The sequence below is a fragment of the Parus major genome, chromosome 1, assembly GCF_001522545.3.
Source record: "Parus major isolate Abel chromosome 1, Parus_major1.1, whole genome shotgun sequence".
Lineage (NCBI taxonomy): Eukaryota > Metazoa > Chordata > Aves > Passeriformes > Paridae > Parus > Parus major.
The window spans coordinates 97,508,884-97,580,972 of NC_031768.1; positions in this window are offsets into that span (position 1 = coordinate 97,508,884).

Here is a 72,089-nt window from a genome sequence, read left to right on the forward strand (position 1 = left end):
GACAAGTAGTTCATTCTCAATTTGCTGGTAAATATTTTTTCTTTAAGGCTGGCAGCAGCTAATAGCTTATACCTTTAGGTAGAAAAAGATATTCTATAATTCTATAATTCTATAATTCTCTATATATTGAATATATAGAAATATATATTCAATAATTACCTTTAGGTAATTACTAGCTAACAGGAAAATGTTCTGAAGTGCCCCAATCACAGTATCAAATATTATTTAGGCCATTTAAAAGTTTGAGAATCATGTAAAAAATTCACTTTTTAAAATTTTGTTTCAACACTTATGAATATTTAGCAGTCACTTTAGAAACAAGTTTTTGGCTTAATTATTTTGACTTGCAGTATGTTCTTAGATTAAGATTCAGCTTTACTCTTCTACTTACACAAGAGATGGCCAAAATTAGACTGAAGAGAAAAGAAACATGCTAATTTCCACAGTAATTGACTACATATATCAACAATAATTTGACAGCTCTCAAGAAATTTTCAATTAATTTCAAATCTGGCTTTTTCTTTTAAGCACAATTTCTTCAGATGCACGTGTTTGTAAAATTCTGCTCTGTTCTTCTTCCTCTTCAAGGGCTCACCACACCTCTTTTTCACTAGCTGGCTACAACCCAGTGCATTAGCCAGTGGATAATGGTCTTAGGAGACAAATCTCTTTCAGCACCTTGTATTACCAGCCCACCAAAAATCCCACCGTGTAATGGTGATGTTGCAGAGTGCTACTATAGCCTACATTAGCAAGGGGAGAAATCAATTCTAGGCTAAAAAAATCTCCATAGGACTCTATTTACATTTTTTCACTTATGTATTTTCATTATTCACTAATAATTGGCAGCACACTGAGGCAATGTGTTTTAGAAATTCTAGGGAGCCTACTTAATTCTGACAAAAAGGTACTGTGATATAGAAAGCCCTCTCTAAGCTTCTTATTAGACATGCCAGCTTCCATTCTAAGAGCTTTCCATTAAGATTTATATTCCTACTACCAAAGTCTTCAACTTTCTTCACAACAATTTTATAATGACAATTACAAAATATACGCATAATTTAGATCAAACGATAGTTGACCCAATGAATTGAACTTGTTCATCTGAAATCTTCACTGAACCAGGGTTAATGGTATTAATCACCAGTCCTAAAGCTCAATTTTTAATTTATCAAGCTACTTTTGTTGTTCAGATAAAGTTGGTTTCAGTGAGAAACCAAGCTGAGTTTTGTAATAAAGAATTGTCATCAGGAAACACTTAAGAATTAAAGTACGTGTGCTATGAGATTAACCATGTTACTGCTTTAAAGTTTATATTGTACCAAACAAAGAAATAGAGCAAAATTTGAGAAATTTAAAGGAATAAGCATTTTAAATCTGACTTGGTATACTTATGGGTCTGGGATTTTTTGGTGTCTTTTCTTTTTTATCTTTCAAGTTCTTTCTGTCCAGATCTCCTGGGGAGCCTTCAGTAATGATCAGTGGTTCACCTCATGATGCTTTTAAGGCTGGAAAAGGGATACAAACTCTAATTTTTATGATTACAGTTCCTAGTGAGGGACTTCTCTATCTCACATCTTTTAAGAATCACAGCTGCCAAGATTTCAACTGACTTAAGACATGCATATTTACAGTCTTTACCAAATATCTCACTTCTTCCAGTATTAGTATTTTTGACTGTCTCACACTGTATCTTTTGACTGAGGGCCATTCAGTACTTCAGTCACCTCAAAATGAGACATGCAAACATTCTTGCCCATGCTGAAAAATGTTGAACAGCTTTTAAGTCAAACTCATGGACATGCATATTGTTAGATCAGTATAAAAGCAGAAATCCCACTGGATGATGATGATGATAATGAAGATCATTATTATTATTAATTTTCTCCACATGCAAATAAAAACTTGGCCTGATTTTAAAAACTCCTCTAAAGAGAAGGAAAAACCTGAATATTTAAATTGCTTGCATACCTAGTTTTCATAGGTTTATAGTTATTCCATGTAATTTTAACATTTAGTTGCAAGTTGCAGAGGAAGAATCAATCCCTTGTATCACTTTTAGACCTAATTACAGATGAAAAATTAAACTGGATTCAACTTGAATATTCCAAGTTTCTGTATAGATTTTCATGGAAAATGCAAGCCAGTGGGTGTGAAAACCCTGGGAGATGTATGGATTTAACAGATTGCCATGGATTAGCAATGTTGCAAAGTACTGTGTGAGAAGCCAGAGATGTCACTGCTTTAATTCTGGTTTTATCTTGTATCAGTAATATTTTTATGTGCATTCCTCAAGCTACCATATTTATTCATGCAATTCATCAAGAAAGCATGACAATATGAATTTCTTTGATCAACATGCTAGTTCCCTGCACTGATTGCTCTGTAAAGTCATTTAAACACAGTTACATGAAGCATATTTAGTCATGATAGACTTTTGCTTTACATAAACATCTTTAAATAAACATTTAACAGATTCATTTAATATTCCATATTTTATTGCATAATGGCACTAATTGCCAGACTTCTTTCAGCACTTGCATTAGAGTAACTTGACATCCTTTGCAATCCCATGAACCATAAAAATCTCAAAAGCCTTGAACACTTTACTGGAAAAAGCTTAAGACTTGCACAGGTGAGAAACGGCCCAAGTCAATTTTTCTTGCCTGAATGATGAGCACAGAAGAATAATTGGGATGCATACAAGCTGAGATCTGGGTCAAGCAATCTAACCATGTATTGTAACACAGATTCCTATACTCTAAAAGCTCTAACATTGCAAAACTCTGAGCCTGACCTCTTTGGTACAAGCCAAGTGACTTGGATATTTCTGCCTGAAGCCTGTAAGTCAAACCTGCAGCTCAAAGAAATGTCTGAGATAAACAATTTTTCAAAGGTCAAATGAGGTTAAAGTGAGCAGATCCATGGCTAAGACATTTCTATGGTTTGCTGCTCACACTGTTAAATACATTCCTTGCTTCCATCTAGTTTTTCTATGTTCACCTTTCAATGGCAGAATTCATCACTTACTGCTATATTAAAAAGCAGTCTTCAATCAAAAGACTCTTCCTCCCAAAAATACTTAGATTAAAACAAGTTCATCTTTCACCCCCTTCAAATAATACATCTCAGCCTCATTGGAAGGCATACCATGCTTTTATTCTGTTTTGAATGCATTGCAGCTTTGGTTGTGTCTTGGGTATTTTTTTCCCCCAGGCTCCTGATGTTGTCGTACCTTTAGAGCTAACACAATTGATATTCACAAGGTTATATAAAACAGAGTTGCCCTTTGCTTTCAGCAGTGGCACAAAACAGGGAGCTAGTCCTTCCAGAAGCCTGTAACAACTGTTGCAGGGCTGGATGGTGCCACTTCCAATTGCTGTCCAAAAACCAAAGCCCCATTCAGAGTGATGTCCCACAGCAACTCTTGTGGATGGGTCCCACAAACTTTTATTTACTTATTGCTCCCCCAGGTCTGCCTAGTGTTTGTAAGCTTTTCTAACATTAAGCATTCGAAGACCAAACAATGATCAAAAGCATTCAAGAGCCCACAGCTGACCATATACTAGACATATACTTCAGTCCATCCTTAAAATAATTTATAACTTTTATAATGTAAACATTTAAATTTTTTTAATTTGAACTGTGTCACTAGCCTGTTCTGCCTTTTAATGAAAAGTCAGATGAGCTAAGCCTTGTCTTAAGAGTATTTACAACTATGTAACAATCATGTGCTTGATAAGATTTACTTTCCATGAGGTATATTGTCTAGAATTATTACTGTTCTCAAGAAATTTATTTACAGATTTTTTCCTATATTGCCTCCTATCCAATACCTTCCTAATGCTCTAAGTAATGAAATGAAACTATTTTCTCCAGTTGATGGAAATTTCCCCTCTCTTTAAAAAATATGCTAAAGGCACACTTCAAAGAGTTATTTCCCAGTTTCTTAGTGTATCTGGCTAAATTGAATAGAAACCACTCTAACATCCCTACAGATCATTTCTGAGGAGAAACACTATGCAGAAAAATTATAACATCTTAAAAATGCCATAGAATCATGGAATATCCTGATTTGGAAGGGACCAGCAAATATTATCAAAGTCCAACTCCTGGCTCTGCACAGCACCATCCCCAAGAGTCACCCCCTGTGCCTGAGAGCATCATCCAAATGCTTCTTGAGCTCTGGCAGCCTTGGAGCTGTGACCATTGCCCTGGGCAGCCTGTTCTAGTGCCCAAATATCCTCTGGGGGGAGAACCATTTCCTAATATCCAACCTAATCTTCCTGTGACAGAGCTTCAGACCATTCCCTCAGGAGTGTCACTGGTCACCAGAGAGCAGAGATCAGCGCCTGCCCCTCTGTTTCCCCACATGAGGAAGATGTAAAACTTCTATGAAGTTTTTCTCAGTCTCCTCTAGGCTGAACAAGCCAAGTGACCTCAGCCATGCCTCATATGGCTTCTCCTCTAGACCCCTCACTATCTTCATACCCCTTCTTTGAACAGTCTCTAATAGCTTTATCTCTTCCTTATATTGTAGCTCCCAAAACCTCCCCCAGTGACACAGCTGGGTGCAGCAGTCAGGTGCCAGGACCATCTGAGGGATACATCCCAAGGACAGGACATCCTGGAAGCCCAGGAACCTCTGCAGCCACTACTGTGATTCAGCTCTGAGCCCTCAGAAGGGCTTTGAGTGAAATACAGCTCTTTGAGGTGACACAGGAGAAAGAGACAGAGCTATGGAATAGATCTGTCAGGAGGTTTTCAGCCAGCTCATTCCTCCAGGAAATCCAGAACAAATAGCTGTGGATTCAGAGAAAACAGAGGTTTCTATCCCTGAGAGCTGGGGGCAGGGCAAGGGGGAAGAACCAGTGAGACACCTAGAATCTACATGGGCTGCCAGCATGCTGGGAGGTGACTTCTTTTTCCCACCACAGCTGGAAGGCTGCTAACCTGGGAGAAACCCCCAGGGGGAGGGTGACAAGCTGAATCCTATGGGGTTTGTATCCAGGGGAGAGTGGCTGTGCTCTTGGTTGCTTCACTGCTCTTCACACCCTGGCATTTGAGGTGTGGCTGCCCCAGGGCAGAGCAGGACAGTCCCCACTGTTGCCCAGCTAGTGATGCTGTGCCTGCTGCTCCTCCAGGACACGTTTGGCCCTTCTGGCTGCCAAGGCACTGCTGGCACACAGATCCATCTGGCCATGAACCATGAACCCCAGGTCCCTTTACCTGGCGCTGCTTTCCAGAGTTTCATCCCCCAGTCTGTCCAGGGTGGCCACACATCTTTGTAATCTTTCACCTGGATAACAGGTGACTTGACTTTTATTAAATTGGTGAGGAACTGGAAACCTTAGGCAATATCACTGTTCCTTGAGATTTGATAATCTCAGTGCAGGCACAGTGCTGGCACTTCAGTGGCTGCTCATATTTATCTATTTTATGAGCAGTGGGCTGCTCATATGTTTTGCACTTTTTCACATATCAGTGAGACCAGTGGGGAATGGACAGAGTTCCACCTCTCTTCAGCCTCCATTCAACAAAAGACAGTATTTGCACCATAATCACTCTTGTAAGGTCTCCCTAGCCCTTCATCAAGTGTTTCAAATTGTTTTCAAGAGTACTTGTACTACAATTTACTGGACATTTCATCTGAAACTTGCAAGAAATTAATTTAGAGAAGAAATCATAGAACAAATTTAATGGTTTCCTTTATAAAAAGCATTATGCAATTGCTTTGTCAGGTCACTGATATCTTAGTCTTTTTTCTACTAGCATTTATTACTGTGAAATCCAGCCCTACGTGGTAACCTCCTCATTCTGACACACAGAAGGCTTTGAAGGCATGAAAAATTAAGCAATACAAAACTCTCAGTGCATCAGCTCAGAGATGAGGAGGACACAGCTACCACAACAAGCTTGAAATATACAATTAAATGAATACTGAATGTAAAAGGATTGCTTACATCTGAAAATATCTAAACCAAAAAGAACTGTCCCTTTCACTAACATGCATTCTTTTGCCAAGACAAAGTGTCTAGGCAATACAGAAAAGCAAAGGTCATGTTGCAGCTCTTTACAGCATATTTCTTAGATGTCTGAAGATCTTACAGCTGAACTATCTGAGCTTAAGAAGATGAAATTAAATTATATTATTCAAAATACTGTATTGACAGCACAAACCAAATGCAGGTTGCATAAATCAATAGGCAGTGTTTTAAGGAAAGAGAACTTTTTGGTAAATAAGCAGCCTACTGTGTGCTTCTTTCATGACTTGTTAAAAAATTGATCCAAAAGTTTATCAAATTTGTTTCATGTTTCAAAAAACTAGCTATACTTCTTTATCCCCAAAAACTTAAAAAAATAATTCTTAATATTGAAGTACAGATATTTGAACCAACTTACAGCTATATAAAAAATGATTATCCAGGAAAGAATTTCAACATTATCTCTAATAACAGGACAATCTAACAGGACAATCAGGAGGGAATGAGACTAATTTGGTCTGCAAGTTTTGGAAGTATGTTGAGTACAGATTTTTGATCCAACTACTTATACAGTTTAGGAAAAAAAAACAACTATGCAAAATTAAGTACTACCCCAATAACACAGAGTAGGAATTGAGGCAAGATTTCATAATTCAGACTGTCCCTTTAAAAGGGCCTGCCATTTGAGTCCAGATTTTCCTTGGACTTATCAAACATGATATATTTCATTTTTTCTCCTGTGAACTTTTGGTATCTAAAGCAGTCCAACAGCAGTAAGAAGTGAAATACATTTATGCATCAAAGTTATATCTGCATGGTTTCTAGTGCAAATGAGAGTTTAGATTCTTGAAAGACAGGTACTTACCAGGAGATTGTTTCAGAGAAGATGGAGAGACTGCACTGGCCAAACTTTATAGCTGCTTGAACTTGAGAAACATCCTGGATGAAGCTGTCTTCATTGAAACTGGGGAGTTGGAAACCAGGTGACCTTAGAGGCCTCTTTCAACCCAAACCATTCTGTGAAATGGCAACTCAAGACAGCCAATGTGGTCATTATCCTTGTATCTCCCTCTGGCACTTTATCCAAATGTTATCTTGCTTTTTAGAATCTGTACCACATATGGAACAGGAAACTCAGAGCCAGACCTCTCCTGGGTCACATGGGAAAATCCTTAGTGTCAGCCACAGACGTGACTTGATTGCTTCTGTACATTCTTCCCTGGCCTCACTGTTCCCAAGTTTCCCTGAGAAGAAACTGCTAAAATGTCTTCCCATTCTTTCAAGATCATTCCACCTCCCAAATCTTACACTGGTTTTATTATTTTTGTTCCCTGCTTCTTCCCTTTTTGCCATTATGACAACAGCAGCACAAAGACCTTCTCCTGCTACATTAAAGTCATGACAGGACAGAGTGGCTGATTTTGTTTCAAGTTGCATTTTAACCCCAAAGATTTTAGCCTTTTTGCCTGTAAAGGGGTCCTGTGAGATGGTGCAACAGAATAAACTGCTGCTTACTCACCAGACAGTAAAAAACTATTTGTTAAGTAGAAAATTATTGTTCAAGTTTTTTTTCATGCTGTGTCATCACCTAACATGTCCATCAGTTATTTCACTTACCTCCCCAACTCCGAGCTTTTGCTCTGCTCTTGCTATTCAGTCCTTGTCTGATGAGGCACTTCAGCTTCATCAGAATATTATTCAGCTACAATTTACAGGATTTAAGCTACTGAAATCTTCTTTTCAATTGCTCTGGCTTAAGAGATGTATTACTCATAATTCTTTAGAATGATATACAAACAAAGCAGTCAGACCTTGAAATGAAAACTTATATAACTTAATCTTTAGCACCCTGCCTGGGCACATGGCACAAAAGCCCCATCAACATGCAAGACATTATTTAGGTGAATGCTACTTGTGATTATATTTAGCATTAGATGCTTTATGATACTTAGGAAAGACTGACAACACTCCTGAACTACAAAAGAAAAGCAGCCTCCTTTCTAAAGCAATACAGTATTTCAAGTCTTTGTGTTATGTTACTTCAGACACTCATTACTGGCATAATAGCCCAAGCATTAAGCTCTGAACCCAACTGTGCACACATTTTACTGTATCATTTACTTACCTATGTGCATGAATCGCAGACTTACTGCATGTGAGATTTTACATCATTTTTCCAGACTCAATATCCACTACAAGTCAGAAAAAAAGAAAGTAAAATGCTGAGATCTTTTGTGAAGAAGTGGTATACGCTCAGCTAAAATATCATAAGAATATCAACAAAGTGCTGTTAGATCATTTATGGTCTCCACTATGAGGGGTGGTAATGTCTAATGTTACACAAAACTGAAGAGAGTTTTATAAAAATCTTAAGGTTGAAGTAAGCCAAGCTCAAGGTATTTTTCAGTATAGTTTTTATTGAAGGCCTTCTGTTATACCCAACTGACTAACATGTTCAACCTGCCCAATATCAACTCACATCTTTTCAAAATTAAGTAAACAAGAAATATATGTAGGAGGAAGTAACTGGAAAGGAAATTCTACTAAAAAATATTGCAAGCAATAAATGCAGTGAAACATGCTGGATTTAAGCATTCTCATTCATCTGCCTAATTAACAACACTACACTCTCAGTTAAAGCATATATTAACATGCCCAAAGATTTCTGCACCTGTTTCTACTGTTAAGATTATTGTATCCAAAAATCAACTTTTCTGTAAAAGCTTCTATTCCAGTTAAGGTTAACAGATTTATTCTAGCAAGCCAGAACATAGACCATCTTCTGTGTTTTTAAATTCTTCACATCATGTTTTTAAATATTTCTGTTCAGGTTAGTCTTTAAAGTTTCAAAAGCATGCAACTTATTTCTGTGCTTTGAAACCTCCATTTCCAAACAGCTCATCTGGTATCTTTTTCTTAGCCGAAAAAACAAATTCCTGGAAAATTTGAGATTCCCTTATTTACAGTACAAACTGTGGTCATTTCCATATTCAGCTACATTTGCCTTCGTTATGATAGAAATCCACCTGGATTGAAAATATGCAACATATTGAGTTTAAGAGGTTACTTGAAGATATTTAAATAGTCCTGTGTCCTCTGGTCATTTGTAACAGAACTGATTCTTTGTAAACTGTAACATGAGAAACTATCCAAGATTAACAGTACCTACTCTTTTCAAATGAAGGAAAATATTTAAAAGCTAGGCAAACAGTATATCAAACCTGTAATAATAGAAAGGGAATAATCCTTTAAGAAGTTAAACTGTATCAAACAACGTCACAGTAGAAAAGTAAAACCAGTGCTGAATATCATAGTTGCCATGCATAAAGTAGTCCCAAAGCAATGAGTTAAGATGTCACTACAGCAACTAATGTTGCTGTAAGTACAAGCAAGTACTTCCATTATCTATTTTTTCCTGCAGCATGAAGCAATGGTATAAAAGGTATAAATTGTATAAAATGGTATAAATGGTATTATTTCTGAAACTGAGACTATTTCTGGGACCAGGATATTGGAAAGTATTACATATTGTATGAACATTTCAAACTAGGAGCTATAATTCAGATGAAAGCTTGGGGTAGTTTTGTCCTGTTGCTCACCAAAATGCCCATGCATTCTTTGTTACTTTTCCAGTACACATAGCAGTAATTTGATCTATAGACTTGTGCTTGCTAAATCCAGCTGATTCACATTATACCAGCTACTACAAATAGAGAATGGCTTGAATGTCTCAGAAAGATAGATATGGTCAGGAAGGAAGCTTGCTTTAAGTCACATCAGGACTCAGCTGTAGTAACACCATTTAAATCAGATGGATATTTATACTAGATAGCATGAACAGCAGGCTCTTGCCCTTATTTCTCACCTGCTCAGGAGAGATCAGAAGAGTCACATCTTGATGCATCATCACACCAAACATGAGAGCATTTGTGCAAGCCCTTTGGCTATCAGTACCTTTCCATAGCACCCAGAATGACCCCACAGATCTCTGCTCCTGCTGTGAGCAGAGGAGGGAGGGTCAGATTGAGAGAACACAGCTTCATTCCATCCTCAGAGGAGGGTGGCACACCTCTGGTTCCTTCCCTCCCTCCATAATTACCAGCCAACACAACACAGGACTTGCTGACATATCCAGAAGCCTAAATCAGGAGTGGATCAGTAAATTCTAAGTGCCCTTGAAGGGCCTTTGCATTCTAAAAAAGCAGTATCTGTTTGATAGAGAAAGAAGATAGCAGGAAGGTGTCTTAGAGCATCAAGAGAAAAAGCCTTGAATCACAGCTATCTCATTTATTATTTAAAAGGTTCTCATGTGGGTAACTGAGATTTTTTTTATTTTCTGAGCAGGATCTCATATACTCCCACTCAATGCCTATTATTTCAAAGAGTAAAAATAACAAAACTACAGAAATGTTGAGCAGACAGCTTCTTCTCATTAACATGGACATATCTTGGTTCCAGGAAGCCAAAAATGTAACAGATTTTAAAATTAAGTGCTGTTGGTCAGACTCTGTCCTCAGGAAAGACAAGCCTTAATCAAAATAAATTCTAATGAATGAGATTATTAGTACTTCAGGGTTTAAGTGGTCTATTTCAAGACTAGTCATGTTTCATTCTCAGTTTTAGGTCCTTTCATTCATTCATTTCTTTTGCATTTTGTGTGGGTTTTAAAAGAGCAAAGAAATTAAATCAAAAATGAGAATTCCAAGGAATTATCCTTGTTGTGTAGAAATCCTCAAACTTAGATTACCGATACTTGCCAGACTGTCAAAATAGAAAACATGCCCTCATGTTATGTGATATAAACTGTAATGAAATTGTTTGATATTTGGGGAGTTTTTGTCACCATGTTCAACATCCAAGAATAACAAAAAACATTGAAGTAAATTATATCCCTAGATACAAAATACTAAGTTACAAATAAGCAGAACTGCATTAAAATATTGCTTTTAACTGGTCTTTTGTAGGCATATTTCCATTTGAAGCAGAGGGGAAGTGCCAAACCGCTAGATTATATTAGGTGAAAGTTAAAAATTTTAAAAATACATATATTTGTGTCAAAGTAATAAAATTCACTGCCTCACTGGTGAGCAACTAGGAAAACTCCATGGGAGCATGGGACAAAGAAGTCTTAAATCACACCAGGATGAAACCACACCCAGCATCAGAACCAGATTGTTAAAAAATTGCTTGGGCTCACAAAGTTGATTTGAATATCATTTAGAGCAGCACATTTGTTCTTTCAAATTCACTTATATAGAAGTAATGAACTCCCATGTGCCATTTCATATCAGGATTCTCTGATGGAGTAGGAAGTTCATCTGATGCAAGTATTTTGACCTATTTTGTACTAATAAGCTCTAAGAGTTTTCAAGTGTCTAGTTTACACTCCCCATAATTTACTTGAGTTGTACTTAAATTTTATTATATGCTATTTCAGTATACACTATTAATGCTATAGAGAGAAGCAGTCAAACCAGACATTGTGCTTATCCTGTGATAATAGTATATAAATATAAATAAATATACTCTGATACATATAGTATATGCAACAGGTAACTCAAATTTTTGGCCTGTTTGTTAAACGAACAGCTTGTACAGAGACAAAAAACCCCAGAAATTATATTGAGGAAGTCCAGAAGAAGATAAAACAATTAAAAAACGTCTGAAAGAATGCAAAAAATGTGCTTTATCTCATCTATTCTTTTGCAGGGGAAAACAAAAAAAAGATACCTAAGAAAAAATTTTACCTGCAAATATTAACCTGCTATTAAATCTAGTTTCAAGTTGGCTAACAATTTATTACTTATTAAAAATATCTTTAGAGGCCAAAATTTAGGTGAATCTGCTAAAGAGTGAGAAGCACAATAAAAAATATCTCTGCTTTGTCTCACCGGTCTCTACAGGAAATATTTCATAATTCCTTCAGTTATCAATAATATTGGATTTACTTGATGTAAACCTAACAGCATAGGCCACTACCTAAAAAGAAATCACCTTTGTCACCATGGAAAGTTATATGACATAAACTTAGAAATATAGTAATTTTCTTCATTATCTGATTAGTTCCTAATACAAGTCAAAGGACTGAGCTGAGAAGTGAATGTACAAAGAGATCAATGAATACATTCACGCTGATCTTCATAACCATTTTGCAAAAAACACCTAATCACCACCACCATAAATATAGCAGATTTGTTATACTAGGTGATAGGTAGCTTTACACAAGTTTGGAACAATTAATAGAATATAATTTTCCAATAATCATACCTAAGGAACAATGCATTAACATGTGTGAAGAGATCCTGGTAATAAGCATGATTTTTCTGGTATACTTGGAAGCTGTAAGCTCATCTAATTTTTATTTCCCATTATCAAAATTTCTAATTCTGTCAATAATTGAGTTAAGGATGTCATTCAAACTGTTTACATTGCAACAGTCCAGGTACAGGAGAGCTGATTTTCTCTTTACTTTTCACATTTCATTTCCATTGCACAGAATCAATATAGAAAGCATAGAATTTCTTAGTAGTCACTTAGATTACACCTAACTATCCATAAATATGCTTCTCTATTTAATCAGTAGCAGCCTCCACAGCCTATTGCATTAAACCAAGATAAAATTCTGCAGGACAGGACATAAAGCATGTTTCTGTAAATGACGGGAAAGCAATGAATAATTTTTCCTCCCCATAAATAAAGGTCTTTGATTCTTGTTTTTTTCCTGCATTTTTCCTCTTCTATGACCAGAACAGTTCTCTCTGATTCTTTTAAATATATTTATCCTTATGCTGTCCAGTGGAAAACCCATAAAGAAACAGTCTGTCTGTATGATATAGCTCAAACTAAGACACAAAACTTTCAATGTTTGATTACTGAACAGGTCTTAAAGTGGTTTCATAGAAAGATGCAACAGATAAAACCCAGATTTTCTGGCTGCTGGCAATGTAGCAGAGGATCAAAGTACTCCATGTACTCATTCAAGGTAAGTATAATGCAGTCTGCCTTATGGGCACTAGAAGTTATGTAGCTACTCAAAAAATCTAGTTATGCTGGGCTTTAGTATCAACATAATTCATACACACATTTTCAACTCCTGTACAGCCTCAGAAGCTTTATTTGTATACAATGTTCTCACTTGCCTCAAGCAAACACAGTCAGAAGCATGTGTTTCCACATTATTCCCTTGGACTTGCTGACAATGATGCTCTTGTCTGTACTACTATTAAAAGTAACACTGCTGTGTTACTAAAATTTGCCTGATGCACGTTGTCAAACCAGTACATGAAATTTGCACCTTACATCTAGCATCTGAAGAAATACATACAACATAAAAGGGCCACATGCAGCAAACCAACTCGAGGAAAATAAAGTCCAAATGTTTTTCTGAAGTACTATAAACAGAGCATGGGGACTCTTTTCTTGATGAAAAAAAATGCAGAAATTCAGGTTAGAAAGACATGACAAGTATGTCACAACCAAGTGATCTGGCTTGTGACCTTAAATCCAGCCTCCTAACCTCTTCCTTATTGAAGATTAAAAGCAAAAAAAAAAGTTATTGACTATGTAAATCAACTATTCAGCATAATTTATTTCATAGAAATATTGTCACTACCAATGCATATTTCAGATTTGTTCTAAAGCCAAGAATATCTATTTATGAGTTGCAAATTTCTCACAAAGTGATACAAAAATAATCAAATGGTGAAGATTTTTGGGGTTTATTCTAGTGGATTTAGCACAATTCAGACATCCCTGAGAAGCTTATGTTAAATGTGAAACAAAGTTGCACCAATATTAATTCTGAAATATTAAATAGTGTTACATAAAACAAAGACTTTTCCTCTATATTTCAGGGCTACAAAAGAGCTTTTCTTTGTTTGACCTGGAGCCACAGACATATTTCATGCATAATCAAACTGATGCAGGAAAATAAGTCACTAAAAGAGTCAAAGAAGAAAAATCCACAGCTTCTACCTCAATAGTTCCCAATTGCCATTTTTTATCAAAGGCAAGAGTTTTTAACTTGTATACTTCAGCTTTGATTGAAGTTTTATACTCCAACTACAAAACCAGAGAGGTACATGGCAGTTTGTACCAAGGTATTAACAGGTAAGGGATGGATGTTATGGTCCTGGCTAATCCTGCTCTTGAGGACATTGTTCCACTGGTTAAGTTAGGAGCTGTGCAACACAAAGACAGTGCTGCCAGGAAACCAGGAATTCTGCACATGGGGAGGACTGTGGGCCAAACCCTGGCACAGCCAGCCAGTTCTGCTCATCTGTCTACCTCCAAACAAAGCATGATCAGTCCTTCGTTGTGGAAGGAGTCCCAGGCAGGACTCAATTTCCCAATTTTAATACACTGAATGCAGAGCAACTACTGAGCTCTCAAATAGACATGATGCAGGCTTGGTTATTCCCACTCTGAGCCATTCAAGTTTCAAGCACTGGTTCATTTACTTGGTACTGAGACTCCAACTAGGTTCTGAAGTGCCCTGTCACTATAAGAAATTTAGTTAAATAAAGAACTTGAAGTTTTTCCTAAATTCACATATCCATAACATATCCATATCCATAACATTTACCATATCCATAACAGGATGGTAAATGCAACTGAGCAGTAAAATTTACTAATAACTGAAAAAAAAAAAAAAAAAGTTATGTAACAAGAAGTGTTAAAATAAAGCTTCATCTAGACTTCAAGTTTCTAATATTTTTCTGGATAACAAACCTATTTGAATTTCATGGAAACAAGCAAACAGACCCTCCCAATGTTTTAAATCATCGTAATATAGCAATTTAATTCTTTCATCTCCACTTATCTTTCTTCTATACATAATGTCAGTTACTGAACTTGTCAAGTTTTCTTCAATCAATTATTCACAGACACTGTAAGAGATTTTGCTTAACTTGTTACATTACTTAGGTCACCAGGAAAAAAGGTATGAACAAGGGAACACCTTAGAGAAAAAAATTAATCATTATGTCATACATAGGGATATATTGCTCAAGGTAGGAAGCAAGGCAATGGATGTGGTTGTTATAATTACCATGAGCAGCCCTTCAGCTTGGCCCAAGACAGACACCATGATCTTGCTGAGGATAATCTAAGCCGCAAAAGATATGTCACACAGCCTTGGAAGTTGTGCCAGGAGACCTCTCACCTCAAGGCAGGCCAAAATGATCCAAATCATTCATGCTGATGGAAATTAAACTCATCTCCCACCACTTTTACTGGAAATTGTACCACCTCCATGGAAAACCTAATTCTATGTGTAACTAGCTTAATCCTTAGAAAGTTTAACTCAGTCCTATCCTAGATGTACTTTGCTGCAGTTCTGGATTATGACTTGTTTACCCCATGGGTGCAGGGCAAGAGTAGGTCATTGTTTTCATCTCCCCAAAAGCATTTTACACTCATTTGAAGCCTTAAAGTCCCTCAGTCTTTTCATTATTCAAAACCCCTGGTTTTTCAGTATGTCCTCATAGCCTCCTCCTCATTCATGATTTCTAATTGGTCTTTTTGCTGCTATCTGGGCAGAAACTGGCCCACACCACTCAAAGTGTGGGACTTGGAATTGGTGGTGAAACTGGGCTCTTACAAGTGTGTGGAAAATGCATACCAGTGGCTGAGGGTTTCTTGTGCAAAATAGTGCATTTTTCTCTATCACAGCCCTGTATAAAGTTTTCTTCTGTCAAAATGGCAAGATATTTGTATTTCTGTTTTATGCATTTTTTGGACCAATTTACATGGCAAATAATGCCCTTTGGTCTTTAAAAACATTTATTTCTCTTCCCAAATAGGAAGAATACAAGAGCATTCTCAAACACTGCCTGTGTACTACCTATGGACAAAATTACAGCCAAGCAGAATAAACTAAATGGGTGAAGGTGAGGGGCTGGTTAACACTTTAAATTGAAGACTTACTAATAAACTGAATTGTTCTGCACAGAATCTGTTATCTGAATAGCCTGTCTCTGGTTTTACTTGGAACCTGTGTGCATCTCTTAGCTGTACACTGTTTTCCTGCTCAGACAGGCCTTCCATTGGCTTATTGGCAAGCTCATTTTCTGAAGAACATTTTAGACCTCGTGTGATCTTAATTTATACTAGCAAGCATCTGTGACATGCTCATCAGTATTCACCCTCTAAAACACCCTCTAAAAAAAAACAACGTTAAAATAAATTTGTGAAGGAGTTGATAATAGATGAGGTTTTCTTACTTGACTTGTTCTGCTGTTCAATGCAACCTGCAGAGCATGACTGCACAAGGCCTTTGTAGGAGGACCTCATTTCCAGGTTAAATTCCTAACCCAGTCCATTCCTAACTCAGAGAAGGGTTGTTCCAACAAGTCTCTGAAGCTATTGTGAAAAGCTTCAGAGTGACATCTTTGTAGGGAACATGGAGAGTGGGACCAAATGCACTCCCAGCAAGTTCACTGATGACACTGAGCAGTGAGGGAAGAGGAAGGGGAAGGGGAAGGGGAAGGGGAAGGGGAAGGGGAAGGGGAAGGGGAAGGGGAAGGGGAAGGGGAAGGGGAAGGGATGCCATCCAGAGGGACCTGGACAGGCTGGAGAGGTAGGCCCATGCAAATGGGCCTAGTGCAAGGTGCCACACCTGGGTAGGGGCAATCCCAGCACACCTACTGTCTGGGAAGAGATTTTTTTGTGAGATTGAGAGCTGCCATGCAGAGAAAGACCTGCAGGTGATGAGCTGGCAGTGGGTGCTTGCAACTCAGAAAGCCAAAAAATTCCTGGGCTGCATCCAAAGGACCATGGCTAGCAGGTCCTTTAGAAGGAGGTGATTCTCATGCTCTACTTTGCCCTTGTGAGAAACCACCTGGAATACAGAGTCCAGTTCTGGCATTTCCAACATAATCAGGACATGGAACTTGTTGGAGCAAGTTCATGGGAGGCCACAAAGTTAGTAAGAGGACTGGAGCAACTCCCCGAGCCCGGGAGGGGACTCAGTATTCCAGGCAGATAAAGCCAGGGCTGTGTGGTTGTGTGGAGACCTCTTAGCACTCTTCAGTATCTGAAGGGGGTTCCAGGGAAAGCAGAGGGGATCTCTGCATCCAGAACTGCAGTGATAAGATGAGGAGTAATGGGTATAAATAGAAAAAGGGGAAATTAAGGTGCAACATTAGGAAGAAATTCTTTACTGTGAGGGTGGTGAGACATTGTGTTCAAGGCCTGCTTAGATAAGGCCTTGAGCAGCCTGCCCTAGTGGGGGGTTTGGACTAGATGATCCTTAAGGTCCCTTTCAATCCCTTATTAACATTGTATAATTCTATGACTAACATAGAAAAATCACCCTACAGCACTTGACCTCTTCTTTCCTTCCCTGTGCCCAGTGTTCATCTTGCCTTGCAAAATCAAGAATCTCCTCCCCCTTCATCCATCCCGAAGTGCCACATCACCCCAAAGAACACAGTACACTCAGGAGGTTTCTGAACATGTTGTCCAGATCTGTCCTGCTATATCTAAACATGTTTTAGGAAATGGCATTCCTCTTCTCTACCAAGAATGTTTTTAGTGAACACCCAACGTGGAATTTTCAACTAGATATGTCTTTATAATCAATTAAGATAATGGATATTTTAGAAAAAGAACTTGAAATTCTTATTGTGAACACCACAGTCTGTATATTCTCTAAATAGCTTTTTCAAAACCAGAATGCTCTGTTGGGCACAGGAACACCTTGCCAAGACCACAGAGTACACCCATGCCTGTGAGACAGGCCAGCTCCATCAGCCTTCTCCATTTAATGAGTTAAGTATTAAATAATGTGAGTGAAGCAGAGCCCAGTGGCAGGACCACCTGTCCTCTACTGCAATTGGAATCAGGGCTAGAGGCTGTACATTCATAACTCTTTCCTTCATCTTTAAGAGCCTGGCTGATTAGAAAAGCCCTCATTTCTGGCTGCTCAGTGAAAATCTTAGCAATTTTTTATTTCACTTAACAAAACTGGACCAATGGATACTCTCTTCTGTTCATGTTTTCTACTGCATACTGAATTTGCCCATTTTTTTAATTAAGAGATGATACACGAAAAGGAAAATAATCATCAACCTCAATAAAAATCCTGAACTCTAGCCTTTTGTAAGGCCCTTGTTTGATATGGCTTTGCTGCTATTAGTCTTCCTTAAGTTATACACTCTCACTTCCTTAAGTTGTACAAATATTATGAACATGAATAAAATTTAGGAACTAGTTCCTTGGCATTTTTGAGCAGTAGGTGAACTCTTTCAAGCAGTTAATTCCACAAAGAATTATGCTTTTATTTTCTGGTCAGTTTACCTTGTTTAAGAATAACTTCTTCCTTTATAGTTTACATTAATTCACAGCAGTCAGAAAAATTATTTCCTTTTTATTTTTCATAAAAAAAATCTAATCATACAATTGCCTGAAGAGATTAAAAGAAAATTTTGCTTTTCAGAAAATAAAGCTTCAAGTCAAGCTGAACAGATAACTCATACCTTGCTCAAACCATACAGCCTGAGGCTGGGAGTGTAAGAAGTTTTTCCATCAGCAATTAGCTGCCTGATTAGATTGAAAATTTAAGGAGCTAGATATTCATATGTTCCACTGTGATGACTGCACAAACCCAACTTACAGGTATTACTTATGCAGAAGTTAAGGAGAATTGGATAAAAGTGAAGTACAAAAGTGTTCAGACTGTAACAGCCTAATTTACCTCACTAAGCATTCTCACAGGGGTTGTTTAGGGAAAGAGAACAAATTTGAATAACTGCTCTCTCAGGTTTCCATCTGAGTTTGTCTCTAATCACCATAAGTTGTTACTGATGGATTTTAGCAGTATAATTCAAACCTTTGACAGGAACTTCTCTGACACTTTTCGTCTTTTAGAGCAGAACTGACGCCAGTAACAAAACTGACATTATGTGCTTTCTTGCTTTTAATCAGATTCTGCTTCCTTTATAGCTTTATCTCCAGGATGATTTCAAGAGGTGGCAAGTGGCAGCTGACCCATTTTGCATCAATGTTAACATGTACTGTGCTTTTCACCTCGAGCCAATGTGACCCCATAAATGTAATTCACTGTACCACCAACTTGTGCTGACTTTCAAACAGCAAGCCCAGCAGTCATGTGGTCCAGGCTGAATATGACTGTAGGTCTCGAGTCTCAATTTCTGTTTTTAGCAAACACTTTAGAAGCACTTGAAAAGAATGGCTTCTGTGTTAAGATCAGAGAAACAGTAAAGAGGTAGAAATCAGCAAAACTAAAATATTGCCTTTTTTCTGTGAGACCTGTTTTGTCTCTTGGAGGTTTGCTTTACAGTTGAAACTATTTTCCAGACATACTTCATCTTTTAAAAAAGGCCTTATTTTGTTAAGCTCAACGACTTTAGGTTATCAATAACAGTTCACACAATATTTGAAGAACTATTTATACTTGGCAGCCATGAGACAGTTCCACAGAAGAACCATAAGTCTTTGTAGTACTCTTTTCCAAGTGCTCTCTCTTATGTCAGGTAAACCACTGGATTTTTTTTTTGCCCTATTTTTGCTTTTCAAGCACATAAAATTTGTCCCTATAATGTGAGGACACACTTGCTCAAGGAAAAGTGGCTAAACCCAGAAACACCAACTGAAGAACATCATGAATACTTCTGTGGTGAGTATAAATTGCTCTTCTCACACATTTGCTCCCCATCTTCAAAACACTGAGTTCCTACAAGTTTGGAGGGAATTCATTTTTTCTTGCACACATCTTTATTCTGCAGAGGTGCTATTATCATTTGGGTAAGATGACACATTAGCTGTACCCCAGAGAGCTTATTTTGCTATGTTGGGATGACTTTTTTAATCTTACACTAATTCTAGCACTTACCAGTTTGAGATCATTTTACAATCCAAAGTTCAGTTTAACTCTTTTATCAGCTTTATATGGTACCAGCTGCTTACCTACTCCTTGCTCTTCTCCAGCTGCCACAGCAGCAATGTGTCACCTAGTTTGAGACAAAAAAACAATAAATAAAAGTTAAAAGAAATTGTATTTTCTTAGCAGCATTTCAAAAATTGACTTTTTTTTTTTCCTAGAGTTAAACACCTGCATATAAACAGAACCACAAAATCTGCTCACTGATTTAACACATTTTCCATAATACAAGCACCTTGAGTTTGAGTATTTTCTTCAGTTAGCAGGCTTGGAAAGTGGCCCAACTTAAATATATTTATATTAACAAAAAAAAACCCCAAAAACCAACACTGCACATGAAACACAACAGTCACCCCTGTTTTCTAACACTAGTGTCAAGAGGCAGCATAAGTTCCAGGCCTCCCTTGAGTCTCTTTGGTATCTTAAGTTGTCTAAAGTAAGGAGAGAACCCCAAGTGGGGCAAAGCCCTTTGGTGTGATTGCTGCCATATGCTTCTCAGAATTAAGCTGCAGGCAACACAAGACAACTTTGCAGCTGGCAGGTCTTCCTTCCCATTACTCAAAGACACAATGTTGATATAGTTAAATATTTTCTAATTAAGATGAAGGAAACATAAAAAGCCAATACATCAAACAAGTTAATGTAGTCAACTACAACAATTACCTTAATCAAGTCTTGAAATGTTGCATCTGAGATGAACTCTTTTCAAACGATAAAGCTTTGGCTGTGTTAGCAGCACCTATTCATCATTTAATGAACACTCAGACTACAACCATTAAATTAAATGTGTGCTTTGCATTACCCTTGCTGTAATTTACAGGTCAGGTCAATGAGCAATGATGTTGTTACTACAACAAAAAAACCTCCTGCAACTTCAGGCTTTATATTTAATTGTAAAACTTCAGTTCCATGTTAACACAATAGTCAATGTGATTTTATAACACAAATTCATCTGTTCTCTGAAGATACTAGATTGTGCTTTTATTTTTTTCATAAATCATATCAAAGAGTATTTTTTTTCCCTGAAAATACAGATAGCAAGTTCAACATAACCATATTTAATTCATTCTACCAAAACCCCCCACAGCATAAAGTTAAGAAATACCAGTTCCTGCACACTATTCTTAGAGAAAAGACTCCAGTAAGAGTATGTGAACATTGCACAGGCTTATTCTTCACAAGTGAATTCCTGTGGGGGAAGCCAGCATAAAGTGAGCCAAAGAAAATGCAACCTGCTTTCAGAGACGTATTCAATACTGCTAAACTATTATAAGATCTGAACACTGGATTAAAAAAAACCCAAAAAAACAAAAAACACCAAACAAACAAACAAGTAGATTCTTTAATTGTAAATTTTATGCAGAAACTAGTAATAATATGGGACTATTTCTTAACTCTTGCTCCAAAACTATTTTAACAATGCCATCAAAAGGAAGCATAAAAATTATTATACATTCTTTGAAAGAGTTTTCGTTAGAGAATTGTAAGCACAGATGATAAACTAGACCAGCACAGGAAACTTCAAAGGAACAGAAAAGGCAAAAATACAACCTTTTTCTAAATGCTAGTGCTTAAGTCTTAAAGCATGCTGATAGGTAGCAATTACTAGCTGCACACTAATGGCTTTGTATATAGAAATAATTTGCTAGGACTATTAACATAGTAACAAAGAGTACAGACTAATCATACAAGATATATCTATGTGTATTTTTAATAACTAACAATTTCCTAATGAATTTTAATCATTCCAGGTAAGCACTATTTCTACAATTTTGTCAAACTGTTTTACACCTACAATGTAGATATAATAGCTAGCAATTTTAGACAGTCACTTAAATTTCTTTAACAGCCAAAGAAAAAATATAGGTGTTTCTAAGGAATTGATTATTTCATCTAAGGTAAGTGTGCCTGTAAGGATCAGACAAATCTCATTTTTCAACTGTTTTTTTCTATTAGTGACTATAAAGGGATTATAGCCAGCTGCCTCAGTGGCATGATGCCTATTCTTGAGGATTATTTCACCTTAGAAGCAATTCTTCCATAATCACACAAAGTGTTAAAGTGGCAAGCCACTTGGGAAAAGCAACTAATTACACTTACACAATTACAAAAAAATTGTTCAAGTCACATGCAGTGAAAGCAAGCACTTCCAGTTTAAGAAGAAATGCAAAAGACTAATAATTTGGAATATCAGATATTGAGGAAAGACCCTAGTGTTACCCTGAAGAGGCACTGTGGCCTGTTTAAGCTGGAGCAGCCCATATTTTATTGGAATAGTGAATTCTCCCACAGTCTTTAGGGAAATGGAGAATGGTTTGAGATTAAGAAACATACCCCAATCAAAGACATCCACATCTCCTTCCTTCCAGACAAAACCTCCATATGCTATTCAATTAGTGTAGCCCTCCACTGAAGCAAGGCCTCAGTCTTGTTTAGGGTTTTGTTTTGATGGAGTTCACTGAGATATCAGATGCAGACAAAAAAAAGTTATTTTAGAATGCAGGTTGGAGACCCTTGTCTGGAACCCTGGGCTCTCTGCAAATACAGAAAGGTTGTGCTGAAGACAATAAACACTCCAGCATGAAAGAAACAGAATACAACCTAGTAAACCAGTAATACCACTAAATTATATCCTCATGTAACTTAATGAGATTAGAGGTGTCTCTTCCAAGACACCTCTAATCCCATTCAATTACATGAAGAAGCCTCACCTGGTGTTCCACTACTAATCTAGTGTCATTCCTAATGACTGAAGTCTAATGGCAAAAGTCTTGCAAGAGAGCTGAGTTCAAGTTCTGGTTCAAGTGCTCATGTTGCAGCTGGCAGCAGCAATTCCACTTCTAGCTGCTGTCCTTACTGCACAGTGATCCAAGGCAGCTCCTCTGCTCAGCACAGCTGTTAAAAACTGATTCTTTTTGTCTTAATCATTTTAATAGGACAGTTCTATTATGCCAGTAAATAGTTAAAGGAAACATTTTACAGTCATCTTCACAGTACTTCCTACAGTTAATGCTGTTTTGGCATTTTAAGTGTAGCCATCAGTCCTCAAATGAACAAAACAGTAGAAATTTACCTTTAGCACACAATAATTTGGCCAAGTAGCAGAACTTAGGTTTTTGTCTTTCAGCCCAGTTATTTTATATCTGCACTCCTCTGACTTTTCAAAAGCAATTGAAAGGTAATGGCAAAGAAAAAGGATAGTTTTATCACACAGCAGTTTGTTTTTTCCATTTTAGAACTGTTATACCTTTTTTATTCCACAGGCATATAGGAAGGTCAGAGAGCTCAGGGAACCTCAGAAACCTTTTCAACTATCAGAGAGGAAAATTTCCACTGGCTTCTACTTGCAAAAGTTCATGAGGCAAAATAGAACTGACAAGATTAATATAACAAAAAAATCCTGTTGAGAACAACTGATACTATCAATGTTTAATTCTATGTATAAATGCAGTTCCAAGGCTCCAGTAGGCTGCATTTTTTTGACATTTATTGCAGAAAAAGCATTTAAATGCTCACTTGCTAAATGATAGAGAAAATACCTGTTCTTTGTTACTTTTACATGAAGTATATATACTGTTGTATACAGCAGGCCCAAAGATATGAGTGCAACACCAAACTCCTTCTCTCACCCATCACAGATGAGTACAAGGGCAGCATTCATGATGATTGGAAAAGCCCCATGTAAAACACATGTTTAGCTTTTGATGAACTATGGAGGAGGTCAGATATCTGCATCTGTCACAGCCTGGGTGGTGCTCTGGGTGCCTTGGAAGGACACTCCTGGGCACACAGGCACTCCCTGCCCTGCCCTGCCAAGAGGGATTGCAGCTCTGAGCCCTGAAAAGGGCTGTTGAGTGATTGCAGCTCTTTGGGTGGCATCCAGTGACAAGGAAGGAGGGACAGGAGCCTGTTGTGGTGTTCTGCAAGGTGCCTTTGTTCTCAGGCCAGGGATGAGGAGAACTCCAGCTACCACAAAGGGGTCAGGGACAAAAGACTCTGGGTAGTCAGAGGGAAACAGGAGTTTATATAGGAGCATCAAGACTAGTCAGCTGAGGGTTCAGGGGTGGAGCAAAAGGGAAGGACCAATGGGGTATATAGAATTTATATGGGGTACATTAAATTTGCATGGGCTGCAAGGCATGCTGGGGGTGACTTCTTTTGTTGCCCCAACAAGAAGGAACTCGTCTAGGAGCTTTCCCTCCAAGGGAGACTGCTGGGTTCTTTGTTAATGGGCCCACTGGCCTCCACATGGATCTAATCACAGTCACTGCTGTTCCAACACACATCTTCAAATGGCATCAGTTTTCTTCCATTCTAATGAAAACTGAGCCACAGCAGCATCATCTCAGTGTGTATTTTCAAGCACATACTGCACATGAAGGTTCTACATGTAACAAATAACAATGAACTATTTATGTTGTCCATCAGAAGGTACACTTCTGCTTCCAACAGCAGGAGGGTAGTTCCTACCCTGTCCTCCCTTCTTACCTCCTCTAATTAAGGTATAAAGAATTTTACTATAGCTGCTTATGCCAGAAACCTGTTGAGGGGGAAAAAGTCTTATTTGTGGTCAAAGCTTTTTTCTCAGTACAATAATAGTAATCAGTAAAAACACTTTAAGAGCACTTTTCAGAACTAAATGCAACAGGAAACTCTCTAAGGACACCATCTGAGGATTGGAGGAATTCTAGACAGAAAAAGACACAAGTCATTTATCTATCAGATTTTGTGAAGAGGTCAGACTGACAGAATAAAATGCAATTTAAGCAACTTTTCCTTGCCTTTCCATTGGCTTTGTGTAAGTTAACAGCATGCTTGTAGTGCAAGGGTAGGGCAGAGAGAATAATATGCCCTGAAAGAAAAAAGAGGAGACAATATGAAGTTTGCCATTCCATGGGCTCTGTCATCACTTTTGCTTTTCACTGGATTTTCCTCAAAATTTTCCATTCTGTTCCCAGACACATGGCTTAATTCTGGACGCTTCCCTTTAGGGTTGTCCTGTGCAGGGCCAGGAGTTGATCACTGAATATGCTGGGTTGGAAGGGTGCCACAAGGATCATCGAGTCTGACTCTGGGCCCTGCACAGCATCACCCCAAGAGTCACACCCTGTGCCTGAGAACTTTGTCCTTCCAAATGCTTCCTGAGCTCTGTCAGGCTGGTGCTGTGACCACTGCCCTGGGGAGCCTGTTCAGTGCCCAGCCACCCTCTGGGAGAAGAACATTTTCCTAATACCCAACCTAAACCTCCCCTGAGGATATTCTATACCTCTTTTCCATCACAAATCAACTGAATAAAGAGTGGTGCATTACTTCTAATACTTAAGCATCAGAAATAATTCTCATTTCCAAGTTTTTAATTTTTTCAAGCTGTACAATGCAAAATACTAGCAAATTTTTCACCTAAGATACCAAAAAAGTTTAAGACAGAAAAGAAAGTATTTTCAAATATTTTTCAGTAATCTAAAGAGATTTGGCAAGTCTCTGTTTCGGCATAACCTAAAGTAATAATAGGGATATGGGAATAGAAAGAAGTCAGACCTTTGCAATAGTAGAAAAACTGCTACAAAATGGCATTAATCATTTTCTAACTGACTAATCTTTTTGAGTTTAGGTGTCTAATAAATAACTTTAAGTAAAATCTTGCTACTCCCTTGAGGCTACTAGTTGTTCTTTCCTCGCTCATTAGTTCTATTGAGCACAAGGAATTAAATCCATACAGCAACATTCACACACTACTGGTATTTTACTCAGCAGGTCTCTCCCTGCTGAGCTGCTGTATTGCTGATTATCTGTTAACTGATTCCAGCACTGTACAAAGGCAGCAAGACATCACCAAAAACTACCACCTGTACTACTTTCCTGTAATAAGGATGACTAATACTGTATTACTTATATCCTAATCTGTAGATTTTCATCCTCATGTCATAGCTTTTGCTTCAAAGAGGTGCCAAAAACTCCCAACTTGTCATTATGTCTTCTGGGAAAACACATCAATAGCTCTACACTGAACTGCATCACTCAGTACTTTGTAAAACCTACAGCATTCACAGAGCAGGGTTTTTGGATAGTTTCTTCTTGAAGTGCTCCCCACAAACATGTTTTAATGACCAGCAAAAGTAGGTTTGGCTTTCATGAAGCATCAGTAACCTATATGGACACGGATTAAGTGACAAGCAGCTGTGTTTCTAAATACTAACCACTGTCAGCTAAAGCTGTGGGACATTGACACAACATTCAGGTATTTCCTCTTCTCCTTATTTTTAGTAAATGGCACTTGCCTTCCACTGAGCTACTCACCATCCTCCTACTCCATCACACACAGAGCACCCCAGGCAGTCAGAAAGCTTGTGCCAATGATTCAGGCTTCAGAATACACAGCATGACCTTCACAGGGCCTGGCAGGCAACAATCCAATTTCCTTATCATGGTAATGAGCATTTTTTCCTATAATCTGATATTCTACCGTTCATGTCCAAGCTGCCAAACAACAATGGGTTACAAGATTGTTTGTAAATGTTTTTATAACAAGTCAGGTGGCATGTTTTTAACTGTGGTCAAGAGTCATTGCTTTTTAGGGTCAAAAGAATCATGATGCTACAGAACATCCTATTTCAAATCTGCAAAATAGCTACAGACTTCTCCCATGTCCTAGAGCCTTAGTAATTTATTTGGTAACTTCAATGATGTTACAGGAAGCAATGAAACCTTTTAGTTAGAAATCTTCAATATTTCAAGAGGACAAATATGTGCTTAAACTTTTAATTCCTTTAATTCCTTAATTCCCCTGGGCTTCAGCTCTTGTGTGTCTTTGAGTGGCAAAATTAAAAAAGTCAGTTCATCTGTACTCAAGTTTTCTACAGCACTTCTTTTCTAAAAACTCAGTTCGTCCCACATTATGTTTACAAATTGTCTCCATATCCTAATTGCCAGTCCAGCATTTGAACCAGCATCATTTCCACTTAAAAGGCTTGAGGAAAACTGAATTATGTATTGCCTTAATTACAAAATATGGTTTGGTAAGAGCAAGACAGGTCAGCTCAGTTACGTTAAGAATTTGGGACACTCACCTCATACCTTTCCTTAATCTTGTTCCTGCAGGGTACACACATGGAGTTGTAGTGGAGTTGTAGTGACAAACCTTCATCGTTCTGTCTGATAAATGGGTTAGCTTACATCAGACTCAAAGGGTCCAATATGCTCTTACTTTACACACAGCTTATTATCTAAAAAAATACATTTTTGTTGCCAATTTCTAAGGCTTCATTAAAAGGTTTGACCTTTTCCCAATGATCTCCTTATTAAAGTTGTAACAAGTAGTTTTAAAAATTGACAATAATATTGATTTCTTAATGTGACAACTGAAGTACTAATCTGCATATTCCTCTCCCCAAAGCTGAGTACATGCTCAGTCCTACTCAAGATACCTAATCCTGCAATCCCTCTCCTTTATATTCTGTACTTGAATGATTTTATTACTGTTGTTTCTTAGCTTTGCTCATTTCTATTCCTCTTGTCTCTTAAATTTTAAAGTTTGTTCATATTTTACTATCCTCTTCTCAAATATGTGTGTTGACCTGTCTGCTTTCCAGATACTAGCAGAAACCTAATAAGGTACATCTCCCAGACATTTGCTATCTCACCAGAAAATAATCTGACTATCTCAGAAGAGAGGCAAATTTATGGAAAAAGTAGTACAGCTCATGGAAATACACATGGCAAAAGATCCCTTGACAGGCACTAGCAAGAGAGGTATTGTTGGACTAGATCATTATACATCAGGAACATCCTGATTAAAGGGTTCTGATATTCAGGGAGTTTAGGAACACAGCCAGCCACCAAAAAGTACCACTGAGTCCTCTTATTGTACTCAAGAGCCATAAAGGTGTGAAGGACTTAACAATAGATGCTAAGAAAGGACTTCCTTCTCTACAGAGAGAAGGGATCACCTAAAATATCTTTTCAGGCTCTGCAAAGGTACATCAATTCTGCAGCTGGCCCTCAAGGATATTCTTCACCCAAATATAGGTGTGAAGCTTTGCATGCTTGATCAGCTAAACGCTTTGCTTTCATTTTTCTTTAGTTTTATTGACTGTTAAATGCCACAATGTCACATTGCAAGGGCAATTCCCTGCTGAGCTCCTACGGAGGCAGAAGAGCATGATCGCATGAAGCTCTGCTAACTGAACCATTTCTAGAATACTCTTCCCACATAGCCATCAGAGAAACACAAAATGAGGTACACAAAGCCAAGGAAGGTGCTGATTCTAGTTTTTGAAACATTAAAATAAGGTCTGTGTTTTGGATTCAACTAGTTTGCTGCAAACCTGACCTTGGCAGAGACATTGCACCGTCTCAGACCACCAAGCAAGATGAAATCCTTTTTGCTGTGTGGTCATTCAGATCCATATTTCTGATTTAGATGCTGCCTACAGTGATTCACACAACGGAGAGATCACACTGACTCAAGAGTGCAAGGTTAAGGTCCTCATCCATCTGCAGTCTTCACACAAGCCATCTTACAGAGATACCACGGAAAGCACTTTGACTGTCTGAATTTTCCAGATTCACTGCTGATTTAAAATCAAAAATTTCCACAGTACTTCCTTCTGTACCCTAGGACACTGCTTAATCCACTACAGCCATGCATTGGCCACTGCTCTCTCATCTTTTCAGTCTATCTTATTGTAAAGCAGCCCACTGGTTCCTGAGGATATCATCAGTCCAGATCAATTTGAATTTCACCTCCCTTTTACCGGCAGGTATTTAAACACATCCTGCTTTGAATACCTGAAGTCACAGTTCATTTCATGCTCCATTAACAGAACAGGTAAGCTTGTGGATTTACAAGATATATGCAAGTACAGAGGGCTATTCCAGCCAGTGCTCTTGGTTACAGCTCAAATTGCATTCAGGTTCCTTCTCCCTCTCCCCCTTTCTCCCCACAAAAAAAGGCTGCAAATAGAAATTATGTTAACTGGGCATGCTCACACGCAGCTCATGCTGTGTGATACTTGTACACCATTTGAACAATATTCATAGGACCGGTCCCAAACTATTCTCTTGCTTTTTGATGCTCTTTGATGCAGTGAAGATAAATGTTATTTCAGCACACCTTAAGTCATATGACTGTTAACCCCCCTAAGTTTCTACAAACCTCCCTCTGACTTGCCAAAAGTTACGAAATTACTTTAATGACATAATATGAGATGTCATTAAATACACTATATACACTATACACTATAACTTTGGGCAAACAAAGTTGATAGGTAGAGGTCTACCATCAAATAATTTCATTTTTTTCCATGTGTAGCATGTTATGCAATAGCACAATATAGAATTATGACTCAGCATAATATAGAATTAAATGCTATACATGCAGTCTTGGTCAAAAGTAAGCACAGGACAGAATATTCTCCTCTAAGTTAAATCTTTCTTTTCTTGGCTACAAGCATCTTCACTGGAGCTTGCAACTTCAAATCATAACTTTAAAATAGATAAACATTGTTATTTTTTACTTTCCCTTTTAACTTTCTTCTCTATCCAAAGCCTACTCACTAGACTTAGAAATACTGATTAGACAGCTGCTTTTAAATACTTTCCATTAAAGCCATTTTTAATCCAGATGAGTATCAATATGGCAAAACCTTTTTCTAGGTTCCCACAGCCTGAAACAGCATTTGGCTTCTGTCTCTATGGGTGTTCCAGCTATACCAATGTTAACAGCTTACAGAAGCCTGGGAAATGGAATGAACTGTCTGATGAACTGAATCCATGAAATGGATTGAACTGTCTTTTTGTCACCACTTCTTTATCTACAGGACCTTGCTGTGTCTGAATAGCTGTCTAACCATGGCACAGGGAACCACATCCTCATCTTCCAGCCTCACCTCTCTGCTGGGCTTGCAGCTGAGTGCCTGTTGAATCCAGGCTGAATTTAGCACAGGGATTGAAACGTGGTGATATCCCCTAACAGGACAAACAGCTTTCAGGAAGCATCTTTTGAAGTGAGATAATGACTCATTCAGGTAGCTAACAAAGAAACTTTGCATCAAATATGCCTGCTCAGTACTATAGCAATTTATCCAATTCCCAATCTCTGTGTCCCATTCTGACTGTTCCTAGACAGCTTTTCTTCCTCTGACTTCAGGGTGCATTTAGGAAGATATAATCTGCTTCACTAGTAACAAAGTGACATGTGTTCCTCCTCCATATATTTTTCCTCAAAAGAAAATAAAAGATTCATATCTGACTATTGAATAGAATATACCTTGAATAGAACTATAGAGAGACTTTTCTAGCTTTTCAAAAGTATCTCAAATGTTCAAGTTTCATTCTCTTCAGTCCTAACAAAAGATAAATATGCTTCTAAGAGAGGGTCAAAAATCACAAATAAAAGTATTTCAAATAACTTCAACTGCTTCATAATTTCCCACTTGTTTATTGCAGCTGGTAGCACCACAGAAGACTAAATCCCTTGTTTAGTAGGATTTGTAGGTACTTCTCTACTAAAAATCCAAAATATAGGCCAGAAGAACAAGCTGGTTGTATAAAAAAGCTTTGACTTTTCACAGATCCTACTTGTCTCCTAGAAGCTCGAGAGCTAGCAAGGTCAGCATTATTTTTTGTAAGTGTAATTTGCCCATGCTATAAATCACAATATATTCTAAGGCATTTACAAGGCTATTTAATGCTCTTCCTTTTAAATCACTGATGTTTCAAGTACTGCATAAGACTATTTTTCTTGTTTATTTTTAATTTTGCTGTCATAGAGGTAATCCAAAGTCAACTTAATGAGTCTATAATGTAATTTCACTGCCATAAACTGAAAGCCATTTGCATATCTTCAAGCTCCCCCATTTTATCTTCATCTAGTGTTCACCATTATGTAATATACCTTCTGAAGATCTTCATTACCACTTAACTGAACAAACTTCCTTCATTAGGCTTGAAATATGATCCAAGCCTCTTAGTCTTCAAGTTATACATGTGATAGATAGGATGCCTAGTCCTCTCTTTCCTTTCTGATAAATTTGAAAAGCCTGGGTTCCTTTTTACACCTTAGATTAGCCTTCACTCATCATTTCTTGCAGCATGTGTCTTTTTCCTAGAAGGCTTAACTGGCTGAATTGCTTACTCCCCCTTTCTCATTTCTAACATCATCATTTATCAGAAGGGATCTGTGCATTTCAGCAGAAAATTTAGGCATTCTGTGCTGGTAAATCAAGAGCTCACAACAATCATAGCAGCCCCAAACTGTGTCAGAGATATATCTATATTTTAGATTCCATTTCACCTGAGGCTCACCATCATCCCATATTTAACTTTGAAGGCGTTGCCCTTTTTCTATAGTTTCTTGCACAACTGAAATGTGGTAAAGACTAGAGAGACAGAACCTGCTCCTAAAATTTGATTAGCAAAACAAAATCAGTGACTTTTTCTACTAAGCAATTGATGAATTTAACATCACTTTACCTCTTGTGTTTAGGAATATCGAATGTCTCAAATAATTTCTGGACACAACACAAATGCCACGTTATTAGCAGGAGGTGTCTCAAGCTGCCCAGTTATACAGAGCCTTTGGAACTCACCACAGAATTTCTCACCAGCAATTGTGTGTGGAAAACACCTTGCAGTGATGCAGCTAATCATCACTTACACACCCTGAATGCCAGCTTCTTTCTAATTTTTATGGGTAGGTCTTCATTTCTTCTTACGCTTCACTAAATGTTTAGCAAAGAGTTTTTAAGTCAGCCAAGACAATTCTCTCTGCAGGTATGACTACACTCCCATCAATGCCAAGTACAATATGTCAGTGTTACAGAGCAAAGGCTAGACTGAATCTCTTCCTCTCATCCTATACTGCCAGTGTTTTAACAGAGGCACATCTCCTGCTTCCAGGGAAAGGTGGCAGACAGCTTATATCTTTAACTTCTTCTAGACAAATCAAAAAAAGAAAAAAACTCCTACACAAGTCACTGTCCTTCAACATAATTTTGCTGCTTAAATTCTAAGCAAATGGGGTAACCAATTCTTGTTTAGCTCATTCTTTGGAGGAAGGACCCAACCCATGCCAAGCATTATCAGGTGTAAAAAGACTAACTTAGAATCTCCAGATGGGACACCCAGTTAAAGTGAAGTAGCCACTCAAGTGATTAATACACATGTGAGCCAGTAGTCCTTTGGATACTGGTTGGGATCATGCCCAAAACACATCACCACTGATGTTAAAAACCTATTCTTCAGAAAAAAAGCTTGCTTATCTTTCCAAGATAACTATGTGTGTCTGTTGGATCAGCAATTCTGTGTTCTCTGCTGCCCTTCTTTCAGAAATGTGCCTCTGTATAGCAAATTGAATTTATTGGTTTTTAAATTTCACACAGCTTTAGATTTTGCTATTTGCAGTATTTGGGATTCAGGGATTTTAGGTCAGAATTTAAAGATTTTGGACTTACCTTATGCATTTCAGAGTTATCTAATATATTTACTTTTCTTTCTACTGCTTACCTTTCACCTTCCTATCCCAAACAGGACTGTCTTTGACTTTGTTGGTACACCTGCTATTTCCATGCCACAGGTTTTGCCTAATTACTGACTGCTAGAAGTAGTACATAACTGAAATTATGGAAAAAATTAATCATTTATAGAACCTAGAATACAATGTTTTATATTCACAGATCGATCTGTGTATTAGTTTCACACTTGCTTTTTTGTCTTGAATCCATTTCTTTAATAATCATAAAAAAAACCCATATATAGCATGATTTACACAGATCAGAATTAATAATGCATTTACAGCCTTTAAGCACAGGCCCTACTTCATTCACCAATATTTTCTCAAGTCCATCTAGAAACCTCTGGATATTGGATGCTTTCAGCCTCCAGCATTGTACGTTTTGAGCAAAGAAATAGAAATTATTTGAGAAAGAGTCCATACCCAGTTTTTTGCCTTGTATTTTACAAAGTGCTACTGAAGCAGAAGAGGCACAACCTGTAATTCCAGAGCTGTCAACTCCAGTCAACAAGCAAGATGATGGTATGTTGATCTGTTTGGGGGTTTTTGTAGCTAAGGCTTGTGAATCATGCAGCAGTTAGCTGATCTCAGTTTGTATTCTGCAATGCAGCTCTGTTGCAGATGAGAAGTTTTGAAATAAAGAAGCTACCAAAAATATTTCAAAATAAAATAGAAATACCTAGTTGCATTGGGCTGTTTATGCCCAGTATTAGTGAGAGAGCAACCATCTTATTTCAAGCTCCTGAGACTTGAAAGACATTTTATGAGTAATAATCCTTCCTATACTATGTAAAAATCAAGTAGCTGAATTTTGAACACAATTTATTTTTGGTTCTGATATATAGTACATGTTTCTAACTTCTTTGATGTATCCAAATTCCCTGATTTCAGAATTATCTAGCTATTAGCTGCACACCATTTTGTCACCCCAGTCCACTATGTTTCTAAAGAATGGTCTCCTTTACAATTTAAGAGAGTAAACAATCTAAACCAACACATTATGTAGTTAATAGGAAAAAAAAACCAGAAAATTATGTTAAGCACACCACTTGCTAATACTAATAATCCTGTTTTATGTCCAGAATGATACATTATTAATTGCCTTTTAACCACATTTGACCCTTTCTCAAATTCACCTTTGTTTATTCATTTCCATCAGACTCTTATTCAAGTTTACATAGTTCCCATTATCATTTAACCACAGTTTCAACACCTGGATTCTGTAGGATCCTAAACCAGCAAATTCCAGCTTTTTGATGATATTACATTAAGTATTTATTACTAGCATTGCTTATAGCTTTCATGAAAAGAAAAAAAAAATTACTTTAGTTACATTACCATGATTTTGAGAGATTATCATAAAATGGCAGATTATAATTAAAATTATGAAGTGATTTTATACCATAAAAGATACTAAGCCAGCTATGTCAGAGAGAAAAATTACAAGAACCTGGTTTGAGAAACTACTTTCCCTGAACAATATTATGCTCTATAGATTCCCAGGTATCTTTTTTACTTTTTTTATAGGTTTTTTCTTGTACTTGGTATTAAAATTAGGAAAAAAACCAACAAAATAGAAGCTTTCAGAGTTGGGTTTTCCCTCTTTCCCTGAAGTATATTTAAATACACTTTTAAAGACTAAAATAGCCTAAAACTTTATGCAGGGCTATTGCCTGTATATTTTGTTCATTAGTAATTCTCATTTTCTTGCATCTTCCTTAAGGACTAGTGTGCCAGGGGATCAAGCTGGAAAAAAATCAGAATAAAACTTGCTTATTCCTAGCATGTCAGATATGCATGTTTCTCAAAGTGTCTCTTTTCACTAGAGGTTTAAATTTGCAAATGAGTTTCTTTTGTTCTATAACTAAATTCCTCAAGTGCAGATTTTTGAGTAATGTTAAAATCTAACAACATCAGTAGGGTAATCTGATGGCCCTATGATAAATTGATAATTCAAAGCATCAATACAGCCTTGCACCAGCTGAAGTTGTACATTCATTTCCTTCAGTTCCACCCAAACAGAGACAAAAGCTTTTTGCTGTTTGGGTGGAGAAAGAAAGAGCAGGTTCCCAACCAGTAAATAATTTTACTTTCTTAGAAATCTGCTGCTTACACAGTTAGATTCTTCATTTTCAGTCATCTGAACAGTCAGATTAAAGGTAGCCAAAAAGCAAGGACAGAATTAAATTCCCAGATTCTGGGAATTTAAACATGCTTGCCATTAGCTTTCCAGTGAGTTGCTGGAAACTGGCTAAGTGACCTTTATTTGCAATGACACAGGGTGAAGGTAATTCTGTTTGTATATGACTGGATTTCTTTTTTTAGGATGAATATGAAGACCTGGATTGTGATGGCTGTTAACAACTGAATACTGATTATCCCTAATGCTCCTTAGCTGCACCCTTCTCGTTGAGAAATGCCACAGTCCTGAAATAGGTCTGACTGCTTTTCTGCTTAATTTTACTATCCAGATGGATAGAGGGAACACAGATCTTGCTGATTATTTTTAAAGCATTTCAAGAAATGAGACTAATCATAGCGTGAGCCATATGCCATAGCTATTTTATACCTCTGGGTGTTGAGCACACAATTAAGAATAATGTTGGTTTATAGAACCTTCCTTGTGATATGAGACTGAAATCTCATTGTTTATGCTTTAATGCTCTTACTAGTAACTTCCATTTCTCCCAGTCCATCTTCCCAACATCACAGTAGCACATGTATGCTTTTATTCCCTTAACTGCTTATTGTGCTGGCCATGGATAAAAACAGTTTGTCCTGGTCTGAGATAAAGAGGAAAAATAATTTACTTTCATGCACAAGATTAAGATGGAGGTTTTTGTTACTGATTTTCCTGGGTTTGGGTTGGTTTGGGGTTTGTTTTTTTTTGTTTGTTTTGTTTTAAACTAGGTGAGATTCAATGGTATATTAGCACTTTTACTTTCATAATGCACATACTTCCTGAACTTAAACAAAATTCAGTGAGTGTTCTGGAAATTTATACTAAACAATTTGAGTTTTCCTCTATTTCACAGCATTTAAATTTTGGCCTGCCTTTTCAGTGTGTAGATTATTAGGTGGAATTACATTTTATCATTAACATCTTCTGAAAAATAAGCCAATAACAGTGAAAGGAAACACTATAGGTGATCACTATAATATGTCTGAGAGACCAGTGACTACCTTTTTATTCATCAGGCACAGGAGGGATGAATATCTCATTGTGAATGCCACAAACTCCTCTGTATATGACTTTTCATAGTGGTTCATTTCCTTCAATATAAATATGTATCTTGGGCTATTCTCCTCTTTGGTTTAGCTCAGCTGGGGCACAAAGGAGAATTAAAATTATACTTTGATCTCAGAGATATTCTCAAAATGTTCCGATTGGCATTTCTACAGCAGGAGAGCAATTCTTTCATTTGTTTCACCTAGGGAGATGTGTCCCTCTGGGAACACAATCATTTTCTTAATTAGGTGAACAGACAGCAGCCTTAAAACATTTCCCGATTACATCAGCAAAGATTTGGCTGTCAAGGACTGAGACTAAAGAGAAAAATTAAAACAAAATAGTTCTGATTAAAGGCCTCTTTAGCAACACTCTGTTGAGGATGTGGCACAAGTGTTGAACAGCACAAGGTAAATCATGAAGCAAAACCAGCACATTAAAATTACCACTACATATTAAATTTCTTGATGGAAGTAGAGGTAGTTAAGTCTGGCTTCTATTACTGCTGATAAACCAAGAGTCATATCAATAACAATCACTTTTGAAGGCTGTCTAACATCTTTATGGTCAATTTTTAGCCTCAAATGTCATCAGTTATGGGGATCCTCCCTCCCTTTCTAACCAACTGTTCCAAAGTGACTCTGCTTTACCCCTGATTCACTGCAGCCCTTCCACTCTTCTATCTACAGAAGCTCCCATTTTCCACCTCTTTTACTCCTTTGCTCATTCAGAGGAAATATTTTCCAATTTTGTGCACCTCACATATTCAAATCATTCAAAGCTGATGCATAGACAGACATTTTTTTATGGCATTTATCTAATTATGGTCTGATTTTCTATTACTTTTCTTCTTGAATTACACTGTAGGAAATAATTGAGCAGCACTAAATTAGGATAGCTTACCAGTGGCACCAAAGTTCTCCACCAAAGGTATTTTTCCCTCAAAGCAAGTGGCAGTTTTGCAAAAAAATGAAAAGATAAGTTTAAAAGTATTTTGGCAATTACTCTTGATGTCTCCTATCACAAATTACCCTGGCCATTTTCCTTCTAGTAATTAAACACAAAACATATCTACATGTCACACATTTTAAGTGATGTTTAGATTTAACTGAGAACCCCCACTCCTCACCATGTGGAACTCTGGAAGTTTTTTACAATGTAACAGTAACACAAGTTGGCATTTAAAAATCAATTTCACCTTAAAACTACTGAACTTTTTTGTTCAATTTTCAATGTTTGGCTTTGCCTCTAAGTCATTTTTTTTCCAACAAATGCAGTTGTTGAACTGGCACCTTCAGCTTCCACCTGGAGTACCAATGTAAAGGACCTTGCCTATAAGCTGAACCATTTTGAAGGCAACCAAAAATTATAGTTATTTATTTGCTCTGCTTATTGTAGTGTATTTCCAGTCACAGTAGCAAGGTATTTCCTACATCTTGACAACAGCAAATCAGTCCTGCTTTGTTACATTTCCCTGTCAATCATCAGCAACACAATGCCAGGTTTCAAAAGCTAAGGTTATGGATGCTCTTTAAGGCTCAAAGTATTTCTGAGGTCTTAAAACCTGTCTAGGCATCACAATTACTCCTGTTTTTTTTTTTATTTCTGTGTGCTGTTGACTTCAGCCAGCTCACATTTGTTCCTCTATGAAGTGCACAATGACAGCAAGGACTGACTTACTTGAAAGCTGCAGGAATGCAGGAGTGGTACCCAACCTGCCAGGGAGCATCACCCCTCCCCTGCCACTCTCCCTAAGCTGCAGCCCCAGTTTGCAGCACAGGACTCTTACCCTTCACAGCCACACAGCACCTGATACCTGCAAATTGCCATTTGTTTTTCAAAATAAAGCTGTGGGCAGCTCTTCAAGACACCCCTGTTTGAAGAAAGATACATGAGCAGTAGGTCCTCACTCCACAGACCAGGAATTGGTCCATGTTTCCTAGTGAGTACCACCACCTTCAGCACAATCATTAAGGCAGGAAACCACATTGAAATAAGTCTCTCAGCACTTGTTTCACAGAAAACTGGTTTCCTTCTTGTATTTTCCCCAGGCTTGCCCCTGCTAATGTTTTTAAGACTGTAGTACCAAAAACATTCAGTGTGATATTTTTTTTGGCATTTATTAACTTAAAATAAAATGCAAAAGCCCAAAAATAATTATTTAAGGGAATTATCATTTATATCCCACTTTAATTCAAGTTTTTGACAAGTCTTGGAAAAGCACTATCAGCTACTTCTGTAGATAAATACTCTGAGAATGGAGACAAGATAAATTACCAGTTATGTAATCTGAAGTCCTAAAGAAGGAAAAATCCTCCTGAAGGGACTCATCAAAATGTAAGGCACACAAGAAAACATTGGCCACCAGAAGACTGAGCCATTTCCAAGTCAATTATCCATCTTAAAACATGACTGAAGCATTCAAAATGTTAGATTACAATTCAGTAAGCAGGTATTTTGTATCAATTTGTACAGATTAGTTCATCTCAGAGGTGTGGTGCAGCAATGGGCAGGGCTGCAACTCACAAAGTCAAGAACTAGACTGTGCTTTTAAACTCATTGGCTATACACAAAAGTCTAAAATAGCAGAAACCATTCAGTAGCAGTAGCTTGACAGGAGTTCTCTAAAGGTGTAAAGCCACCGAGATTGAATGACAGGTTCAGTTGTATTTAATTTAGAAGGGGCTACACGCAGAATTTTTGCCTTATTGAAAATCAGTGAGCTTTTATGGTAGGTTTTGTTTCTAAAGGGGATAAGGTGAGCTTTTCAAGACTGTTAAAACCAGTTCAGATACCAGTAGCAGTTCCTTTTCACTCTATTTCTACTACTTTCCAATTTCTGAGACTATAATATCCTGCATTTTTAAAGCAATCTTCTGTAGTCTTCCAATCTTCTATTGAGATACTGGACCAATTTTCAAGTTTCATTTGATTGTAGCCCTATTTCTTGTGTCAGAAACCCATCCTGCACATTTCACCAAGGATTTTCAAGGCTATTATACCTTGCCTGTTATCTCATTCCTGCATGGAGAAACTCTTTCTTGTGCAGGAGCCTTTCCACATTTTGTGTCATTCCTTGGTTAGTGATTCATCCTGTGAAAATTAACATTACTTTTAAATGAACTGTATTTCCAGGGCAAGCAGAGGTGCAGCATTTGGGTGTTATATAAGCACCAGTTCTCTATGCAACATGTAGATCCACAGTAGGCAGGGCAGTTTGAACACCTGAGAATAGGAGGAAGTGGTACTGAATATTTTTCCACTGGCTACACTGCTAAAAATATAAACACAGAGTACTTTCCATTCAGAAATTAAAAACTGAGGGCTTTGGTTTGGTTGGGGGTTATTTTGTTTATCTTATACCACCCTCAGAAACCAGCAATGAACCTCATTAGTAACTTCCTGCTGTTACACTCCCACCTTTTTCCTTTAGAGGAACTCTTTCCTGAGATTCTGAAATAATTTTCAATAAGTTTTTTTTTTCCCTGCAGAGGGACACATTCCACAAGATTTAAGGGCTAAAGTGACTTCACACACTTTAAAACAATTAGACCAGCTGTTACTGTAATTGTCATCTGACAGCTCTTAAGATTTACATCTTAAATAAAGGGAAATTTAATATTTACATCCTCTCCTAAAAGAAGGAGCAATTTTGTAGAATAGGAAGTAGAAAAAAAGGAGTCAGCAAAATGGGCAACATCATGTGATATGGTTCTACAGCCCTGTAAATTATTTTGGGAATAAATCAATATTGTATGCCAGTAGAAAAGAAAAATAAATAAACTAAAAAAAACAACTGTCTCCAGTAAGAGTGTGGGTTAGAAATACTTCACTCTCCTTAACCTCTATCAGGCTGAATGATTCAGAGCCGAGGTAGCTTCAAGGTGGACTGCTGGTTGTTAGACACTCCTTTTACAACAACAGTAAATCTCCAGTCAAAACCTCTCTCTTCAAGTTGTATTTCACACATGCTGATGAAATCCTTCAATTAATTTTCTTCAAGTTCTCAAACTTCAGGTCTGTTTCAGATTTTCACTAAAACACATTTCTAATACTTGCAAATACTTATACTACAAATACTTACTGTGAATTCTTTCTTTGACTCTACCTATACGCTTTCCACACTTCCAAAACCACTAAGGAGCAGTTAACAAATTATTTCACACCTTGACACAACTAAAAAGCCTTTTCTGATGTCAACTGAAACCTGTAAGGATCAATCAAAACAAAAAATCAAACTAATAAATTACTCATTTCTACCAGTGAGGGTTCCTAGCACTTATTGACTGTCATAAGGCCTCCTAAAAGCAGAAATGCATCTCTCAAAAGCTAGTCAATGTGAGGTGCAGGGTAACTGCAGCTCGGCATAGCCATGGAGGAACTGCCTAATTCTCCCTCTCTAGCCTTATTCAAGAGTAAGTAAGTTAATTATAAATTCTCATTAAAAAAAAATCCCCACACAGGATTTTTTTTTTCCACTCATTTCCTTTGCCATTGTATCAATTTCATTATCTGTCAAAGCAAGCTATAATAGCTATACAGACAAAAGCATTTAAGCAATGACTGCTAAGATACATAAAAATAAAATCTGACAAAAACCCTTTTTACCCCCCTTCAGAAAACTGTATGAAGTATTAGTTTCTAACTGAGAAAAACCAAAAACAAAACAAAGTCTCCCACACTGCAATTACACTTAGATGTACAACACCATCTGCCCATTTCAAAATAGAAAAGCATCAGTTGTTTCATTATTTGTCACTTATGGGATTAAAAACTTAGCAGTTATTCCTACACATGTGATAACAATTTACACCATTTAAGAGACTTGAAAAGAAGCTTTCCTGGTTAACTCTTACGATTGCTTATGTTGCTACAAATTCTTTCCCACACCGTGTAAAATATTTATCAGAAAACCAAAATCAATCATAGTTTCTTGTCCAAAAGTCACTGAAGGAGGTAATCTATTTGGTTTCAAAGATCGTAAGGAAATACACAGATGTCCAGGTCCACATGCCAAAATTCAAGATCCATTTTTTTGTTCAAAAAATGACAACATGCTTGATTAGCTGGTTATTTTTGAGCAAATTATTTTTGAGCAATTTGTTGTAGCCATTCTGGTCTTGACAAAAGGGTAATTTGCACCCCTTACCTTACAGAGTAAAATGTTGTGGTTGACTTTATCCATCAGACTCCTTCTTTCTTTGTGAAGCTTCTGTTTCTTGAACTCCTTTTAAGAATGCAGTGCAGATAACCACTGAAGTAGTTCATATATGAGCAATAACAACAGTGGTTAAGTTGCAATTGCATTTCCATTCCACTGAGAGCTAAACAGCATGTTTAAGTTTTCTGCATCTATGGATATGAGCACAGAACTGCTTTATTGACAAAACCAGTAAATGTAACACATGAAAAAGACATCATAAATGAAAGGAAGGCACCACATATTCTCCAACTAACCTCAAATGAAATGTTATTAGCATTCAGCAAAACACTGGAAAGTTGTGATTCGTGAAGACTGTAAATTGGAAGGCAAGGTGGCATAGCTGTGTTCTATAATACTTCACACAAGTTCATTAAATTCAAGTTAAAGCAAATTAAACCAATTTGAAAAAAAAAATCAACTATGTCCCTATCTAAAAAACAAAAGAAAACATAGTTATATTTATGCCACTATCAGGAATTGCTAATTTCAGGAAGTGATAGAAGAAACAGATTTTTTTAATTGAATTGCTATATTGTGGCAAAACTTCTGTATTGCCTGTGCATCCACTTTTTGTTGGAAATGCAAATTTGAGCAGGTGAAATGAATCTCCAAGGGAAATGATGGAATATAAAGTGTCTTTACTTCATATTAAGCACATGGTGGAATTTTTGTCTCATTTCAGTCTTCTAACAATAGGAAATGCCTATAAACCTCCAAGAAAGCACAATGTCATCTTGAAGTACAGTAGCAATCCAAGTATACATTATTAAAAGTATGATCTAACCACTTCAAAGCAGGGAGAACAATACCTAAGTGATCAGTTTCTAACCTAAGGTCAACCAAGAAAATTCTGCTTCAAAAACATTTTTAAATGGTTAAATGAGTCAATGCCAAACAATTTTCTTCCTCTTTGGGCAGGAAAAGGAGAGCTGTTACACAGCACAGACTCTGGCTACTGAGCTGCAATTAACTCCCTTGCAAGAAGTGATGGGAAGGAGGAAGACAGTGGGTAAGGAAACAGTACACAGCTCTAGAGAGAGCAGAGGGCTCCAGCATCACGTGCTGGCAGCCAGGGTGGTGGGTCAGAGCTGCCAGAAGAAGGTGTGTAGTTACATGCTCCAGCAAGAACTGCCTCAAGCTCAGGCCAGAGTAACCAAGACAGTTGTACAAGGTGACAGGAACTTTGGAACTCCCACAGACTTTGGAAGCTTCCCTGCCCTTTTATCTAACCAGCTTCTTGCAGACAGACCTGGCAAGGAGCTGAAAGTGCAACACTGCCATCCAAAGCATTGCACACACAAACCACTGGATCCTCTGGCCTGTGGAGTCTCAAGTGATACACATTCCATCTCTAGAAAAGTGAGTGGATCTCACTGTCTGGTTGGTGGTGATCCCACCTATAAAATTACATCTTGGGTTTAAGAGCTATGCAGGGAATGCCAGTGTGGACATTACATGAAATCAATCCCATTCTGATGGTGAGGCTTTTCTCCCTAAGAGCTTAAGCTTTTCCTGATATATTATATGACAAAGGTACCAGGCAGCTACACAAGAGACCTTTGAGTGTTGTTCAACAGAGTATATTTCCTTCTAATACAAGCTTCCTCCATGCCTCTGTTCTCTAAACCCCTGCCTAACCAGCATGACTAAACATGGAGTGAAGGTGCCAAAAGGCTCACAAGAGGCACTTGTGTCTCTCCAGACTGCTGGGAGGCTGCATCTATCAATTGCTGCATGCTCTTCTTACTGAAGTGAAAGGTCATTTTCTGAATTCCACCAGCAGCACCTTAGCTATGCCTAAAAAGTAGTCCTGTATAGCTTTCCATATAAAGGCGCTGCTTTGTGTTTGCTAAAAACACAAAACTTCTTTTTGCTAAAGCTTCTCAAGCACCTAAAAAACCCCAGCTCTGGGTAAGCATGATGATTTCTGCACAAATGCCAATGTCTTTAAGATATGATTGTAAAACCAAACTACAGATATGGTCTTGTCTATCATACTGGGGACACTTAAGACATCAAGAATAGAATAAAATTCTGGTTTCAGTATTAGCAGTTTCTCCTAAACAAGGTATTAGTTTAAATGTAGGCTGCCTAAGTTGGTGGAGGTGAAATGTACTTTATCAGAGCTTGATTAATAATCTAGAATTTGATTCATATAATTTAGCTTATTAATAGTTTATCTTCAGTTCTGAAAAAATGGAATCCCTTATGGTCATTCCTAAAGTACCAAATGATGTAACATAGTTTAAAGCCTCCTGTTTTCCTCTTTTCTCTGAAATACTTTTTACATCTAGTGTTTTGAAACATTAAATATATTTTTTATAATGCAATCTAAGAACCTGGAACGGACAACTTGGAAATTCAAAGACTCAATATTCAAAAATTAGGTCTGACCTACTGCAACAAATAGGGGAAGACAGATTGTACCAGCACACCCTCCTAGCACGTGGTTAAATAGCAGGCTCCAATGAAACACTACAACCAGTGTTTAAAAAGTAATGTTTTATGCAAATTTAAGAAGCGCACAGGGAATGTAGAATTCTGCTGATTCCAATATAGAAAGCCTAAAATGTAATAGACAAATTTTCAAAAAACCCTTTTTTCTGTTAAATAACAGTCCTCAGAGGTGCTTTCCTCAGGCTTGCTCAGGTTTTGTTTCTCTCTGTGCCAAGGGTTGTCTATCGACAGTCAGAAATCCAGCCAGAAATCCAGCAGTGCTCCTAGAAGCAGGGTGCCCAGATCATGGTCATCTTCACACCAACCTCTACACAAACTTTCTTAAACAAGACAAGGAACTTGCTTTTTTTTAAACCACTAATCAGTTTTACTTCTGATGCAAGACTACCGAAAGCATCAGGAATTTCAATTAATGAAAAAATATTAAAGTTTAACCAATGCCTCCATGCTGTTTAATTCATAGTAAAGAGCCTTTGAACACTTTTCCAGTGAGAACATTCAGAAGAATTGAATTATTACTAAGAGTTTAAGAGCTGTAAGCAACTGGAGAAAAAAATGTGAATCCGATTAGTTTCCAACTTTAAAGACAATGCATTTGAAATCAGAATTCTTACCCAACTCAACCCACATCACCCCATGATATTTCCTAGAGACTGGCAGGAGGAAAAAAATTCAATTATAGAGAGCAAAAGAAAGGTTTTAATTTGTTTTTCTATGATGTAAAAATATATTTATAATATATTACATATAATTATATAAACTCTTATATAATTACATATTGTAAGACCCATTTTTCTTGTTTGTTTACAGCCTGCTACGTGATCTGCTATGCTCTGCACCTGAATAGCCAGGCTGTCAATAAGAGATGCAACCCTGAAAGTCCAAACTTCAGGTCATTCATTAACTGTGCATCTTTTACCTCTCTTTTGTGACAGCAAACTTAGCAGTGCAACTGTGTTCTTTCAGGTTACATCTCTGCAGTCAATCTACTGAGTCAGGCTGAGATGTCACACTAATTAGTTTCAAAAAACTGGAAGTGAAAAGAGAAAGAGAAGCATGGCTAGTGAGTATTATGATACAACATTAAGACTATTAAGAGTGTTAAAATACTGTTGAAGAAATCCCTTATGGTTTCATACACTTTTTCATACAAATTTATGCATTTGGGAATTTTGCCAATTCAGAACCAGAAATTTCCATTTCCCTCCCTGCCCCCAACCCCGCCCTCTCCCCCAAGGAAATAATTGAAGATTGAAATGGCAGCTCATCAAAAGTATTAATAAGGTGAACTCCATGTACCAAGACAGTGACATGACATTTAGAGAAAACTTGTGTCAAGTGTAAGGCCTTGGAATGGCTAATATCTGAAGTCTCCAAGCTTGGGAACCAACAATATAGCAACCAGTATCATCTCCAGATTCTTTCTGTGTTCAGACAATCCTATTAGTTATTTCCTCTGAAAAGCAGAGTTTGCAGCTGATCAAAGATTTTTATTTTCTCCAGAACAGCATCATGACAATTCTTCCCATAAGGGAAAGAACCCCCCAAAACATAAAACAAAAATCCCCCAAGTATACAAGCCAATTTCCTTTCATTCACCATAAAGATCAGCTTTGCCTAACTCAGACAAAAGAAGAAAAAAATTCATCTTTCATTCTGAAACTGAGGAAACCATGGTAGAGTTGATGTTTTTGAAATAATAGAAGCAAACAAGATTTTCAAAACAAAATAACAAATAGGGCTGGTTTTCTTTTGGAGAGATGTCATTTGTTGACAGTTTCTTAATCAATCCCACAAATAACCAGGGTAACTACAACTTCCATTTTCCATCTTTCATGAACCTGTTTGAAATGGCAACACAGACTAACAAATGAAGGTAGCTACATATGACACTAGGGGTGTTAGATTTGCATCACTGTTTTATTTTCAAATACTCTTTTGTTATATAAAATGTTTGTTGGGTTTGGGTTTTTTTTTAATGAGAACTTTTACAGAGAATGTTTGCTGTTAAATTTATGTTCTATAGACTCAGTTCTAAAAACTAATGAAGGAAGTCATGAGCTGGGAAGCAAAAGAGAGTAATTCACACATATTGGATATAAATTTAAATACCTCTGTGTGTGTATATATAGACATGATATTTAATTAGTGCACAGAGTTTTGAGTCCATATCAAAGGTTTCTATTATTCCTTTCAAATGTAGACTCTAATTCAATCATTCTGCTCAGCCACTGAAGCCATATTAGAAGTAGAAACTTCAGCTCTCAGAAGGATACAGTCTTGTTTGCAGTGTCACACAGGACAGGCTTCCATGTCACCTCAGACTGGAATATTAACCCAGCACAAACTTCATGATGAACATCAAGTTCCACAGAAATGAAGGTGTCAAGTTTGATTTCCTAACTGTGATTAGGCTACCTGGTTTCTGGGGGAACACATTCATTTACTGGCAGATTAATTTCTTTCTTCAGTTCCTGACTCCATTTGGACATGTACTGTTCTCATTTTCATTATAACACCCCTGGGCTTGCTGAGGAGCAGCACTGGCCTGTTGATAGGCTGAAACATAAGTGCACCCTCATCAACACAAGCTACCTGAAATTTACTGAGCCATACATTAATTTAAGCTTGTGCCTGTCATCATACTGAGTCAAGAACACAGTGATCTGGGAGAGGACAGCTGCAACCACAAACCCAGGAGCAGCACTGAGCCTCTCATGGCATGACATTCCCATCACACACAAAGTAACTTCCTCTCCCAGCAATCAATAACCTGACATTTAGCCCATTCAGAGTGCATTGGTACTGACATACTCATCCTGGCCCATCTATTCTGGCCTGAAAAAGCATTGTCTTCTGTCCATCCTCTTTAAGGGCTTATCTCTAGCTGTCATTTCATCTCAGCTAATCCACATGAGGAACCATAATGCTCTTCTACATCCAGTGCTCCTGTTACAAACCCACCTCAATTACAGTGCATTTTTTTCTTAATAAAAATAAACAAGGTTTACATGAAATTCTAATTATGTACTCTTTAGTAAATGACAACAGCAGTAATAAAGTTACCTACTTTTTCTATTTTATATGTATTTTTAAGATTTTTCATACCAATTTCAAATTCTGTCTTGAAAAATTAACCATATGATTAAGTTAGAAAGGTCTCTTTTCTGTTTAACTGTACAGTTATGATTTTCCTCTTTCCCTTAAGAATTTTATATAGATCAGCTCCACAAGCTCTAAATCTCTGTAAATACCACATTTGCTTATTCTTCAGGATTTGAGCTGCCAGTGCTGTTTCTGTGATCAAAAAGAAGTATCTGCAATTCCTCATAAATACACACTGTAAGCAAAATATTTTGTTACCCATGTTACTCCAGTACTTCTAACCAACAATTCATATAGAAACTTTTTGTTGTAAATAAGGATGACCTGTCACCAGCTGATTTTAGAACTTATAACTCCATAGCATTGCAAATTCTGTGCCAAACTCTTGCCTTTACCTATGTTTGATTTTTGGAAAACAAAACCAAGGTCTCTTTTTTAGACCAAATCCACATTTATCTCTCAGTTCTAATTTGGTATGAGACCCACTCAAAAATATATACAGCATTTTTGAACTCTTTAGCCTAGAGTGATTATTCACCAGCTAGCTCAGGACTATCACTCAGTATGTCCAAGGGTCAGAAAAGTATATTTCAAATATAATGGCATCTTCTTCCTATCTCTGCACTTCTACAAGTCCCACGTGGAATAAAAGCCAAGCAGTGACACACACACTTCAGGACAATATACTGCTGCCTTATTTTCATCTTCTATTCCTTAGCACTGCTTTCTGCCAAGATTTAGCAGCTGGCAAAAAAAGGTGGCAACACCTGTTTAAATCATGCAGATGAAAGAATTTGTTTTGTCCCTTGGGGATTTTGTATCTCTGTATTGTGACCCCAAGGCCACTTGAGCATAAATTATACGATTCATTTCAAGGAACAGGTGTGACCCTGTAGCCTTCTCTCTTCAGGGACTGCAGTGGACACAACAAGCACAAAAGCTTGACAAAACTTTAAGATTTATTTGGAGGTCCCTTGAAGTTTTAAAATAGGATTTTGGATAGGTAACAGATGCATGTCTACTTTCTGAAGGCATAGTGATGAGATCCATGATTGACTAGACTCTTGCAGTACAAGAGACATTAATGCAAATTACTATTTCCTATAAACCACAGCCTTAAATTCTGAAGTGTTGAAATTCTTGTTATTCTTTTGTGAATATCTTACCTAAAGCAGCAAAATATACTTCCTGGAGAGTCTTCTCTTGCTTGTAAGCAGAATGCAAATTTTTCAATTTGTCTGCAACACTTGTTACCAAAGAGTCAAGGTTTTAAAAGGTAGACCTATAATATTAATGGTGCAAATACAAAGGAATATCTAAATCAGTGCAATAATAAGCCTGATACTGAGGTTATATTTTAAAAAAGTCTAATTGGGCCACTAAAAATAGGCAGAGGAAAGAGAATCAGGATGAAATCCAGAAGTCAGTCACTTAAATGTACTTAGAGCAGTGATCTAGAATGGAAGATATGCTTTAAAAGGCAGTTCCAAGCAGTTTTAAAGCAGTTAGTAAATTATGTCTGGAAGAGGGCATATACAAGCATCCAAAATACATGTGAGCCACGTGCTCTTTGATGGACAAAATACAGTCAGTTTTTCTTTCAGGAAGGCTCCTAAGGAAATTCATACTTGTCTTTCTAGCTACATTCTGAATGGCCTTGATGTGTCTGAAATACCTGTACCTTCAGAAGGTGAAATGATATAATATATAGAATATAATAACCTATATATAGCCTATAATAACATATAGATGTAGCATATATATATAACATATAATAAGCATATCTAAACCAGTCTATTATTTTCAGGAAAAATAATCTTGACTAGTGTTCTCTCACTGTTTGGTCTTAATTTGAGCAAATTAAAATTTACTTCTTTTGCCAACAGAGGACAGACAATTTTAAATATGAGCACTTATAACAGTTTACATGTTTAATAAATGTCAGCTATGCTATTCATACTCCACACAAGCTATAAAATATATTTCACTGCATCTACATGAACTTTATCCACAGGAAGTCTGAGGTACTCTGCCCTTTTACTAGGGCTCCTGTACTGAAGCTTCCAGTACTGAAATAATTATATATGCAAGTTGCCAAAAAACTCTGAATGCCCCTTTCTAGTGAGCTCCAGATGTGAATAATGTGTTTCCAACCTGAGAGAAACAGAAGTTTTAAGTCTAGGATTAGCATCTACTACACAATGATAGTTAGTACACATTCACAACTCTGAATACATAAATGTAACCCATGAAATATGTTGGCTTTTTTTTCAAACCTTCAATATTCATAAATGAAAGAAATTTCTCCAGGGATTGAGGGGTCGTGTATAAATAGTGGCTGCAGTCTCACCATGTGTCTTGCATTTCTTCCATAGCAGTAAGGGTGCATTTTAAGAAATAGCTGAACAGCTGTTAGAGTCTCCCTATCTGGTTTCAAGACACTTTGCTCCATTTCTGTCATTAAAGCACCTATTTATCTATTGAAAGCAACTTCCTTAACACACAGCATGCACAAGCTACCACAGACTTCACTGCATGCATATGCTGTCACTTAAAAATGTGTGTGCTGGTAGTTCATTGTAACTTCTTCCACTAGTGCCTGCTTTCATTGTAATGCCAACCATGGAAGTGACATCCCTGTAAAGCACACATGCTCATCTGCTGGGTCTGCATGAAGGGATGCAGCTGTTGGCTACATGGAAAACATCAGATCACAAAATGTGGGAGAGTCTCTTTCCAAATTCTTTATTGATTCATAGGAAAAAAGGAAAAGTCTTTCAAAACTTTTGAAATTATTACTAACTAAAAATTCTTCTTAGCAGTACATGTGAAAAGTTTTGGTCACAAGTTAGATCTCTGACACCTTGGTTAAAGCCCCCAAAATGTTGCCTGTGAAAGCTTTCAGAGACTGTTTTTATGAAAGAGCCACCCATATTGGAAGGCAGAAGTTTACCATTTTAAATTGTGCTTAGTCCCATTAATCATTTCCAGAACAAATTATAGGAAAGCAAAAGACAACTGAAACCAGTCTAGACTAGAAAAACTCTAGAGATCCCCAAGTTGCTATCTTATTTTGCATTTTTGACTTCATGTATATTTGGTCAACCTTTTCTGCCATCAGTAAATGGTAGTCCCTGTCCCATTCTGGAAGTCTTTCTCCAACTGTAGCTTTAAGCCTAAATTTAAATATTATTTTATTTACTCAGTAAGTTTGTAAGCCCTTTGGGGAGCTGCAGATATGTTCTCTAAGTTCTCCTCTACTAAATGAAGAGCTGTGCTCTTACTGTTACCTCCTAGTGCACAGCCTGGATGACATCAAGGCAGACCAAAGCCTATTTTGTAGAACAGAAAAAACACCCCATCAGTCCTTTCTCCTAGACCCCTGCAGAAAGGACTCCTAATCAAAGAGCTATTGCTATCCTCACTGTTCAACACATCTCCTCAACACAGAACAATGTTATTGCACCTCTTTGAACACATGGCTAAGATTTCAAGCTGTGATTTCTTGATTTCTTTTCCTCACTACCTGATGATCATGGGAAACATAAGCATCATGTGGAAAGAAGACAGGAGGTGAGAGTAGGAACTTCAACTCAGTTGAAATGGATGCCATGGACAGCAACAATGGGTTCCAAATAATCAGGTTGCTTGAAGCCCACATACCCACCCTGGAGTCAAACCTGCTCCTCAGAAACACCACCTTACCCTTAGTGGGCCATGTCATTATAGACACCATGTGGCACAGCCAAACCTCTCTTAGCTGAAGGACAGGATATACTTATAAGAATTATTTTTACTCAAAATGAAGGAAAATCACGTTTGTCCTACCAAAAATGTCCCAGGACAGGTGGTTTCAGTCATATTTAATATTCCTGCAGTTGACAACCTTCAGACCTGAGACGGAAGTGACAGAAGGAGTGAGAAACAAGGAGATGAAAAGTTATCCCCTTGTCCCTGTCACTTAATAGTGGACAACTGACAGGAGATATCAGTTTAATTCTGCACAGGCAACACAAGCAATTATGGTCAGTATGCACCCTGGAAAGACACCTTCCTTGCTTCCTGCCCCACTCCCCCTCAGGTCTCCACTCCTTCCCCTGCACTTCCTCAGCCAACTCTGACAGTGAAATAAATCCAGCTGGGAATGTAGTCCACGTTAAAGAAAGCACACCTGACAAACATGGACATGGATATAGAAAACTGACCCCAATCATTTATCCATTTATCATGGAGGTGACCTTCCTGATACAAGAGAGAAGAAAGCAATAGGCACAGGGCAAGTACCTGGGAGGGAAGGTGGAAGGAGTCAGACTCTTCTTTAAATAACATTTAATGCATTCTTCTTCCACTTGCAAAGAGAGTAGGATTAGAATTACTGACCATGATTAAGGACACATTAGCTTTTAAATCCCTAGGCACCTACTGAATTTTAAACAAATAAGTTAATTATGGGCCAATGGATAGGGGAAGTGCCAGAAACCAAGAATAAAATGGAAAACATTTGGAGTCTAATGGTATTGCTTCATTTCATTGTTCATTAATTTGGCTGCTCACATCTCACAATAAAACCTGTGCATCGAAATGGTGAGGCATTTACCACACATTTAGAATTAATTCTGCACTTGGTAGCCTGGCTGTTAGTTATCTGTAACACTTCCCCACTTCTCTCCCTTTAAATTTCTCTGTTCTTGTGGGGCCATACCTGGAGTGCTACATCCAGCTCTGGCATCCTCAGCAGAGGACAGACATGGACCTGATATATAGTGGGTCCAGAGAAGAGTCACAGAAGTCAGAGGGCTGGAATATCTCTTTTATGAGGACAAACCTGGGGTTTTTCAGCCTGGAGAAGAGACATCTCCGGGTAAACCTTACTGCAGCCTCCCAGTATAAAAAGTGAGCTTATAAGAATCAGTCTTTTTGCCAAGGCTTATAATAACAGGAAAAAGAGCAATCAATTTAAACAGAAAGAGTGTAGGTTTAGTTTGGACCCAAGGAAGGAGTGCTTATGATGAGATTGGAAATTCATCGGACAAAGCTGCCCAGAGAAGTTGTGGATGTGCCATCCTTGGAAATATTCAAGGTCAGTTTGGATGGGGCTTTGATAAAGCTGATCTAGTGAAAGATATTCCTGCCCAAGGCAGAAGAGTGAACTAGAAAGTATTTAAGATCAAGGCCAAATCCTTCTGTGAATGCAATATGCTTCCCAATGTCACAAGTAGTGTTCTAATTCCCTGTATGGGGTAAGCAGATAAACAAATATTATTTTATTTGCTCCTATATTTTTGTGTTCTGGTGACTGTCACCAGAAAACTGTCTGTTACCTACCAGTATTTCACTTGATCCATGTATTTTCATGATGCATAGAAGAATTCAGAGATTGGCCCAGAACAGAAACCAGGAACATGCAGTCTGACTGCTTAATTCTAATTGCCATCCTAATTACTTGGGCTGTGTTCTTTCAGGGTAATTAGAAGGTGCAACTTAAAACATGAGGCCTAGTTTCAAAGGAAAACTTGGATTAACTTAACCACATCCCATGCAGGGCCTGAAGTCCTCCTAAGAACTTGACCACCAGCTTATTTGGTCCCAAACATGTCCTGCCCTATCATGAAACAGTAATCAAGACCAGAGTTGAACACAGTTATATTAATCACATACTGTCCCAGAGCTCCACTTGAATAGTGATGTACAAACAACTGAGCTTCCAAACCCTTCATAATTAAACAAAGGGTTAGGGAATACAGAAAAAGGGTAAGTTATTAGAAACTTTCTCTCAAAGATTTGGCTTATCATAGATATCACTACTGTGTTTTAGTCCAACAACTTGGATAAGTGCTACCTAATCCCACTAGCCAGGAGAGTCACACAAGCCCTCCAGTAACACTCCTCCATGAACACTGTTTTTGCTTCTCACACTGCCTTCAGTGAAAAGTTTAAATTAAAAAATTTATCTTATTTAAATCAAATATAATAATTATGAAATATAATAGGCTACACATTCATGAGACAAGTGCTTGTACTATGCAGTTTTATAGCACTAAATTAAGAAGCCAGTAAATTACAGGAACTTTCATCCAAGTCAAATGATCTGACTGTGCCTGATTAGTCAAGGACCTATGTTAAGAACAAAAGAAGAATGGTATCTGAATGTTAGGCTTAAATTAGCAAGTTGCTGCTTTCTCTTGCATAGCAACAAAACATTACAGCATTACAAGGCAAATACCAGTCTGAGCATTATTAGTTCAGGAGAATCATTCCAGACCTCTAGTGCATGGGATAATTCTGCATTTTAGAACACACATAGGAACATTCTAGAACATGGCTGGAAAGCTACAGTAACTCCCAAGTACCTGTAATTATTTAGAGCTAAACAGAGTTCACAATGTCCCACCAGAAAACCTTTTTCAAATACAACAGTTTAAATTTGAATTCTGAATAAATTCTGATATTGGACCAAAGTATAGCTTTTCTATGCCATATATCAATTACAGTCATTCCCATTCACACATAAGATTTAAAACCCCAGTTTTTTTATGAGCCAGTATTCTGTCCAATAGATTTATTGTCACATACTAAGTCTAACATTTTGTAAAGGAAAAAATGTTACTGGTTCCAGCCATCTAAAGGAATATCTACTAATGATCCTTTTATAATCTTAGATCCCCTGATATAATTTAATTCTTCAACATTTATAATAGACTCAATAAGTACAAATTCTACTGGCACAAAGACATGGGGGAAAAAAAACAGTAATTCAACTGTCAGATTAAGAAAGATTCAGCATTGTCTGAAAGTAAAAGTATCTATGAGTGAAGCAAATTTGAAATCAGTGTCTGAAGGTCCGTGGCAGGACTGTTGTGTACAGGCAATGGCAAACGAATTGGCTATAATTACTCACTCAAATTAGAGCAATCAGGGCACTGCTCTGTTTCCTACTCATTAGTCAAGCCCAGATTAACAAGAATTTAGTATTTGAAGAGTTTCCACATTGCTATTAGACAGCTGGCACAAAGAATAAAAATATCTTTTATGAAATTTCAAGCACTGTTTAGTCAACTAAATCAAGTAAATGATTTGCAGCTCACATGTTCACAGTAATCCCTTAGTTACATCTGTATCAAGTCCAATTGAGCATCACTCCAATAGCAACCATCAACAAATTTTTTAATTAATATTATTAGTATAGCATATGCACATAAAATACCTGTACATAAAATGATGGCTATGAACACCTCTCCTTCCAGGAAAACAGTTATCTGGTAGTAGCAGCTCTAGTAAAACTATATGCAAAACATCTGCACTTATACACTTAAATTCCATAAATGGACTCAGTTTCACTCTAATTTAATTTTTAGGTTTGACTTTCACTTGATTATATGAAAATTGCCCTTTTCTGCACTTTATTTACAGAGACCAAGACAATGGGGGTTCAAAGAGCACACAATGTTCAGAACGAGGGTATGTAATATAATGCACAAAAAAGTAAATAGAAAATATATTTTACTGCTATTTAATGAAATACTGACTTCAGTATTTAATTTGCTTTCTTATTGAAACTGTATCAACCTTTTCAGGGAACCTGAGGCAGAAGCCAAGACTTTTTAAAAGTAGGAAGTCATCCACTTCTTCCTATTGAATTCCAGATGCTTCCTTTGTTCCTTCTCCTTTGCCTTCTCCCTGACACCCCACTTGGCTGACCTTGAACCTTCCCATCACATTTATTCAGCCATGGTTCCCCCAGGGAATCTGAGCACCCAGGTCCTTGGTAACACTTCTCCCCATGTCATACACCCACGTGTACCTATTCTATTATTTCATATGTACTACTAAGTAATCCATATGCAGGATTACCCTCTGTTCTGTACTTCTTTGGATCTTTCTATTTAGAATACTTTCATGAAGTTGTGTTTAATCTTCAGCCTCCTGCTTTATGTTGGAATAAGACTTGCTTAGGCATTAGGTTACATACAATACTGATTTTACATCTTGATGCTGGATTTCCACATCATTCTGTCTGCAGGTCCAGACAAGCAACTGATATAACTGTCCCAGTTTCTAAATTATAAAACATTTAATTAAAATAAATTAATTATATATTAAGAACTCAGGGAAAAGATGCATTCACATCAAATAGCATAACAGCAACTGGCACAAGGTGCAGAACAAGCTTGTGTTCCAGTGTGGTGTCACAGTTGAAAGCTTCCCATAGCAGTCACCTGTTCTTTACAGATGTCTGCAGTTTGAAACACGACTCTACTGCTCCAGCCAACTGCTGGGAGGGCAAGGAACAGACCAGGCTGAACTGCAGAAAATAATGGTGGTTCACTGAAACCCAGCAACTGCAGCACACACTAATCCTATTATCAACGTCTTGACAAAAATCAAATGAACAAGAGTACAATTATTTTAATTGTTTCCTTTTGCACATAAGAAATGTCAAAAGCCATTAGACCAAATCTATTTACAAAATATTTACTGCATTTGTAAGATTTTGTGTTCGCATAAAACATCAGAGGATACAGCGATCACAGTCTTAGCCCTTGATAGGAAGCCTGATATGGCCTTTCAACCAGAACAACTTTCTGCTTATTAATATAATTCTATTAATTTACAGCAGTTAGCTCATTTTAGACACTTTGCCTAGGTTGGGATTTAGGAAGGCCATGCTATTTCCTTGGTTATCATGGAGGTGTTTGACCTGCTTTCCCCACCACTCCTCACTGACTCACCCCAGCCTTGGGCACGTCTCCCTGGAGGAGCTGGATCATTCATCCCAGCCCAGCAGCAAGCCTGACACAGAGCTAGGTGCTCTCCTGCCTTATCTCCAGAACCTAGCACAGCTATAAGGACTGCTTATAAAGAGAAACATAAATATTGAAAGTTATTAACCTTGGTAGCTCACCTGGAGAGACAGAGGGCTTGAAATAACACTGGGGGGAAGAAAACAAGACTGACTATTAAACATTTTAGAGCCTCTAAATCCAAATGACTATACTCATTCTTCTCACGTCACATGTGATCTGCTCTTTTTAACAGAGCATTGCATGGTGTGAATATGCAAACTGGGAAGCATCCAAGTGCCCTTCTCAATGCATTCAGTTCTGTGATGGCATTAAATTTAGGACCTCAAGTATGTGCTTAGGGTATCCAAATAAATTAATTATGTAAAAAAATATTACAATCACAATGGATGACAGCTACAGAAAAACACACACTGTTGGTTAACTATTTAATATGCAGAAAAGGAAGCTGCAGATAAAAAGACAACATATTTTCACCTTGGTACGTGACACCCAAATTCATCTTGCTACCTCTAATACTCAAATAATTTGGGGCCCATTGATATACTACAGAGATGTCCTCTTTTTAGAAAACTGACTTACCCACCAAATACCACCACCAAATATAAATTTCTGCTAGTCATTATTTATGCCTGCTAGTGATTATTATGTGTCTATATGATATGCATATGTCATTATGTCCATTTTTATTTACAAAGGCTATTCCTTAGATTTTTCTGGGATTTTGAATTAAAGTGTCAGAGGAAGAGCAGAATATTTTCACATAAGAAACAAGACTTACTGTTTCTTTTCTTATGTGATATGAAGAGCTGTTATTAGGACTGTTTCACATTTTAACTGGACAAGAGGAAGCAGTCCCACAATCTGTGGGCAATCATCAGTTCCACTGAAGACAAATAAAAAATTTTGCATCAGAAATGTCTGCTTGCCGCTCCTCTAATCACACACTGAACCTACTGAAGCATCAAATCTTCTTTGGGCATTTTCCACTACACCCAGTGAATGTCCCACCCCCTTAAGACATCTCCACATCAAAACAAAGGTTTGACAATACCTCAAAAAAAACAAAACAAAAAAAAACCAAAAAAACAACCCCAACCAAAGCCAAACACTGTTTTAACTTCAAGAATTTCTATTATTATTGACTTTAAAAAATAAAAAAATATTGTGTACTGTGTGGTGTTAATACCTTTTCTGGGACAGCAGCACAACTCAAGCTGGTTCAGCCCTCAGTGCTCTGCACACCACCTGTTACAAAATCCATTAACCAAATGTGTTGACAGCCTCGGGTACCATGCTGGCTGTCAGTGCCAAAAGGATATTCCTACAGCAACCCCCATGTCCAAAATTAACATTTTTGCTACAGAGTTATCCTTATTCTATCCCTAGGTGTACTAGTGGATTTAAAAAAACAGAAAAGTTTTAGAGGTATTTTCATTTGAGATTGATAGAGAAGCTCCAAAACCAAAATCAAATTTTTAGACCCAAGGAAAAAATCAGTATGGAGAAATAAATTTGCTTGGAGACAAGATAGCTCTGCTCCAATTTCAAAGAAAAGATCATAGTAGTCTGTTCCTTGCACAGCAGACCCTAGAGCATCACTCAGCACTCACAAGTCCATATTACACACTAGCTAAAAAGAATTAAACTACATGCCTATTTTTCAGTGAGCATGCATTTTCAAAAACTATCATTATACCTGTTGCCTTGGTTCAATTGAACAAATTAAGATTTAGAAAATAGTGATCTCTTGATACTTATAAAGATCATTTAAGGAGATTACAGACATGTAATTTGGTGGGTACTTTTAACAATCTGAAATTATTAACAATTGTGCAGTCTATAGCACATAAATGACTTTTTTCTTTGCACTCATTGCTGGTGGGGAACATTCTATCTTCAAGGTTAAACTACCTAATAATACAAATTTTACTGTAGTTTTAATATCATTCCTCTAGTAGACATGTAGATGAGTAATGCATATAAACTTAAAGGGAAATTGGCAAAGGAAAAGTCATCAATAAGGTTTAGGAGAGATGAAGCTTGTTTTGAATGTGTTGACAGATATGAATAATTTTGGGATTGGCTGAATAAAAATGACATTGTTTACTCATTAATTCACAGCCTAAGTAGGCACATAGAGACCCAAACAGAGCTGAAGATACCATGGTTTTACTTTTGAGAGAAACCAGTTAGCAAAACTCAGAAATAAAAGCAATTTAGTGGAATCAGGAAGTGTTAAGACATTTCAAAAATAGAGAACTGTAATAGTGCATTCCCCCAGGAAAATTTTTGTACGTGGTAAGTTCTAACTGCATGAATTAGACATGTGATTCCATGAAGATCCATTTAGTAATCCTAGATATCCATTTCCTCATCTACACTGACATTTTGGTCAGTATGAAGCATCAGTAAGTGCTATCAGAATAAGGCTTGGAACATATCCAGACCTAGCCAATCATTACACACAAAGCTGAAAATATTAGTACTTGGAAATTGCCTTATCACTAATTTATCTTTATGAGTAAAATTATAGTCAAAGACTTGTGGTTGCTCTAAATTAGGACAAGCAAAGAGACAATCACAAGTGAGTAAGATCACCATGAAGCTACTGAAATTTGTTGCAATATAAGAAACAAAATATTAATATATCAATATCCTACTTAGAATCAATGCTCAGTGTCTTTATAGCTATACAGAAAATATTTTCCTCCTAAGAAATCCAAACTGATGGTACTAAACAAACTGTTTCTTAGTTTTTGAGTATGAGATCACTTGAAAATATCTAAGACTCATCAAAATATTAATTGAAAGAATGCAGGTAAGCTACCAAAGTTATTTTTCATTAAGTCACCTATAACCAAAATATTTCTTACACAGCATATCCTTTCCTGCAGGTTCAAAGCAACTATTTTAATCTTTTGCACATGTATACAATATTCAGAGTGGCAAATAATTTTCATCAGCCTCATGCAATTCCATGGATACTTAAAGCTTATGAAACGTGAAGGCTGATGCATATCTCCTTTTGGTCCTTTATATGGGACACTCATATGACTTTCAGTAACAAACCCTTGTAGATACTCCTCATACTACAGCTTTTCTGATTTAAATACAGAATTTCAAGTGTACTATTTTTCTTTTTCCTAAAGCATCCTCCTGGCACTTCTTCCTGCAGCACAAAAATACCTGAACATCCTTTAAAAGATAATTTGTGCTGTGTTTGAAAATTTGACAGCCTTTAAAAAAGGAGAATTTTTTCCAAGTCAGGGGCACAAATCAACATGTAGATTTTTATTTTTTTTCACACATGCCTTTCTCAAAATAGAGGTTTGTAACATATTACTTAAAAAGGAACTACACAATTCCAAAGGGAAACGATAACTGGAGATGTTAATAGTTGTGTTGAAGAGCAAGGAAGAGGAAGGATTTTATTTTAGGGTTGCTGGCCTTCATTCTGCAGTTCATCTACCCTCACAGGCATAAAATTATAGGTTGATTTCAAACAGTAGAAAGTTGATGAGCCACCCTGTGTTGTAAGTGGCCTCTACTGAAGATAGCCCTTTATGGTGACTACAGGTTTTTTATCCACAGCACAGGATAAAGCTCTGTTCAAACCCTGCAGATCAGTGCCTGTTATGCAACACATGATTAAGCAGTATATTCAGCCTGAAGAAGCTTATGCTCACAAAAAGCTCCCTGCAGATCTCAAAGCAGCTGAACTTCTGCTGGTGTCTTAAGAAAAATCACACACCTGAAAAAACACAATGGATCTGATTTCAGGCTTGAGGCTCCATGTGTTAAAATATATTGTCTTCCCAAGCCTTCTGTTTTTGTACTTGTAACTCAGCTTCAGAACAGTGTTTAAGTAAAATAAAAGCAAACAGAAAATGGGCTTTCTCAGAATGTATAATAAAGAACCTCATAAAATTTCTAGTTGAAAATGAGACAGCAAACTCTTCCAAGAGTTTCAGTCCACAGAAAATAGAATTGGACTGGAGGTTCCCTGAAGGCCTTCATTCAAAATCCTGCTTTGAAAAAATAAAAGCTTTCATATAAAGGGTATAAGACAACAAACAAGGACACAGGTATACATTCCTCTACACTGAGTACCCAGGAAATTGTCACAACTATTCTTTACATGAATTTAGCTTCCTCAAATATATGCTATACATCCTGCACTCCTAAAGCATTCACACAGCTAAAATTTTGCATTCAGCCTTTGCAACACATATACAAAACATCTAAATTCTTTTCTGAATTTCATACTATCCAGTATATATGCAACTATTATTATAGAAGCTAAATAGTGTCTCACTGCAGTTCCTGGTGAGCATTCTGACAGCCTCCTGGCAAAATGAACACAGTGCAGCTTGTCTAGATACAGGGTGTAGCTGGAGTGAGGGGAGCCTCTGGATCAAGCACAAAGCCAGAATTCCAACCACACAGCCCTGATTAAGCACAGCTCACACAGGTTGCTGATACCATGTGACAAGTTTACTCCCAGCTCATCGGTTCCTTTGTCTTCTGGGTTTGTGTGCCTCACTGGTGTACCACTATCAGGACATGATGAAATTACTGACTACATGTTTCATTTTCTCCTTTTCTATGGGATTCATTGGCTGTCCAATGGAAAGACACCTTCTGCCTCTGATTGATGTGAAAACCTCACTAAATATATCTGCCAGCACTGAGCAGCATTGCTTAGGTAATAGAAAAATATAGAAAAAAAATTGTTCTTTAAAGTCTATCAAAAGGACAACACTTCCCCATGTCTTTTCTGACAGCAGATCTTTCCTACAGGTCTCCTTCAAGAAAAGGAATCTTGGTAAGTCTCCTTTTATCCACATGAGGATGACAACTGTATTTTAAATTAGTTGCAACAGAGTTGAACTACAGTGTGAAGAGGCTGAAGATAAATATGTTTTCATATCTGCCTCATGATGATACTGGAGACTATTCATTCCAACAAGGTCAACAAGACATGAGTGGCAGGCCAAAGAAAAGGGACAACCCGGGGCAGCTTTGCAATCTTGGCTACAAAGAAAGCCTCCAGCCCAGGAAGACCAAATAACCAAAGACCCACTGTGCTCCAAAAGACATATATCTTATATATAAATATATATAAATATATATATAAAAATTTGAATTTTCACTCTGTTTTTTCCCATCAGGTGTCCATCAGACACAGTCCCACAGCATATGAATCCAACCATGCACTTCACCAGGCAAATAAAGCAAGTGCAGAGTCACAGGGAAGTGACAGCACAGACACATCTCTCTGGAAGGGTAATGCAGCTTCTGCCTTTTCCTCCCCCTGTAGTCATTCTCCATTGATCCTCAGCCCCAAATTTGCACTGGTTTGGAGCTGCTACTCCTGCTGCTACCATCAGAACCACATGCTTAATGCAGTCACCCTCAGGAATCTGAAGAGGCAGAGGAGCTACTTGCCCAGAGAAGATTATAGATCTCCCAAATAAATAATTTTTCAGATAATTGAAGACTTGAGGTCACCTACATTTTTTTAGGTTGATCAGGAGCACCGACTACATGCATTTCAAAACATAAGTACAGCACATTTGGAAAGGAAGCATGGGAGCTTACTTACATTTGGGGAATTTGCTGACAGCATCACAGAAGCACAGGAGCAGGTCAGCCCACCAGCACAGATGAACTGGGAGTGAGAGGAGCCCCAGCAAATGCAAAACCATCACCAAGAGGGCACTGTCCCAGGGAATTTGAGCTGAGCAGGACAGATAACAGCAGATCTAGTGATGACCAGGCAGCCAGTTTTGAGACCAACCCCAGAAGACAAACCAACAGCTCAGGAACAGAACTGGGCACAGGCATGGTTTCCTCCACATCCAGCAGAGCCTGTCCCTGGCAGCTTCAAAGATGGGTGTGAGTGCCACTGGCCAAGGCTGGGCCAATTAGAAAAGGTGGTAACATCTCTGTGATAACAGATTTAAGAAGAAAACAAAAAGTTGCTGCACACTTGTAATTGCAGCAGGAGAAGAGTGGAGAGAGAACATGTGGGAGGAACATCTCTGCAGACACCAAGGTCACTGGAGAAGGAGGGAAAGGGGGTGCTCCAGGTGCCAGAGCCGAGATTCCCCTGCAGTTCATGGTGAAGACAATGGAGAAGCAGCTGTGCCCCTGCAGCCCACGGAGATCCATGGGGGATGCAGAGATCCACCCACAGCCTGTGGAGGCAGCCCCCAGCAGAGTGGGTGAATGCCTGGAGGAGGCTGTGAGCCCGTGGGAGACCTGTGGAGAGAGGGACCCTGCTCCTGTGCTGGAGCAGCCTGTGCCTGAAGGATTGCACCCCATGGAAGAGTGACCCACCTCGCAGCAGTTTGGGCAGGACTGTTGCCCATGGGATGTCATCACACTGGAGCAGTTCATGAAGAAATGTCTCCCCCAGGAAGGACCCCACAGTGGAGCAGGGGAAGGACTCCTCTCCCTGAGCAGCAGAAATGTGATGAACTGGCCTTAAGCTCCATTTCTCCCTGGACTGTTGTTGGGAGGATGTAGAGTTGGAAAGGAGGGTGGGCTGGGGGAAAGATGTTTTTAAGGGTCTCACTTTACTTTTCATTAACCATGCTCTAATTTTTATAGTAATCAATGCAATTAATATCTCTAAGCTGAGCCTGTTTTCCCCATGGCAGTATTTGGTGAGTGAATTCTCCTGGTCCTTATCCAAAACTATGAACCCTTTGTTAAATTTTCTCTACCCTGTCCAGCTGCAGAGTGGAGTGAGAGAGCAGCTTGGGTGGGTGCCTGGCACCTGGCCTGGTGCACAGTGAGACTGTGGCACAATTCTTAAAGTATTTACAGGCAAGTAAGGGACTAAGCACAGCATTGGGCTCTAGGGAAAGAGGGAGACCCCACCCCTCAGATAGACTCAGCAACTCATCTATTGTAATATAGTGTAAGGACCAAAATATACATCTCTTCTGCTTTTATGATTCCAGCTTTGTACACAGTCAACACCTTTGTTTCCATTTGTATTAATCCTGGCTTTCCTTCTTCCTCTCCCACTTATTATATTGAGAATAAAGTCTTGGAAAAAAACCCAAAACAAAACAGTGAAGAAAAAAAAAATATCCTTCAATTTGTTAACCTAAAATTAATTTTCAAGTTTGACTTTTATTTTATAAAATAAAATAAGCACAGATTTCAGGCTAGGAAAGATTGTTCAAGAAATTAACTCACCTCAACCATCTGGGACTGGTCAAGGCAATCAGTCCTTAAAGCTTTTCTCATCCTTGCTGAATTTTCAAGCCATTATTTTAAAACTGCTCCTCCTGTGGGAAAAGCCAAGGCATCTGGGTGCACCTGGCACTTTCCCAGGTGTGGAAAGGGGGCCACCAAGCTCTAGGGACTTTCTTGTTTAAGTTTTCACATTTGTCCCAGAAACCTTGGAGCTATCTTTCAAGGGACAGGGATAGGGTGCCCCATCTTGTTCTGTCTTGTTTCTCCCTGCTCAGGCTGGTCCTTGCCAGCTGCCAGAGGAGCAAAGACATGCCACAGCTTTTAATATCTGGTGAAGAGAAGCAGCAAGGTCAAGCTGGGCTTTGCTCAAACCCCACTGGCCCCATGGAGGGAGCAGGAAGGGGAAAGAGCAGGGCTGTCACTGTTGTTGTAGCCTCACATCTATCACGTGTGGCTGACCCAGGCAGGACAAGACACAGCAGTCCCAAAAATGAGCAGACTACCCCTCTTCTCTCAGCTTCTGTCCTCGTAGTCAAAAGCCCAGTGCCTCCAAGGTGGGAGAGAGATGGGGATGCTTCAAGGTAAAACAGCAAATAAACAAAAAGTCTCACTAAGAAACAAGGCTTTAAGGACTCTCCCATTTTATGGTAGGCTTGCCCTGCACCTGTGGTCTTTACTGACCTTTCCACTTATTCACAGTCCTGCAGATGGTGATTAAGTGTTTACTAGGAGCTTTATCAGAATGCTACACATGTAGACAGTGATGGCTTCATGCATACAAAGTGCACCAGTACCATCAGAAGCTGGTGAAGTGTTTTTGTATCAGCAACTGCATTGCATGGCATACTGGTGCTCTGCTGCAATTTAACTGCTTCCCATTATATTAAACACACAATATGGTAAAACCTCACCCCACACTTCCAACTGAAAATAAATGCTTTTCACACCTCATCTGTGGACTGTTTTTGCTTAGTCCCACACTTGCCTCTCTCCCATTCCTTCTGTCTCTTTAAAATGTGTGTAGCTCTCCATAGCTGTGGAGGTAGGGTGACAAAACACAGGCTGAATTTTATGCAAGTTTTCTGAAAGCTTTCAGGTCACAAGCTATGAATGTTTTTTAAGCAGTTAGTCTACCCACTGTGATATGAGCTATCAGATGCCGACAGTAGGACAGTTTGCAGAACTAATTATGTATGATAGCACCTGTAAGGAGTGCTGTAAGGAGCTTTTTAAGAGTAAGGAAGTTTGAAGCATTTCTTGCTAACTCCTTTTGACAGCTGGTGTCTGTAGTGTGCTGTTTTTCCAATGTATGGGTTTCAGAATCACTAATTCAATCAAGGTAGGAAATTATCTCTGTTCAAAGGTTACATTTTGTTAGGTAGGTACAGTTTATCTAGTAATTTGCAACAATAATCAAAACAGATTTTCACAAGGATTAATTTGAAAACAATTCTTGAAGCTCTACCTTAGTTCTTTCTTTGCAATTAAGTTACTGTTTTCTAACCATGAACACTCCTTGAGATTCTGAGTTTATCTAGGCTTTCGCTCAACCATGTTGTCAAGCAAAGCAGATTATCCAAGCAAAATCAAATCTTTACTATCTTAGGAAAATTAAACCTATAAGGGGTCTGTAAGCAGAGTTCTTTGAAAACAAACAGCCAGCTGAACCAAGTACTGCAGCCCATGTGCTGGAAGGAAACAATGCCGTCCTGAGGCACCTGGGCAGGCCTGAGGGCTGGGCCCACGCAAACTTCAATAATTCAGGGGCCACATGCAGGGTCCTGCACCTGGGTCAGGCCAGCCCCAGGCATGATTTCAGGCTGGCTGTGCCTGTGTGCGAATGGAAAGCTCAGCACCACCCCACAGAGTGCACTGGCAGCCCAGAAAGCCATCCACATCCTGGGCTGCACCAAAAGCAGCGTGGCCAGCAGGGCAAAGGAGGGGATTCTGCACCTCTGCTTGGCTCTGCTGAGACCCCACCACCAACCTTGTGGTCCCCAGCACAAGAAAGACATGGATCTATTGGAACGAGTCCAGAGGAAGGACACAAAGCTGATGAGAGGACTGGAACACCTCTCCTGTGAAGAAAGGGTGAGAGAGCTGGGGCTGTAACCTCTGGAGAAGAGAAGGCTCTGAGGAGATGTCATAGAACCTTCCAGTACCTAAAGGAGCCTACAGGAGGGACAGAAAAGAGACTTTTTACAAGTGCAGGTAGTGACAAGGGAGAACACCTTTATAAGCAGAAGAAGGTTAGGTACAGATTAGGCTAAATTTAGATATTAGGAAGAAATCCTTTTGTGAGTGTGGGGAGACACTGGAACAGATTTCCCAGAGAGGTTATGGACTCCTCATACCTGGAGGTATTTCAGGCCAGGCTCTAAAATACCTGATTTAGCAGGTCAGCACGGCAGGGGGATTGTAGCTGGTTGATCTGTGAGGTCCCTTCCAACCCAAACTATTCTCTGAGACACAAAATGAGTCATTTCTGTAGTGTAGATTGAACATGCCAAGGACAGGCAGATGGTTCAAACAAGTTTCAATACCCTGTAGTATAAAACTTTCATCTAAACCCACAGATTGTTAATTCAATAAGTAGTTTGTCTTGTCCCTATTAATTTATACATGCATATTATTTGACACACGTTGATCTGCAGTAGATTAGTAAAGAGACATCAGCATTCTCCTTCCCTAGCATGCAAAATTCCTACATTAGAATAAGAAAAAAAAAAAAGAATAGCCCGGTCATCACATTCCAGAATTGAGTAGACCTGAGATGTAGAGAAATGTGTGACATCTATATCAATTTTAAAAATGCAGTAGTGATGTAATATTACTGACAAATTTGCAATTCATATAGTTTTGCTTGAACAAGGGCAGGAGTAAACCCAGTTTTTCACCTAGTGAAAGCACAATATATTACTTGCAAATTAGAAAGGCTTTATGTATGTTTTCAAATACAGCAGATCTATCAGGTCCACCAGAAGCACTCATCAGAGAAGCCCAAGATGCTGATTTTAATCACTTTCACTTTTGCTAGTCCGTCAGCACTTCAGCCTCAAGGCTGAACCACTTCAAGGTCACTCACTCAGTAACTCATTGTCAGTTGTTAATTACTTGTCTGCTTTGGAAGTTTATGACACCTGGGTTTATAGAAGATTTTATTTTAGAAAATATTCCACTACACTTTGACTTCAATATGTTTATTGTAATCATATTGTTTGCATAATTGGCATAGTGTTAGCAGTTGATTTTCATCAGAATAAAATATCCAAAAGCAGGTTAAAGTCTTAAGAATTTTAAAATTTAACAATTTAGTGAGGTGAAAGCATGTATTTTTTAATAAGTAGATTTTCTGTAAGAAAAACCATAGCTGCAGGTTTTCAGGATAGTGCCCTTACCATCCTTTAAGTCATTTCACATATTAATTTTAATTTACATGTCTGCAAGGTAGATGTTAAAGAATTTTGCACCATGCCATAAAAAACAAAATTAAAAAGGATCAATGCACATCTTATACTCAGTAAGATGAGATATTACAAATGGAAATCACTTGCTACATATAGAATTGTTAAAGATCAGCTTGCATGTACCTTCTTACTGACAACCAACTTTGAAATGTCATCAGCAGCTTAAGTTTGCTCTCCTTTTTCTGCAGTTATCAGTTATTGCCTTCTTATGAGAAAAGTCACATGAATCCAAAGCAAGATAATTTCCTTTTCTGTCCTAGCTTCTTTTTGTTGTGGTTGATATGATCTCAAAAGAATAGAAACTCACCTATTTTTACCCATTGCACACCCACATTTCTTGTCTATGCAGAGGATTTGCATGTCCAAGAGCCATTTCACTAAAATTGTGTTGATGTGCTTGGCCAGGTCAGCCCAAAGGGTCCATTAATATTTTCCCTGCGAGAGTCAACATCCTTAATAAAGTAAATGGACATCCTGCTTTTCCAAAGCTGACCAGAGGTATGAGACGGAGGACTTGGCAGCAAGAGCTGAATTGGCTTGGGAAGAAGAGTGAGACTCCCACTCCCAGTTTGGGATATATTTTACTTCATTGGGACTGTAGCAACTTCCTTTCTCCTCGTTCCTCATAATTGGCAGCAATATTCAAAATGAACCACTATTTTTTCTTATGCTTCTTCCCCCCTAGATGGGTTAGTTTGCTGATCCCAGTGCTGGGAGTCCCAGCAGCTTCAGCCAACCCAACCTCATGAATATAAGGAAATTAGCACAGATGCCTTCACCTTCTAAAGCCTAGTCCATGCCTGAAGTGTGTTAAACTGGCCAAATGAAGGAGAAATAAAAACTAGAAATGCTCTTGAGCACCTGGCATCCTCAGAGCCCTTTCCAGAATGCAGCTCCAGAGGGCTGACAAGGAGGGGTGGTTTGCAGGCATCACTGTTAAAAACAACTCTCTCCTGCAGCAGCCTGCCCTACCACTGCTCACAATAGAAGGGCTGTGATGTCTTTCTACTTCTCCCAAATCCAGTTTTACCTAGGAATTTACCAGCTTTGGATAAATCTACCCACAAGGAAAAAGTGAGCCAACTTTTTATTTCCATCACAGACCAGCTGTAACTGAATCATAGCTGAAAAGCTACAGAAAAAGTAACCGAAGAACAAGTGCTTTTGTAGGTTGTCTTAAGTGCTGCTCTACAATTACTCCAGTCTTCAAAGTAACTGAGCTTTGATTTGAATTTTTTACATCAAGAGGAGCTTCCAATAATACTAATAACTGAGATCTTAAAAGTTACTCAAAATGGCTTCTCACTTCCTCATTTAAATGCATTAAGAATGAGTTTTGTTTCCCATTAATATTTTTTTAGTGCCAGATTTCTGTTCCTGTTCTTACAGAGCAAGGTGGCAGTCAAACCCCTTTCAATAATTACTCAGGAAAAGCAGAATTCAGGGCTGCCAATAGCATTATTTCTTCAGCATGACAGAATAAAGGCAGTCCAGATAGTACTAAGCAAACACATATGACAGCACTATCAATCCCCTTTTCTTCCCTTTAAAGAAATAAATAAAAAAAAAGCTAAAGCTCTAAATCTGTTAACTATAGATGTGACTATTACCAGCTGCAAGTATAGTACTGTGAAAGGAAATAGTAACTGCATAATTTTAATGATTTATATTTTATAGACACAGCACTGTGTAAAAAATTATTACAGATTTTGGTAGTCTCAGTGTATTGCATATGAAGGAAGTAAGAAGAAGTTGATACCAGTGGCATTCTTTCCTAGTTGAATCTTGAAATATTTATTTTTTTTAAAAAGTCCTGGGGTCCAGTGCTTCTAAAATGAAAAACTAACTTGGTTAATATTTAATTAGATGAGAGAAATATTATTTTAAAATGCAAAAAGGCCTTTAATCTTTTGGGTTCCCATTTTGGTAAATACTATTTGATTACCTATCAAGAACTGAGCTACTGATAATCTGAATATTTTAGAGAATTTAGATCCTTTAAGGCCAGCATCATACCTAGGCAAGCTCAAAAGTGCGGGTGTCTGAATATCTTCAATTTATTTTGTAAAAGTAGCAAATCTTATGTAAATAGTGCTAGTGGTACCAAATATTTCCCCCCTAAGCTCTGCTCCAGCTGACACCAGGACTGAGAGGAATCCTGTTTAAATCCTAATCTCTTTTCCAAGAGCCAGGGTAAGGCAGAGACAAGAAGCACTGAGGAGCCAGGCAGTGCACTCCCCAGCTAGCAGAGGGGCACAAGGTGTGTAATGCTTCCAGAGAGAAAAGCAAGAAGGCAGCTCCTAATCAGGGCTGGGTGGTGAGGTACACGCTCTAATCAATACATCTGAATGAGCATTTTCTTGTGCACAATGAAATAAACATCTTGTCTGCTTTCCCCTTTCAGCTCAGTCTCTCCCTTTCTGGGTTTCAAATTCAAGGAGCTTTCTTCCCTTGTCAAAGCTTAATTATATCCCCTCAGTTGTTTATCACAGTTGGTGAGAAGTGATCAGAAAGAGTAGCAGATATGAATAAGAAATCCCTGGAATACAAGGTAAACTGTGGAGTCTGTTACATTTTAGAAGAAAAGAAATTTCAAATGAGCCCACTTAGGGTTAACACTGGCAGGTTTTGCATCTTCTTTTCCCACTCTCAGCTGTATGTTCTTTTAAATAGGGCATCCACTGAAATAGCTCAAGACTGAAGTTCCCACTGAAACCATGAGGGACTGGGGGAAGATGGATACTGCACGTATTTCAGAACATTATCTGACAAGATGGTTGCAATTTGTTCAATCCTTCAGACACAACTTTTCCTCACAAACTGGAGAACAAATGCAGAAAAACAGATTACCACTACTTGTTTCCCAGCCTTGAACAACAAGCAGATGAGCTGATCTATTGAAAATCTATTGAAAACACACGCTATGCTACTCTATTATCCTTTCCAAGTCACAACCACAGATTCAAGCAGCTGATTTTTAACCTCAAAACAAACATAAAACTGCAGAAAATGTGCAAAACCACATATCTCAATAATGCACTCCTTCACTTATACAAAAGAAAGATTTTTTTTTGTGTCTTGCCACCACGTCCACGGTAAAAGAGGGTTTGATTTGAACCAGAGGAAATCATCTTCAGTGCAAATAATGTAAGCACAGTCAAGCAGATGGGTTTTTTTGTGTGTATTAAGGGAATGGTGAAGACATCATCTTAATAAAAGTGTTCAAGAAAAATACTTGATTTTTCACTTCAGAATGATACTTACAGAAAATTTTCCCGAGACCAGTTATATTAAAACTATGCATCAGAACAATGTGAGCATAGGGGCATTTGGTTCTTCACCTTCACCAGAAATCCCCAATTATCTATTCAATTATTAGTTTATCTAAATAATTTCATCTTCAATGCAACAAACTGTAAATATTTTTTTCTAGTATGTAGCTAATTGCCAGAACATAAAGTAAATACTGATTACATTTCTTGATTAACAAGGTGGGGAAAGGCTATGCATAAGACAATATGACCAAATCACTTTTAAGAGTATTTTCACAGTTTAGGAAGGAAGGTTGCTTGAGTGAGTGAAGAATAGAGATCAAGCTATATTATTTAATTTTTATCAAATAAAATATCTCTTTCATTACTATTTCTCCTAAAACAAATAATGTTTCTTTTCTTACCATATCTTAAAGATTTCAAATTTTGTTTTTAGGTGGTAGTCTAGAACTTGCATAAATGAGGAATGGTCAAAACAAATTGATGGCTAAGAATGTATCAACCATTGCAAGGTTTAATGTGCTGTGAAGGTTAACAAAAAAAACTAAAAAAACATTGGATAAGGCAACCAATTAACCAGGAAACAATCAAAACATTTGTTTGGATGTAATTATTGATGTTATACCAATTTTTCATTATGAGTTAGTAAAAGTACTGTCAGTTGCACAAAATTAACATGATTTTCTCACCTTTTGTTGACTTCTTCAAAGATAGATTTGCTTCTCTTGTTCATTATCTGTTGTTTAAATGGCTACTTTGATATTGTGATGCTTTTATGTTTGCAAGCAATTCTTACCAGCTACAAAGGCAGTTAGTGTTTTAAAGTACCATAGAAATAAACATGTCAGAGAAAAATGTAGAATCACAGAAATGTAGACATTTCAAGGAACACAAATAATGGCCTGTGTTACTGAGCCCTCATCTTTTTCTTAAGGGCTGTTAGCACCCTTCCAGTTTTTACTGCATTACTTCCTAAGTACTGCTGGTTGAATCTAATTTTGCTTTTCATTTCCATTCCTCAATCCTACCATGGCACATCAAGTAGAAAAATGACTTCCTATGTGTCTTTTCTCTCAGAGTTGACAGCTCAATATGCAGGGTTAGCCTTCAGGTAATGTTATAATACAAGGGGGTTCCTCCCTGCCCAGCTCCAAACCCATTTAACACACCCCAACTGCACTCTCATTACCACATTCTTTCTTCCCCTTCTGTGTCCTGTGTTTGGCAATGGCAGAAGAAATTTTTATTCTTGTATCAGTGCAGCCTTTTTCTGCACAACATGGCCACAAGTGAAATCACTCACAGGCCAGAGGGGACCTGGAGTGAAAACACAAAAGCTGCAGATGCAGCCACAGCAGTTGCCTCCTTTTCTCTCTGGGTTGAAACTTTTGCTTCCTCAAGTTTGTAGATGGACATTGGATTCAAAAACCTGTGTTTCTGATATTACTATTTTTAAAACTTTTCAACTTCCTCTCAACATTTATAAATTTAAGTCTGTGTCCACATTTTTCCTCCATTTCAATTAGATTAGCCAGTTCCCCTCTCTGTTTTGGGGTGCAATTGTTCCTTGGGTCTCGATTTCATATAATGATTTTTCAAACATGCAGAGTTTTTCTATCCTTTGGCACAGTTATGTGTAAAGATATTTGCACTAAGGTAGAATAAAAACTTCATTAGGAAATTCCATGTGTCTATTTAAGTTCTATCTCTCAAATTCTAAGTCAACATTTAAAAGAGGTGAGGCTTTTTCATTATTTTTATTATTACTACCAAAATTTTTAATCCATAGTTCAACTATTAAACTAATTACAGTTTAAACTAATGATGGCCAATCACCAAGAGTGGTAGGACTAATTTCCAACAACTTGTATGGCAAGAAAAAACTGAGTGCACTTTCTTATTCTATCCACCATAAGCCTTTATAAATATTATTTTCTTTAAGCAGTATGAAAGAAATGCGTCGAATTTGCCATCCTTAGAGCCTGATCTGTGCTGCCAAACCCTGGACAAAACTTTGTAATGTTATTGGAAACTCCCAGGGTGAGGGTATAACTTGGTAAATTCAGCGCTCCTTCATATAACTTTTAACTTTAACATTCTCTCACAAAGTTCAAAGTCTATAGAATCTGCTACAGACTCATGTTTTGATTGACAAAGGGTCAATCAGTGCTGCCTACTTTTTGAGCTGCAGCTCCCCTTCAGAAACCTGTGAATTTATATGCAGCTCTCCAAACTGGCACTCCCATTATCCAGAGCCTTCCAAGGCTGAGCTACACTTCCTGTGAAACATCCTTATGTCTGTGTTGGCTCCATAAAGCTTTAGCTCCCACCTGTGTTTGATCACCAATGTTCAAGAGCCACCTAGTGAACACAGGATGTCTCACTCTGTTCTCCTGCTAATGGAGATGGCAATATTCTGGCTGGAGTAAGGAAGGGAGTGTCTGTCACGTGCAGACGTGTATATAGGGCATTCTTGTATGGCAAGGGTTTAAATTTAAGCTTTCAGTTTGATTTCAGGCTATGTCAAGTACGGGAGAGAACCACAAAAAGAGTGACTGAGTGCTATCCATGTTGTTTTGAAATGGAAATATAATCACAGCTGAAAGTGTCAAGCGATATTTGTCTACAGCCACAGCTAAGTAGGTCTTGCCAGGGTCCTTGAAAATAGGCCACATTGGCTCTAGCAATCTGAAAGGGAAATCCAGATTAATATAAACCTTTTTATCACTCTGTCTCTGTTCACAGTCAGTATAAATTCACAGTTTTTCATCTTTTGTATTTATAGCACACAGGACTTTAACCACAAGAAGCAACTTCCATTTCTGCAAAGGTGTCTGAACTGTGATGATTCTGCTATCTGAGCAAGAGTTTCCTAACTTTGATAGCTTCTGTATCCTAAAATACCTTTAATGTACTGGTCCATCGATTCAAATGTAAGTTTT